The sequence below is a fragment of the Hylaeus anthracinus genome, unplaced genomic scaffold (genome assembly GCF_026225885.1).
Source record: "Hylaeus anthracinus isolate JK02 unplaced genomic scaffold, UHH_iyHylAnth1.0_haploid 5, whole genome shotgun sequence".
In the NCBI taxonomy this organism is placed as follows: Eukaryota; Metazoa; Arthropoda; class Insecta; order Hymenoptera; family Colletidae; genus Hylaeus; species Hylaeus anthracinus.
The window spans coordinates 4,272,934-4,345,022 of record NW_026535322.1 but is presented as its reverse complement, the minus strand read 5'-3'; the positions used below and the strand labels follow the sequence as shown (position 1 = coordinate 4,345,022).

The window sequence follows — 72,089 nt, the reverse complement described above, 5'->3', positions numbered from 1 at the left end:
AATAGAGCGACTCCGCCCATTAATAGCGACAACCAATTTAAAACATTTGCACCAACCCACGGAGCTTGTCTACCGTTCATTCTCGAAAGACCTTTCAACCCTTTCTTCGGACGAATTCCACCCTGTCCATACCTGATTCGGCTAGGTTTCGTGAATTTACGATGCACCGTGCCACTTGACTACATTGTGGGTGACCGCATCCTACTGAGAACGTCACAAACATCTACTAAGAATCCCTCATAAATTTCGCCAGCTTCGCGATACCTTAACGAAATTCGGGTAACCTGATTTCTCAGACAGAAAACGAGCGAAACTTTTGTGAAATGTTGACGCTGATACAGTAGCGGGGTAGGGGACATGTGATTTATAAATTCAACTCAAAGTAAATTTATTTACTCTTTTTTAAATTGATTATTTTCAAATGATTGTTGATGAAAATGTAAACCATATAATGTACTGAAATCGTTCTAAGATCCTACAAAATCATTACTCGCGATAATGGAATTGAACGAGTTCCGGTAACGCGTTATAATTTTAGAGGTGAATCGACGCTGAATGGTGACGCAATTATTCTCGCATAGTAACGCTGTATTGGCTACTCAAAAGGAGTTGTTTCTTTCGAATGTAAACTCGGTGTCGACGATAGCGTTCATATTGACGACGATTTATTGCCGAAGAGACGGGTGTATGACGATTCTCCAAAGTATTGTCGTTTCCAATCGACTGGCATGCGGCCGGAACAATTGAAATTCCTGGAACTACGGATCAAGGGCAGGGATTAGCGAGGATTTAAAGGAAACTCGCAAATAACTGGATTTTCCGATTGAATGACGCGATAATCCGATTACCAGTTTCGCACGAGGGGGCACAGTTATTACGTTTAACTGGATCGATGAGATCGTGAGATATATTAGGTGGTCAACAAGCGGGTCCTGACTTTATACAGAGTTAATCCGGTTAACCGAGCCTGGGGTTAAATGAACATGTTTGCCAACAGATGCGACGCGAGCTCGTCATCCTGACGACCTGTCCATTTTCGGCGACCGGTTTCATGCTTCGAATTTCAACGCGTACTCGGTGAGGCTGAAAGTATGTTCACGGCAGAGGAATTAATGAGAAAGAAGTTGGAGTTCTCGGGAGTCGTTACGACAAAGCGAATTCGTTGTACGGAATTGCGTTTGATTTGTATGCCAGATATAACGTTTCGGAAGATGTCGGGATTATTTTCTAACGAGAAATTCGGTGACGCGTGAAATTTTATTAGCGGCCTCGGGTGTTTGCTTTCGAAACTACTTTGGTTTTGGAAGACCAACTTGCTTTTTTATCTTCTAAAAATTATTGGTCTTTTTTCATTTTTATCTCCAAGAATAAGGAGGAGAAGTCGAAGAATTTTTATTCAATTTCTATTTTATTTCTAAGAAGAAGGCCTTCAATGGCTGATTAGAAACGACGAATGAAAAATCGTCAGTGTACCTGGAATAATGATCACTGTGATAAACTCCGATGAGGAAACCATCTTTGATCCGTCACAGATTGCCAAAGACGTCCGAAGATTCTTAGAATGCTTGACCGTGACAATTATCTATAAACGCGGTTGAAGCGGTCTCGTAAATCAACAGCTGGTCTCTCACAGACCACCCACGCACCCGATGAACAATTCATTTGCATGCTTCCTCCGTGCTTACAGGGTGCTTATAAAACCATGACGTTTGAAATGGTAGCACGTTAATTTTTATATAAAGATGGCCTATCGACAACCTTGGACACCTCGGATTGCAAAGTACCGAAGGACTCTTCGATTTCTCTTCGCACGAGGAATTCGCGTGATTCAACTTGTCCCATCTCCGCGGGCACACACGTAGAACATTAGCTTCTTCGGAACAGAATTATTTTCCTGTTATTTTACACTCGTTAGTACTTGGCAACTGTCGTTCTACGAATACTCTTTTGGACCACTGTAATTCAAATGGTACACAATTGTAGACACTTTATACAACTCTACAAGATGTCACCTGAATCCAGAACATGCTAGTTGGAACCAAAGTTAAATACCTTAGATTAACATTCCGTGTTCCGAGATCAAATCGGCCGTCTAATTTGAATCAAAAGACACCTCGTTCTCCCACGAGGACATCTTGAATTCGCGAAGACGGCGATAAATAACCGCTCATACCGGAAGAACATGAAACGCGTTCACGTCGTTCCAGACGTCTACCTAATTTATCTCCTCCTCCAGGTACCCATGTGACCATCTTTGGCGCGAAATTCATCGCGTGAAAAGAGTGGCTCCGGTGAAGTTTCCAAGTAAAAAATACACTGAATTTGTTCGAATTATCAAGGAGAGTTCCCAGTGCCTTGTCAGACAGTTCTGAATTCCTAATGTCTCTACATATACAAGCATGAGAAAAGCCAAGCCATGCCTAGCGGAATGTAGAATTTTTACGATTGGAGACCACTCCGAATGCGTCTTCCGAGTCGTCTGCCGTGAGCTGGCCCAATTTCTATGGTGGCTCGCCTTATAAATCGCCGTGGCTTTTTTACGACCTTCGCATAAAGCGCCTGGACGAGTCCTCTCGCCGTAGGTAACGAGCGCTGCTCTTCTCGTTCTTTTCTTTTCACCTCCATCCGTCCGTCTTCCGCCCCCACCCCTCCACCCTCGGCCAGGCCCGATCAGGCCCGAATTCGTGGGCATCTTCGCGCCACGCTGGAACGGATACGCGCACGGCGGAGGACTGATTCCGAGTTTCGACGCGGCAGTCGTTAAAAACGACTTCGGCCCTGTCGCGACGACACTCCTGGGGTTTTTTACGATTTCCATCGCGTCCGTATAAAATGCAGGGAACAACGGGCCCGTCACTATTAAACACCGGGACGTACACGCGCTGGCTCGGATGTTCTCGTCGGAAATCGTATTTAACAGTTTTCGGGCATCCCACTCGTGCCTGGTTCCCTCGTAAAAGCTGATCTGGGATATTTCGTCAACACTTTCGCCGGTGGAATGCTAAATTTAGCATACTGGATAAATAGTGCAAGTCCAAATTGGCTTCAATCGAAAGAATCAGAATAAGATATTTCCTAAGATTTCAATGTCGCGGGATATACGAAGAATATTTTGTTTCTCACGAATATCGTCAACGAGGATTCTTATTGTTTTATAATTAGCAGAATCCGTAACTCAAGAAATGGAAAAACCATGAGTGCGAAAGTTGTCCGTTATGTACTCATGCGTAAACGCAATTAAACTACCACGAAGAAATATCCCTGCTCATGGTGATTTATTTTTTATTTCCTCCTTTTCTGTTTTCCTCCTGTCGGATTACGCGAGGTTAATGGCTCCATGGTGCTTTGCCCAGCGGTTTAATTGATAAGTAGGTGTCGGATTTATCGCCAGACGTAGAATATTTATGAGACAGTTTTGTTCCCATTGAAAGTAACCGTGATTTATTTGGATTTAAGCGTGCTTATATTGTCGCTTAAAATCGGCAATTCGCTGAGGATGCATAGCTTTTCAGGTCGAGCTGAGTTTTACTTGAAATAAGACTAGTTTCACACGTTTCAGCTAGTCTCGACCTCTTAAACTCGACCGCTCTAGTCAGCTGTAGTCCTCCCCTTCGAATAGTTATCGTCACCTGCAAAATACCCTCGATCGTTTCGCGCGATTCCAGACTCGTGAAAGCTATTCACGAGCGTAGCTCGTCGTCCGCCAATGCCCGCGAAAGACGAAGAGAACGGTAGACGATGAAAAAGGGAAACGAAGAGTAGCTGGATCCAGAGATCCAACGGACCGGGCACTCCCCCAATATTTTGACTACCGTGTCAACGAGCCAAGCGTCCCGCATTCAGCATGCTCGTCGGCCCGTAACGCCATTCATTCGGCCGCGTTAGCGCTCCTGTGAGCAGATTTATCGAACGACGTGTCGCCGGTTCAACGCTGCGCGTCCATGCGGTTAGATTTGTGGCTGTTGCGGTTTTGTCCCGCGGGATGAAAAGGGCCTGGCTGGCCAAAAGGCTAGGCAATTACCCGGCACGGGCCACCGTGTGCAAATCCACACGCTCGATACTCATTCCCTGTATTAACGTTCCAGAGAATCTGTTCACGCTTGAGTGGGCCCGATGCAAACAAAAGTCAACTATCGAAGTAGAAACTTGACGATTTGTAAAATATATCTAGCAATTTATTGTCTGAGCATGAAATATCGCTATTATTTTAACGACAGAGTTTGTTATCGTAAAGATGGGATACCTAAAAGACAAATAAAAATAGCGACAGTAGACATACTAAATGGAAAAGATTCGAGGAAATATCCAACGTGGACGAAAGTATCGAAAGAAAAGCGTCGATAGGGGGCCACGGTTGCGGCACGAGGCTTGAAACGTAATCCGTTGGTGAGCAAGGGACTACCAGGCCCTATCTGAAATTTAATATCGCGTCCTCGCGGTTTTCGCGATAAATCGACTGCCCACCGCCTACCGCCCACTCGCGGGCCCGGCATATTTAATTACAGAAAATCGCTCGACCTTCGCGCGGACCTCCCCACGCGGCTATAGGTTTATGCTGCCAGTGAACCATCTCTCAGAATCCGCTGTCCGTGAACCCCGTCGCGAACAAAGGGGCTTAATGAATTCCCGTAAAGGATGACCGAACGCGAACGAATCGATAATTACCGCTTGGAAACCACAGAGCCGCGGTGCGATCGACACTTAAATTTGATACCATCGCGACGGTCTCGTTCGAACATCGAATCTTTCGGCCATTTTACCTGGAACAAGGACACCGAAACAAATACACAAACTCAAAATCGATGCATGCATTGGATCTTGTTGAAACAATGTGAACATCGTCGAAATTTATACACGAAACCCATGTAACCATTTAACGTCGCCACGCATTGAAATCTCTCGAGCAGCGTTTCTATTAATAACGCGTCCACGACTGAATTCTTCCAAACCTCATGTATTTCGAGCATTGCGATACTTTGACGAACGTGCACGCGTGCATCGCAGGGGAAGCTCTAGAGTGATGTTTTTTGTCGGATGATATATCGTTCCATTTTCGCGTGACCGACATGATCGGTGTCAGGACATCTTGGCGTTACCGTCTCCTTTCGATCGTCCCCCGATGAGGCTCGTTAACGCTAGGAAAATATTCATGACACCGTCCGACGCTGCAACACGAAGGGTCGCTAGGACTCCGCTACAGGGTGCATTTCGTACCGAGAAGAAACAATGGGGGACCGAAATGACGCCGGAGAGGTTCGTATCAGCTGAAAGCGAAGGAGCACCGGGGCCCCTCGTACGCGAGGAGGCGCTCAATCGTGCGGAACGATATTCACTGTGTGGTTCCGTGTTATGTACTGGCGCGGTAGTTTATAGTTGTCATCCATTAAGCGTATTTAGACGGAGGGGTTTCTCGTCACCGGCAGGACGGGTCATTGCTTCCTGTCGTCGATTCTCCGGCGTCGGGGAAGCTGCCTCCTCCGTACGTTGGCGGATCAAACCGCGAACCTCCTCGATGCGATCCAAATAGCAAAAGTTTCTAAAGGAAAATTAGTTTCTTGAACCCTTAAGGACATCGAATATGTATAGGTTCGATTTGTATTTTTATTTAAGAAACACTAAATAGCAGATGTAAGCTGTAGCGCTAGGAGTTATGCTTGTACGTTCATTCGATTCCTACGAATCTTCACCCTCGATCAAGAACGTTCGTCCCTACCCCTCATCATAAATTTCTGCTGATTAAGGGTGCAATACAGTGCTCGTTACGCGTATCGAAACGAACGAATCTTCCAAAGGTTGCCTAAACAGTGTTCTCACGAGCGCAAACGATCATCGGCCGCAAATCGCGTGCGATTCGACGCGGTTTAAGAGCGCGATACATGCGTCTCACACCACTAGACTCTCATTAACGGTATTCAACAATTATTCACAGAGGCGATTTTGAAACGGTCGGAAAAGCGCTCCGTAACGAATTGAACAGATGTCGAGGACTAGTTAGACTCCTGAACCACTATGTCACCCAGACTCCACTGTCATGATCGATACTAATCGTTTGTGATCTTTGTTGATTCGTCATCCGATCGTGTAACCGATACACTCTGCCAGACCCATTCACTGTCGAGTGGGCTTCCTTTTTTTCGGTAGAAAATCGGTAGGGTGAACTTCCATGCAGGTTCAGCGTCCAGGATTAAACCAGCATCCATTTCGCTCTTCCATTCCCGATTAAACGCCGCAAACCTACGCATATCCCAGCGAAATTTGCCATTGATTCAGCGAGGATCCTCCATAAGCTAAACCCCAGAATCAATCACCGAGTAATCGATGTTCATCATCGCGAACCGCAAACAAAATCCCACGAGCCGCGTCTTCCCGCGCCCGACGACGTCCTCGAGAGAGCCTGGTGTCTGCGGGATATCGGGGAAAGGATTCAAGCAAAAGGATTCAGCAAGAAGTCCACGGAATCCTGCACGGTTTCAGCGAGGATTCGAACCAGCCTGGCCGTAGATCATTGAAACGTATATCCCACGGATCGCGGGGTGTACCTGTACCGCTCTCCGGCGTGCCCGTTGGAAGGACACACAAAGTAGATTCGAGATACCGACGGTGCACTCCCAGTTCCCGTGGGGTCGTGCTGGTTGACTTCCAGTTGCTTTCGAGATCGAAGATTCGCCTACGCCCTTTCCCTGCGCGCGGAAGGATCCAAGCGTCGTCGCCTCGAAGGACGCGAGCTCACGTTCGAGATCCTGTTTCCCGCGGATCACTCGAAATAATTCCTTGGAGTCCTGGGTGAAATCGATACGCCGATGTACGACGCCTTCTAACGGCCACCGGGAATTATTCTCCGGAGGGATGCAACCGAGCACCGCTGACCGATAACTCTGCCGATCGCGAGCTGTCGTTGATAGCGCTGCCGCTGCGAAAGGAGCCCTGCGTCGTGACGTGAACGACCATGATCGTGCGTTAGAGTCGCCTTGCCTCTCCGGTGGTCGTTTTGGAGCACGCGAGGATCGAGGAGGAAACCAGAGCTGGCCATTATCGGGGTAATTGATCGGTCAAATAACGAATCCTGGAGGTTTCTCTGGACACTCTGTAGGAATTAACGTTGCAAGGAATCTGTTCGCGTTTGGGTAGCTACGATAGGAATGAAACTCGATTGTCGAAGTAACGTAGAAGCTTGTCGAATTGCTAAATCCATCCACTAGGTTGTCTCGAGTGAACATTAAACGCTTTAAATGGTGTATTTATTTCGCCAAGCAAGTCTCGGTTACTTGCAGTAGATTTAAAAATACTTGAGAAAGTAACACCTGTACGGTGCAATGCCCCTCCACGCCTTCGTCTAACTCCTCCGCTAATCCTTCGGTATGAAAAATTAATTTCCAAGTCAGAAGCACGAACGTTACAAAGCGCGCAAGCTATTTTTGTATATTGAAAGCTCCAAAGCCCGAAATGCGACTAAGCTCAAGGCACCGTGCAACGCAAGAAAAACGGAGATTTGCCTCTTAGGAAAAGCAGAGAGCTTAGATGAATTCTAAGTCTGCGCCGTTTTTCAGTCGCGAAAGGTAAACCAAGGTATCCGTTACGGTGGCGATTTGCGAGGATATTTCGCACAGGAAACGTTGTCGCTTGGCAGACCGATGAAAAAGGCACTTTAACGAGTCCTAATAGGATTCGTACTGTCGTGGATTTCCTAAAGCACCCGGAGGGGATTCCGGTCAAAACGTCGTTAGTCGACCGAGATCGGACAAAACAGAGTTGACCGTTCTCGACAGGACTCGTGAACCACCACCGGATCCTTTCGTGCAGGACCGCAGGCAACGGTAGGTGTCCTGCGTGAATGGTTAGTCGAGAGCAGGGACGTTCAGTGACTAAACGATGTTTGTCCACAATACGATAAACGTGTTTCGAAGTATCCTTTTCCGGAGAAACGAACCATTACTCTTCCTTATTTTTCACTCGGTCCCCATCGATATTTGTTTCAGCCCTCAAGAGCCTATTATGAGCTCCTCAGAATTCGTAATGCTGAAATCATCTCTATCAATACAGTCCAAACGCCAATAATAAGAATATTTTGTTCTGATCTTCTTATAAGGAACCACCTCGTCCTCGCTTGGACATGTTATTCGGCTGCAACCTGTATATTAATTTCTCAAACTACTAGATATATCGCCCTCAGGGGCTGTGGAATGCGCATACGCAGCTACAGTACGGGTTTAGCGATCCCGAGGTACCCGAGCTGTAGTGAGGCCAGTGGGTCCCAACAGATATACAAATGAATGCAAGAATGTAGGAAAATTTACCAAACATATTTTCTATAAAGAATACGTACATAAATAAATTCGAAAAAGAAACGTGCTTCTCCTTCGAACCGTGTAAAATTACAGAACCTAGAAAGTCAAGAAACGACTGGCATTGGTCCTTGGCGGTTTAAGAAAAAAGCTCGATTCTCATGGAAAGAAACCAGAATCCGTATGCACCACCTCCGGTGCCTCAGCGCGAGCTGTGAGATCCTCCTTGCGAGTTTTCGCAGCGAGAAGTCGCGTCCCGTCCCGTGTCCCTTTGACCTCCTCGCGCAGCAATGGGTTTTCTTCGCTCGTTGGGACCGGGACGCTTAATAATCCGGCCGTGGTAATCGATTACCGGTGACGACGAACGGACGTCGCGGCGGCGGCGTTTCACATACGGCACGGCGACGACGATTCGCACGTCGGCGTGCAAGCGCGCGCTGCCCAAGAGAGAAGAGAAACACGCCAACGAGCGGGATCCTCACGACATTCCGCCGGGGCATTCGATTAATGAGATTGAGTGCCAGTTTTCAGCGCTGCCCCGCGGATCGGGCCCACGGAATTCAATTAATCGTCGCCGCGTTCCTGAAATATCGGGAATACCGCCAGCGATCTTTCTTGCCCGGCGCGGAGCGTTCGAACGTCATAATTCAATTCCACGGATAGCCTGAATTTCAACGGGCTGTAATACTCGCCGTGCGACCCGTGTAAACGGGTGATGGATGGCGTCGATATGGGGAATGTCGTCGTAAACCTTTCAGATCATTTCAAACCACGCGCATTGTCGCAACCAAAATTGGTAAAGCAAACACGACTTGGAGCCTGTCAATCTCACAGAGGAGTCCATAATAATTGAAATAATAATCGAATTCAGAGCCAGTTACTTCCAAGTGGAACCTTATTAAGAGTAACAAAATACGCAAAAATAAACCTACTGGTCTCTCGATCGATTCCACTTACGAAGCTTCTGCGATGTCGACCCTGCACCAGTGGGCGCAGATTTTTTCCCGGTCGCGGTCTCTCCACGATCATAAATAATTTATCCGACTTTCAGCGGACTGAATTGACGTGAAAGAGCTCGACGGTATGTCCGTCGATGTGTAGCAAACACGAGAGGCGCGGCAAGCGTCGTCGGATTCGTGATCAATTGGCCGAATATAATACGGATGTATTTACGCGTCCGTCCGTCGATGCGCCAGGTTCGCCTCGTTTTGTCTGCCATAGTCTCTTCCCTGTGTGCCTGCTCGTTCATGCAGAAGCCCTTCACGAGGAGGCAGATGGGGCTAATATGAACTCGATTCTGCCCCCGAAGATATGAACTCATTCTTTCGAGTGCACGAAGGTGTCTACCCATCGACACGGAAGGAAACAAGATTTATCGTTCTGCTAGTCGAGAACGAACACCTCTCGACGCACCAAACGGCTCCTTGCGATGCCCTTGAGCGCCCAGGGTTGCCATAGTTGTCAACCCTGTGACCTTTGACGAAAATTCGGTCGAGAAGAGAATCGCGTACGATCCAAGCCAGGAAGCTAGGATACAAAAATCCAATGAACTCTTGGTCGTTTTTGGAATTTCGTATAATCCTTGAATCGTTTCAACCGTGAACAATTGTCGGAAGATCGTTCCAGGGACATTTGCCATACTTTGATCACCGGTGACAGAAAGTCGAGAATCCCAAGATCGGCCATGAATAGTGACGCAATTCTTACGATTCCCGATTCGAAGGTGTGTTTCGTGTATCGTGTTCAGGCCTGGTTCTCCGTTGAACCGATACCGTCATCATCGACTATCTGGCTCGTAAAAAAGGAGAGGAACGAACGCCGTAGGACACCGGTCGAAATGTAGCGGACTTTCCCAGATTTGTAGCCGCTTCTACTACCCGGCATTATCTCGATAAAGTGAAATCGGTCGTTAAACGAGAAAGAGACGCGACCACAAAAAGCACCGAGCTTCGAAGCAGCGTTTCCCAAACTGTACAACGCTGGACGTGAGAAAATACACCTTGGAAATAGTAATCAATGATTTTTTAAAATAGTAGTATTTTATGAAACAATGTAATATTAGTTTTCATTGTACCCAGGTACACTGGTGAAAAAGTAGCACACTAAGGAAATTAATTTTTATTTCTAAACAAAAAAAAAAAAAAAAGAATCGATTCAATGTCTATTATTGTTCATTTTGTGCAACGAAGTGTCGTTTAATTATTTTGTGTGAAACAGAGTGCTCCATGACTAAAAATGTTTGGGAAACGCTGCTCCGGAGGCTTGATGGGGTCAAGGCGCGGGTAGAGGGGTCGAAAGGAAACAGCCATAGATACCATGGAGGGGGATAGAGGGGTAAGAAGAAGGGGAGAAGCATCGAGAGCAGGAGGAGAAGAGCTTTACGTTCGAAACCAGTTTCTATGGTTTAATTTCTACGGGTGGACATCTTCTTTAATTTATGGCGCCGTCCAACCCCGTCCTTCCTGCCCTCCTACTCTCCCCTTTGAACGAACCTTTCGACATTTTATTGGGTCGACCAGTTTCTGTAACCCGTCGGATTCCTCTCGTGGCCTCCACCGCGAGAAAGATTCGAACGAAATCGGACGTCCTCCGATCGAAGGACCCCCTTGGCTCCAAAGGTGAGCAAAATTTCTATCCAGAACAGGGATTTTATTCGTCACTCGTAGAGCATCGATTAAAGTTTCAATTGTATAGTTAACCCTTTGCACTCGCGAAGTGACTCTCAGTCACCACTACGTTTGACGCATTTCGTCCACATCATCTTTCTTGAGAAGCACCTTGAATTTTCTTATGGTTCGGGGGTGATGACCCTACCGTCATTTTGGCACTCCTCGCCTTTGGTCCACTTGTTATTAGCCATTGTTTAACTTATCACCCCATTTCGCAAGATTGAATCGTTCCCATTCCCGGTGGAGGCGACAAGATCAACGATTCCGCGCCTCCGTCTGCAACGGCACGGAGTTCCCGTAGTGTTTATCGGATCTGTACGTTAATTGAACCAGCGAGCGGGTAATAGCTATCATTACGAGCGCTTACGTCTGCAGGCCAGCAACTAAATTATATGGGTGAACCGCGGTGTGGATACGTCGCGGTTTAGACGTGCGCGTGCACAGTCTGTTGTTGAAGCAAGAATCTGTTATGTTGTTCGGAGGAGATACGTTTATTAAGGGCGACCAAGCTGGAAAGAGTAAGAATAAAGTGCGCGAGAAAAAGAGAGGACACTCCTTGAAAGATTAAATACGTGTCAGTTGATTCGAGAAGTATATTTGTTCTCCATTCTCGCAAAAGAATCACGACGATCTCGACGCTATGGATTGTGTCATTTTCGGAGACGTTGGACGTACAAATTATACAGGCATCTACACATTTCTCGCTTTAACTGGACGACTTGATAGAGCACGATTCTTATTTTGTAGAATTGAGAATCGAATTTCCAAAAATAAAAAATGTAATGACTAGAGACTCAGAGGCTGTAACGATCGATGAAATCAAAATTGAATTCAAATAATAATCCACAAAAATTCATTACATCATCGCGGTATCGTCTTCGAAACCCAAAGGTCGATAAAAAAATTCCTCGAGCAGTTCCAGCATCGATCGCGGAGGGAGCTAAGCGAAAAAGAAAACGTTCTCGCGTCCTTAGCCAACGCGATTAACGCTTCAGTGATCGGCTGGTCGTTTCTCGGGTAAGATAAGACCAAGCCGACGATCGGTTCTCCACGGGGGCTTCGCTAGCACAAGACACGAGGAACGACGGACGTAGCAAAGAGTGGTGGAGCGAAAGATCGCCAGTAGTGGGAAACGGATGGGTGGCACCGGGCCAGCTGGTCTTCTGGGACCGCTTGTGTCCTCATTGGCTGAGAGATCGGGCCTGAAGAAGGCCGATTGGCGGATCGAGGGACAGGCGTGCACCGATGGGCAGGCTTGACTGGCCCCGTGGCACACGGGGGAAAATCGGTTCCCGTCTGGTACACCGTGGCTCTCCTTAGGCGCCTTCGATGCAGTCGAACAGGTCGCAGCGATCGCGAAGCGCCAGTCCTCTCCCGTCCATCGACGTGGCCGCACCGTGACTCGTGGACGTTCGAGAGAGACAGACAGAGCCAGATCGAGGAAAAATCGTTGGATCGAGGACAGGGCAGAGAAGGAGAGAGAGACGGACCGACCGTAGGAGGAGGAGGACTTGGAGCAGGCCGCCACGGTCGAGGATCGCGTGGATCAGAGCACTCGGGGGCATTCGACGGATTTGCATCGAGGGGAACGGTTACGCGAACTCAGTCGCGTGTCCTTCGAGGGGGTGAATCGGTCCCATCGAGGTGAACGATCCGTGGTCGCGGTATTCACTTCCGGAAGAATCGTGCACCAGCTCACGTTGCCCGTGTACACGCCACGTGACCGAAGTCAGGAGGACAGAAACGTTTCGGAAGTGTGTGTCCGGGGATCGAACGATTTTTCTTTTCGAGATTCCCGCTCTCCCCGTGGAGTTGAAACTCAAGTTATGGTGTGTAACGTGTGACAGAGGACTCGGACGTTGTCGCGGCGAAGACGGTTAATTTTTTGTTTGTGGGTGAGCTGAGACCACCGGTTTTGGGCCGCTTGTGTGGATATCGTCCGGAACTGCGAAGGTGAGTGCGATTGTTCGTATTCGATCCTACAACAGTGATTCTTAAACTTTGCGAGGTGTCATGCCATCGTTTAGATTTCATTTTTGTTTGATATAATCAATAGTGTATATAATCAATAGCATAGTCTTTGACAGGCTAATTCAATGTTTGAACTCTTTTAAAATTAGAATTAGTGAAGGTTGTATTATTATTGCATATATAAAAATTCAGAGACCACCTGCCTTTTGGAAAGTGTTTTCTCATTAGACAATTTTTGGTGTATACTAAACAGAGTGCAATTTTCAATGACGTCCATTTTCTGCTAGAGCAGCTCAGTTAAATTTAAGTAATTGAAACAATAAATATTCGATAAATCATCAGATTTACCGCCATTGAGAAAATTGTACAGCGGTGTGCGACTCCGCAGAGACTAAGAATCACTGTTTTACCATGACTGCGTTTCCCATGCGGGCATCGATGTCTCCCCAGAGCAATTATCGCCGACCCATCGTTGAAGTCTCCCAAGTCCCCGAATTCTCTTTTACCTGATCGACCACCTCGGGAATAACATGCTCAACTGCTTGACATTTTTCTACGAAAATAGAACGCTCAGACTGCCCTTTATTTTTGTATGAATTTCTTTTACACGAGGTCCAAGTTTGCAAAGGCGACGCGCGATTTGTCTTACGTACACGGCACCGGCGTGTTTGAGACATTCGTAAGAGAAAAACGAGGGGCTTTAAACGAGAATTGGCGGCGAGAAATTGTAGGTACAATACGAAGCATCGCGGAAGAGAGTAGGGGGTGAAAAAGGCCGGCTAATGATAGTTATAAAAACTAGAAAATAAATCACGCGCGTTCAGCCAGTAATCACCGGCGTTTCGTCAATCTTACAGTCCATTCACCGCTCCATTTATCCCTCGTAAATTAAAGTCTACATCCAAAGTGGCTGCGTCGCTCGCGATTATACCACGGCGTGAAATTGATAATGCAACCTAATAGCGGCACAAACACGCTTGACCATTAAATATACCCTTTCGACTGGCAAATTTTGATTGGAATATAATTACGAAGTCGTGAGATCGTGTGTACTAGAACCGCGAACAACGTTGTCGCACCCAGCGAGAAAATTCGTTCTAATCCTCACCTATTCGTGACTCATTGGTGTCTTGATCTATCGATCTCATTCCTAATTCCACTTATTGTACTCTTAGTGTTAATTCGTAGTATTGCCACATGAATAAGAAACTTTATATCAAATAGTAAAGCTACGAAAAATGTGGGATAGTTTTTAGCTCAGCTAACTTCAGAGAGTTAATTAAACACGTCCATAAATCCTTGGAGAGGTATAGATCGATAACGAGTGTCGTGCCATGCATAAATTGAGAATGGTATGCTTTTATGGCGTAGGTTTATAGACATAAATACAGGGAAAACATATGCATAACGTATTCAGACTATATTTTACGAAATATATAATATTAATATTTCACGTTACCTAAGCGCATATATTCGCTATGCGTTTGCCATGCTTATGCTTCTCACATTTGCATAGTTACGCGTAAATCCATAAAATCCGCGGTCTAGTGGAACAGGGAATTCGATTAATTTTAACAATGCAGAGTACCTGACATCGATGTTCTAAATAAAAATGCAACAGTTCTCCCATCTTGCATCGATGGTCTTGGTCTCTGTTCGGACGAATGAGACGATCAACCGCAAACTTTGTGTGCGTTCCCTCTGTTGGTCTTTCCAATGGTCGCCTTTCTTCGCGCTCTGGAGTACGCAGATCCCTCGCGTGCGGTTGGCTGGGGTTAGTCGTAAATGAAAACATTATCGTCACCCCTCGCGGCCGCCTGTTGCTATAATATTTGCCTACTGGTAGACAGCGCCGTAATTCGGGCCAGTACAATAGCCAACACTTTTGTCGTGGAATAAAGCCGAGCAAGAGTCACGGAAGTGAACGCCGCAAACACGTGTGCAACGCAGGACGATAGAAGAGGAGAAGGAAAACGGGCTCGAGCATTACAATTATTATGCATAGGTGCCAGGCTCGGGTTCTCCCATGTCAAAATATATTTATTGCCTCCCTCCTTCTCCCTGCCGTCTGCCTTCTCTCTTTTTCACCCTGGTTGCGGTGTGTCAGCCACTATTGTTACCCTTTCATACGGTTATTACCCACTTGTACATCGGAAGACGCTGGCAGGGCTGAAGAAGGTGCGTTTTCGTTCTAAATGTTCTATTTTCATCTAAGAGCAACTCTTCTTCGTTTCGTATGATCATTCAAAGATTAATCGTGAGAGTATCACGAGGTCGTTGTGACTGCATTTAAAATATTCCTCGTCTACCTTTTGTTTTTACGGGACTCCGAAAATTAAGTCTTCTCGACTGTAGTCCTTCGAAGATGATTAGGGTACCTAGAGAACGATTTCTAGAGATTCTTCAAGCGTATTTAATAATTTCCTTGTCTCGAGACCCAACCATAAGATTACTTCGCACATTAAAGTTGCCCAAGTGCGTTTTAAGGTCGTGTTCCTTCAAACCAATTCCATTCGAACCGTAATTCCGAAGATTGCTGCACTCTCCCAACCAGTTTTAGGAGAAAGTACGCAAAAACCGATAGAGTGCGCATAGCTGAAAAAGATCTACTTTGTCGGAGAAAGCGCGTACACAAACAGCAGCTTTAAATTCCCATGTGTAGAGTACACGGCTGTAAAGGTTGCGGAGAGTTCTTCGGCGTTCAATTAACCTTAATCGTAAGTTCGGACGCTCCTTTCGAGCCTTGGCGTTCGTATCGGCCGAATAATCAACGGCTCGGATCCCTTCGTCGCGATATTGCGTTCCCCGCGTAAGCCGCCTAAGAATCGCCGATCCTCATTTGCATATTAACCCCTCGAGGTTGGGCGCGGGGTCGCGATCTGACTTAACGCCTTTTTGCCGTCGTCGTTTCACCCTCCCAACTCCCCTCTCATCACCGAAATCGTAAAACTCCCGGCAAATATACGTATTATCTCCGTTTTTTCTACCTGGGGAGAAACGGAAGCGTCGGTTGAAACGGTTCCATCGAATCCTAACCTTCTCGGACCGGGTCACGTCGCGACGACCTCTCATTGGTACACAGACAGTAGCGCAGTGGTTGCTTTGCAAAAACTCTACCTCTGCAACAATCTAAATTAAAATTTGCTTCTCTTTTTTTTGCTGTCGGTATGTACGATTATATAAATGTAATTCCTGAGTGATGCAATATTAATTTCTTCGACGATTACATTATGTAGAATGAAACTTTTTAAGGATAAATATGATTCTTGACATAAAACATGACGCGTTACACAACAAAAAACATTACTCCGGGGTCTCCTGGCTGCAACGTTTCTCTCATAATTCTCCATGTTGCATTAGTGCCAACGCACTTGTAATGTACTTGGACGGTAATTGCAGGTGACATGTACAATTTCAAGAATCTAATTATTTTGTAGTCCAAAGTAATTTCAAAGTTCATGTAGGACTCGATGACAACCAGGTCTGAAAAGGTTAATCGTGATTAATGATTATTCGTTAATTGCTGGTGGTGATTACTGGTTAACCGAGTAATAGTAATCGTGGATTTCGCCTAATATGCGGCGGAGGACATGGCGCGTTTTCCAAAGGCCTTTATCGCGATGCTGCGTTCACCGAGACGTTTAACGGTACACGGTCCGTTACTTTTCTAATCTGAGCCGATGCACTTTGTTCAAGCCGCGATAATTCGCGAGGTACAGGGAACCACACTTGACGACGCTTCCTCGAGTTTGCATTTGCCGAGAGAAAACGACGGAAGACGTGTCTTATCGTGGCCTCGACGCGGATGAGCGATCGTCGACGGGTAAGAACTGGGATCTATTCCAGTTCTGGCTTGCAACAATGTTCATTCGTTCGTTTATTAACCCTTTGCGGTTCTAGGTCGAGCGAGGCTCGGCAAAAATGTACGAAAATTAAAGAACCAGGACCACAGAGGGTTAAACTGGTAAAGATCAAATAGTTTTGCTTGGATTCTAAACACCCATGCCTCGGACTATACACCGCCCGTCGCCTCGCTCCAACGCACCGAGGATGAATCCCCATTTCAAGAATCACAATCGTTTCAAGAATTGGAAAGTGTTTCCACTCCTAGGAATGGAAATTTCTCCTATACACGGCGGAGACTGCTAAATTGATTCCGTTAAATAATCGTTCGCCGTCATTGACGGATTACCAGAATGGAGAAGATTCGCCGCGGCTGTTCGAGACAAAGATCCCTAACGAAGTTCAGAAGTCAATTTTCCACTATTGGAGGCCCATCTTTCGTCCGAACGTTCCATCGCGTCTCTCTTCCGCGCTGTTTTAGACGTTGTTAGAAGTCTCGACTACCCGATGGGTCAAAGATCGCTTGCCACGGTGGCTGATGGTTTTATTTTGCGAAACGTCGTTACGTTGTCACGCACGTGCGCTTGGAGGATAATATTGATGGGTCAGCCCACGTGTTTCTTCTCTGTCTCTCTCCCTCCTCGTCCTCTCTCCGTCCTCACGGTTACTTGTAATGTGTCCTGAAACCGCAGCGGTAACTCGGTTAATCCCGCGGATATACAATTTATTTTCGTGACGCTAATTCCTCCGTAATCAGAGACGTAAATTATGGGAGAATTAGCATTCGCGAATGTCGGACACTTTTACGAATTTCATTCAAGTTTCTAGTAATGGAGCACACTGGGACAAGTTTAACGAAGTTTAATGGAAAAATGTATCAATTTCACCGTACCGTAGGGTCGAGCCGCTGAACGCATACGTGACCATAATTATGTCCAACTCTTCTCTTAGCTCCTCTGTCGCACTCAGCAGCATCATCGCGATTCTCCTTTTTTAAGTTAGACTTCCAAGTCTAGGATTAGGTTGCGAAACAACCGTCACCGTTTCTAGCCGCGGTAATAGAGCGAACGTACTCGCAGCCCCTCGACTCTTCGCGAGCATAACAAATCCCGCGACGGATTCCCACAAGTGGCAAGGGTTGACTACGGTCGCCCTCGATTAACTTCGAGTGGCTGAGGGAAATCTCGACGAGAGAGCGAGAAGGAGAAGGGCGGTGTTAAAAATTGGATCGGTCACGGGCCGAGGAGACGAACAATGCAACATCAGTCCGACGGAGACTCCTTCACGAGCATACATACGGTCGTCGTGGCTTCTCTGCGCCGTTAGAAAGCGAGTTCGCCATCGTGGGGCTAAACTGTCGCGATAAATGATCCTACGGAAGGTTATTAATTGTCTTTGACTCCCAACCGGGCGCTTTGTGGATCGCGAAAACATATTAACCGAAAAGGAGCTGCCGTCTCCCCTGCCATATGCTCGTGAAAGCCTGCGTATGAGTGCGTGCGTGTCTCGGCTGTGTGTAGTCGAGCATATCCCAGGATACGAGCGTCTCGGTTAGGTCTGCGAGCTTATACAACGATATGGAGCATCATTTTTCAAGGACTCGATCGACGTGCCAGCGAGGCGCGGCCATCATCCATCAAAGCGATCGTTAAAAACGCATCCAGACCCGATACAAATTGCGCGACCTGCGCACCAGTCCGTATTCTGGACGCACTCCAGTTTCCCTTTCGAGATTTTCCTGAAACTGTCCCCCCTGTTAGGCCAGGCTAGCCGGCGACCCGCGGTGACTGGCAACGAGCCGGACGTCTCGTGCCTTCTCCGCCAACTTCTCTCTTTGTGAATCCCGAAGTCGAAATGGATCACAAAGGAATTCGCAAGTAACCGTGGCTAGAGAGGTCGTCCTACGGTCGCGGGAATTCGAAATCTTTCGAAGCTTATTTTCATCTCGTTAGGGCCGCAGCACAGTGGTTGAAAGCCAGAGAAAACCCTACATTATAAAAGTTACACTTTAAACAAACATTATTGCTGGATGATTACGATTCGAGAGTCATCTTTCGAGCGCGAAGAGTTAATCTATTCCAATTTACCGTTTTCAACGCCCCGAGCCATTATCAATATCTCGTTAATTCTCAAAACAAATTACTCTAGAAAATTCACGCAACGTCTCGGCAAGTATATCAATTACCACAGACTGTTAGGAGCTCAACGTATTCCGTACTATTCTTCACAAAAAAAAAAAGAAAAAAGAAAAAAGATTCTAATTACCGAGCATTTCTCGACTCGAGGCTCGTGAAAACGCTGTTAATTGCTCTGGGCGCAGGTGGAACGGGAAAACGAGCGGCTCGCGTCCCCGCCAAGCGACAAAAACGTAGGAACGAAAACCGAGTGAGAGATAATCGTCCAATTAAACGCTTCAGGAATAATCTTTCGTCGATGGAGTTTCCTGCGCGAGCGTGGCGGGCAAAACGAGTTCCATCGAGCGATTCACGAGCGCGTTAACTGCAATTACCCGGTTGACAGGGTACGGGGCAGCGATTGTTACAGTTCCCCACCGTGGTCGTGGACACGCTCGATGGTTACTTAGAGAAAGCGTTCGCGCGATTTTAATTAATTGGCGGTATATTAATTCGCGAATTTATGGCCGCGTTAGGATTGACCGCTCGATTACCGATCCATGGAAGCCGTGATATACGGCTGACGATTTTTCGCGCCAAAGTTAACGAGTTAATGAACCCAACGGGAAGAGGGAGTCGATATATCAACCGGGGTTCCGTACACGGAGACCAAAGGGAATTTCCACGGGACGAAAGTTTACCAGCGAGCGGTCGCGATCTTATCGTCGCCGCGGTTACGTGCGATCGCGCCGCGAACGGCGCTACCCTGGCTAAAATACACGGACGATTACGTCCGTTTATCGCCAATTAGAGAAAATGAACGGACTGAGAGGGCACCTCGTTTCGATTGTAATTACGCCCCGGCGCACGAGCTAACCGAGAGTCCGCAACACGATCGCCGACGAACACCGAGATTATATCATCCCTGGGGAAGTGGGACCTGGAGGAAATATCCCGTCGACGAAGCGTGGAACTTTATCGAATCCTCGCGTAATTTGCACTCGTGATTCACATTCGGTAATGGGGAGATGGGAGAATAATTTCTTCGAAGATGAAACATTACTTTCAATGAACTTGAAGACTACACTACTCTGAAGCTTCAAGTATCTCAGGTGTGTTCCCTCAACATTTCCAGCAGCTCCGTCACCCTCCAGTTCCCCAGATTTCCTTCGACGAGGGTTTGGATGCGCGCGAAGTCGGCCAAGGAAAGGGTGAAATGACAATGGCGGGAGCTGACTGTAGGGATGGGCGAAAAAAACGCTTATAAAAGGATAAACGTCAGACGGGACTCGAGTTTAATGGCGCGTAAACTTCCTCGTGCCCCTGGACGTCGGGGTACACGCGAGCAGGGCGAGCTGGAACGATGACAGGAGGGGTTCCCTCATCCGTGACCCCTCTGGTTCCTCCGGCGCTCGTCGTTTTCGTTCGTGCAAACGTCGAGTCGGTCTGTAAGTCGATATTTGGAGCAGGTCGATCAGACTTCATTAACGAACGCCAGGCAAATATTGACTTGGAGTCCCCGTGGAAACTAGGGTACGAGGCGCGCGTGCGTGCACGCGAGGTGTGCCCCACCTTTTATCCCGCTTCGTGCAACCAGACGTCGATGAACAGATTGCAGAGCTAACCTCGTCTGCACCGCGGAGTGGAGGGGTACGGGGTTATTTTTGCATATCAATCGGAGAGGTACGCTTCTGGGCTGGTGGTTCGCCGCGTTATCTGATGTTTCGTGCCGCTGATAAGCGTCTCGGTCCAAGTGGAACTCGCTGCCGCGCTGGTGTCTTGGGAACAGGAATTCGGTATGGGAAGAGATTCCGTGAACGTTTGGATTCCGATCATCGAAATGGTACGGCGAATGCTAATTCAACCCGTTACGTTCCTGATACGGCGATCTACAGGGTGTGCTGGAATCGATGGGTCCAGGTTTGAATGCGGGTGTCGGAGGAAATAATCTGATCACTCGCGAGATAGGTACACTGCATTGTTTTAATAGCACATTCTGTCATCGTTAGTTGAAATGTTTTATCTGGAACATTTAATTAATTGTTAGGTGTACAGTTATCAATGTGCGAAGCACAGGTAGAGATATTTTTTATGCATACCCACTGTTTCAAGCACACCCTGTATATAGTTGGCGGGGCGTTTGTGAGACTCGCGATCGGAACGTCCGAATTCCTATCGTCGAATTGAAACGCCGCGAGTATCGTCGTAATTCAAACCACTCTATCTACGCAGTCGAGGCGCATGAATATTCAGCGCAGCTATTAATCACATGTTCCATGTATCCGTTGAAATCCGATTACGGAAACCAGGAACGAACGTTCTCCGAAATAACGAAACCTGTATGTAGGGGATTAAACGATTACGATCGTAGGATCGTCGAACAGGCTGCGCGGGATCGACAGTTTGAGGAAAAGAAGAGCAAAATTCTTTTGGAATAATAGGTGACGAATAAAAGCACCGTATAAAAAATTTATTGCCAACGATTATACGATCGAACAGATCTCAGTGGAACCTTGCCTCGTTTAACGTGACGCATAATCTCATTTTATTGGTCAACAGTGTCATTCCGAGCATTCCAATCCTTTTTATTGGCCATTCTATTTCCATACTTTGAGGACCTGTATATTTACGTTGTATTGCATTCATATAAGTATAAAATGTACCTCGTATCATTGTAATGTTTGTCAAAGTATCGTCAACATATCATCAAAGATGAATAATCAGCAAGTGAAAGATAAAACGTTGTTCGTCTCTTATTCGTTGATCGAGATTTTGAAGTAGGCTGGAATTTTGTCCACTTCTGGTTTAGGGCAGGAGAAATCGATCAACGGCGGCGATGGAGGTCAGCCTTGGCCCGAATTAACCTTCGTGGGATAGCGTCCGATATCAGTCGCCGAGATCCTTTGTAAAATCAATAGGCTCGGCTACTTAAATGGTACCGTTTGCTGGTTATAGTCACCGGCGGCTGCGGGCCGCGGTTACGGTTACGAAGGTTGAATCGATGCGCTCTGTGATTTACTGTTAATCGCGAGACCACTCTTAATCAACGTCGACCTGCGTGCACCAGCCTCTCTCGCTCGAATATTCCGCATGGAGCGCATCGATGGAAACAACGTCCCGATATTAGCTCCGCGCCCCGTTTTTGCACCGCTTAACCTTTTCCTCCCTCTTTCTCTCGCCCAGGTGATCTCTTTGCACGCTTGCTCGCACGATTCAAAAGCTTCGAGTACATTCTCACGCGGTTCGCCACGCTTCTTGAGCCTTCCCCGCCGCGAACTACGTTTCAATTCGTGATTACGTTGCCTTACAGCACTTAATTACAATTTACAGTCATCGTGGTCCGAGCCAGAGATGGGCAAAAATTTAATTTCAATGATAGACGACGAATTGGGACAGCGCGTAGTGATTTATGCCCGACGTTTATTCGATCGAACGGCTATACGGACAATTATTGCACGATGCCTCTCCAAGTATTTTATTAAGGAACGTCTATGTTTATGGCTCTCTTCGGTGTTTCAAAATTATTCGTCTATATTTATGGGGCAATAAAGAGATTGTGTTCGCGAGGCACGTTACGTCGTCGTATGCAATTACTCGTAATTTAAGGATCCAAGAAGTCTCTTCTTCCTAATTTTTATCGCATAGGAACATTTTTCTGTGAATTAGTCCAGCATGGACGAGAGCCAACAGAAGGCGAGGGACTAAAAAAATGTTGAAAAGGGGCGAGTAGGTCATTGTTGCGCCACGTGTAGTTGCCCAGGAGAGGAAAGATACCTGCTGCCTCCTCCTCTGCCGAGGAAGAGGTAAGACGGTCTCGCCTCATCAGCAGGCGGAATGAAAGAAAGAGCGGGCGTCAAACAACTGCGTCGGTGAAAAAACTTGGAAACCTTAACGAACCTGCGGGACGACTTGTCTTTTTCTCTCTTACACTTTTCACTTCCCCGCGTTTCCATTCGTTGGTTTGTACGGGAGAACGATCATTTCCTTTAGAAGAACAATCGCGAAGGGGCGATTAGAAGGGCTCGGTGTCGTATCGCGACTGTAATTGCAGTCACTTTGAATTCTCGTTAGGACAATCGCGGCAGATGCAGGAAGCACGCAGCAAGATTGCTACTCTTCGACTATTTATCGAATGTGGACCGAAGTCCAGGAAGACAGCGATCTTAACGAGGTCATCTATTCAAAATATTTCAGCGTCAAGCAAGAAATTCAATGAGGTTTTCACTGAAAATTACTCTAAACGACTGCTTTCTTCCTGTAAGCGCGAAAGTGTATCATGATAACTATCTAGGCATTCGGTGCGAAGCCGCCGGAATTGTCAGAGATGTTACTTCGGGTGACTTATGCGAACCAACTGTTTTCGGTTAGGTAAAAGTGGACGACATTAGAAAAGCCAGGTGCCTCCGAGGCTCCATATCGGATCATCGTTGGTCTAATTTTATTCCAGTTTACTCGAGAAATGCGTTCATTTCCCTGACACCGTCACGCCGACAGATGGTGTTTCTTTCACCTAGATAGCGCTGATTTATGATTTCCCGCTAGCACCAAACGAACTTCGTCCCTGTCGAACAGAAAAGGATACCGTCATTCACCCCGAAGAATAATGGTCCTCTGTCGTTCCTTCAACGAATTACATCGTGCTATTAACTGACTTTAGAGACAAGCATGGTCCTATTTCCAAGCAGGATCTACAAATACAATTAAATATCAATTTACCAGCTGGATTACATACAAGAATATTAATAATTTTATCACAGGCATGGAACTATTACAGAATACGTAAGAATTGTTATTTTGGGAGACTCGGAAAACCGAAAGCCGAAACATAACACTACCAAATATTTATTGTATCAAAAACCTATTACACTTTACAAACATATCAAAATTATTGCAAACACAGCAAGGATTTTTGAGTCTATCGCAGCTATTAATCCAAGGTTAACGTTGACGTCAAGGGGACAAAGCAAGGAGGCAGCGAGGAAACGAAATCGATAGTTGAGATTGAATTCGGATGCCATAAGCATTAGTGGGCGCTGGTGAACCGTGTCAGGGGCGATAATGGTCGTAAAGAAACCGGGGAATAATTTTTCAAGCTCCTCTTCCCGGTAATCCAAATAGCATTCGAACATATATCCCGTAAGATATTGTGGGAGGAATAAAAATCGAAGCGAACGCAGAAGAACCGGTTCGTCACTCCCTCCCTAGCTCCGCGCCAAGCCTCGTCTCTTTATCTTTCCAAGGATGAGCCGGACTGACTGACGCCGTCACTATCCTTCGAATAACATAATTTCTATAATTGCAGATGAACCAACAGTGCAAGGTCTGCGGCGAGCCGGCGGCTGGTTTTCATTTCGGAGCGTTCACGTGCGAGGGTTGCAAGGTAAGGAAGTTTAATCAACGTCCACGTACTGTTCGACCCCTTGAACTCCCGCTTACGAAGGAGATAGGATCTTCAAAATAGTCTTATTTCGATCGTTTAACCCTTTGCACTCGAGGAGCGACTTAGAAACGACAGTCTTATTTATCGTTCGAGAACGAATTCATGCGAGTCGCGCGCAGTCTCGGTTCTGTTCTCCGCGACGTCGCTTTCCACGCGTCGAAGTCACCCTAGCGGAAAAACGAAGCGCACGCGATCCACGCTCCCTCGCGGTACTTTAAAGCGGTGCCGCGACGTGTGCACTCTAGTTTAAAGAAAAGGGAAGGTTAATAAGCCGCGACGAATCGCGAGAAAGGACGACCAAGCACGTACGCGTCGGGCCATCGATGAAGAAGGTGAGAAAGTCCGATCTTGATGGACCTGTGAGCGGGATGTCCGGGGAAAAAACGTTCGCCCGACGCGAATCCGTAAGTGGACAGGAGAATCGAGCGCGACGAATCGATCATCTCGGATCGTCATCCTTCGTAGACGGTTTCGTCGGTGACGGCGATTGTCTTAGAAACTGCGACACTAGGCCGTTTTCATCTAGTTTAGAGTATTTATATTTGAGTTCATCTTCGCTAAGAAATCGTCAAAAATCCATTAATACTCACTCTCCACATAAGGCGATCACGTGTCGTTTCCGGAATAAGCCATTCCCATTCAGGTTATGATTTCTGTTAGTGTTCGAGATTTTCTATTCAAAGAATTTCGCCCCGTCTTTGGGGCCTGCGAATACAGTGGGCCCGACGCTTTCATCGCGATGTCCTTCGACGTTCGTTTGGCGGCATCGATCGATAAGGACGCATATAATATTCAATCGGCGGATTCCTTGGCGCACGTGCGCCGCGCCGGAACGCGTAAGAGCTCGAAACGACAGGAGGATCGGAGTCTCGTTAGGCCACGTTTAGTTGGCCGAAGGGTGTTGACCCTTGCTCTCGTCTCTCGTCCCACTAATGTGGTGCACCGTGGAATATCGGTACCGCATACTAAGTGACCCATCCGATAGTAATTGGACCTCATTAAGGCAACAACGGGCCCACGGCTGTCTCTGTGCCGCGTTGCGTTCAGGTTTCCCGGAGACCGAGCCACCAGATAACGCGTTTTAGGTAAATTAGACTCTCTCTTTGTGGGCTAGGATCGACCGGGACGGGGAAAATACGACCGTGCTACGAACGATACGGATTTATGTGCGTATATCCGTGGCCGGGTTCGAAAGCATTTACGATCTGCTCTCTTCTCAATCGTTTTACCCCCCTTTACCTTTTTCTCGCCCTCGTACCCCGCGTCGGATGCCTCCGAGATAAGACGACGACAGTCACGTGAGCAGCAACTCTATGCTCTGACTCTATAATCTAATATTCCGGATTAATTCCGAAAGTACAGCCCTATTTTCCTCTGAAGAATTCAATTTCATCGTTGTTCTATATTACATCTCGCGTCCTGATATTTCCAATATTTGTCTTCCTTCGTCGATACAGTATTATACTCCATTTAATTTACCTTCGAGCATTCTTCGTATCTCGATCTAACAAATAATCCTCGTGTATCCATACATTACACCGCGCAGCGAGCCTAAAGGAACTAAATGACACGCGGCTGGAGGATTTTTCAAATGGACGAGGAAGCCCCACGGCTCGCGCGTACGTCGGTGCAGCATGAAAGATCGGTCGTTGGGTCGAATACCTTTAATTCTCACCTCTGGACTTTCGTGCGGTTCTCGATATCAGGGCCCGATGGCGCCGTTATATATCCCGCGATAACATCGAAACGCCGTGAGAGCAACGTTCCAACCTCTCTCAGCCTCCGAGCACATAGTTATGCCGGCGAAACGACGTACACGGCACGATGATAATATTAATTCCCCTGGCCAGGCGTATCGTCTTTCATCCCCGACTCAGTCGTCGGCCGATCCGCGATCATTAATTAAACATTCAATTCGTATGAGAAATTTTCGCGTACGTTCGACCCTGGGGGCTCGCCAGGGAACAGCTTGATCGATGCCCAGATCAGGGGCGAGAAAAAGGTCCCGGGAACAGGGCGAAGAGCCATTCCTAACGGTAATTTTCCGAGTGTAAAAATCGCCCCACGGCTGGGTCTCGTAACGTTTGCTAGTAAACGAACGCTCGATGATGTAATTCGACGTGTACATCCTAAGAAATCGACTCGAGGAAAGGAACACGGTGCCTCTGTAACGATCGTCTCCCTCGAGAATCTCTGGTTCGAAGATCGATCGATAATCCCCAGCCTGACGTCGGATCGAGGACGAAGAAAGGTTCGCCAGAGACGTTCGCCATTCTTTTTCGCGAGGCGAGCCGCGTACGTTCCGCGGAAATTCAATTTCTATTGTAATAGGTGGAGTATATAATATTTTGCTGAATTCAAACAATTCGATAAAAGTTCCTAGTCGGTGCTCTCACCGATGCTTCAGATAACCCAATAGTATCTAATCATAATCCAATTTGTATATTGTTAATGTAACGAACGTGTGAGAAGGAAATTTAAAGTTGGCCGAGAAAGCTGAAGGGGGTCAAACTTGACGTAGTCGAACGAGGCCTCGATCCTTCGTAAAGACGTCCCCGTTCTTTTATTTATACTCAATTTCGACATAGACCTTTTCGTGGCACCTTAGATACGCCCCATTCTCACGGGAGTTACAGAGCAGCCGGATTCGAGAGGAGGGGATTTGGTTCCAAGAGGACGTTCGGGAAATATTTGAAATAATTTACCGGGCCGTGCATTACGGGAGCGAACCGAGAAACGAGGGACACTCATTAGCATACTAACGACTGGCTTGAATTCCCCGCGTAACATTGGAGACGAGTGAGCACTTCCCCTCCGACGCCCCGCTGCTCCCCTTTTCCATAAGACCACTCTTCCATTTTTGGTGGCGCGACGTTCTCCAGATGTACGAAAGACAACGCGTGATCCGGTCTTCAGCCTCGACGTGGACCTGGACCTATCGACGATCTACGAAAGAATTTTGCGATGGAATTCGATTCTTTCGAGGAGAAATTTTCGGTAGCGCTCGTTCGCGTGTTATTATCCAATTAGAAATTGCAACGATTTTTTGACGGGGTTTTTTTCAATCTTTATTTTAATTTTCAATAGTTCTTCGTGGACTTATTTTTCAATTTTAAATTATAGGACAAACATTGTTTGGAACAGAACATTGGTTCGAGTTTTAATGGGTTAACGTGACACAGTCCTCTCTTCCCGAGGATCCAGTGCACCGATTCGCGAGGCTCGACACGCTCGTTACGGTATCCAGGTGGGAGAGTTGGCGAATTCGCGACGCGTTGTGATGCAAATCGGCTCAGGGACCATTGTTTTCCACTCGACGATTATGCGCGCGACCGACATCGCGAGAACTTTTCGGCAACCGTCGCCCATCCTGTCGGCGCGCCGCGAAATTGGCGAGCGATCCACCGAAGGTCTTTCGGCGTTATTCATCGCGAGACATCGAGGACGGATCGAGGACACGCGACAAAGCAAAGTGGATGCCCCGAGCGAAACGGCACCGAGTCACTTTTCGCGCGACCCTCTCGAGTTGGGACTGTCCTGTTGTGCCCGTTGAGCGACCTCAGCCTGGAATTCGCGTGGCTTCCGGCGGCAGAATCCGAAAAGGCACTTAGCCGCGATGGAACTGTCGAGTTTTCCGGTCTGACGAGGCAGAGTTCGAGACTTTCGAGTGCAATTGCTTCTTGTAAAAGCAACGATTGCAGTCATGCGTTCTAAAAATAAAATGGAGGGTTAAGCCTGGTTCAAGAATGAACCATTTAAAATAGTTAGAGGAGAGTTCTTTCAAACGTGATACTTATCGAGCAGTGCGTCTTTGCTATACTTTAACCCTCTTACAAGCGTATCCTATAAGTGGAAAAAAGAAAAAAAAATATTATTTTATAAGTTACAGGTTTATTCGTCATTGTCGATACAGTAATCTTTGGAATAATTCCCTTAGTTGAGTAGTAATCAAAAGGAATGAAATTTGATTTTCCCAGAAGTTCTGGCAACTTGTCTACACTTTGCCACGCTAGGAGTGGTGCTTGTACGCGGTTACGTCACAAGAGAGCACAGGAATATCGAAGCGGATTACCAGAACACTTTATGCAACGCAGCCGGGGCACGTGCACACAAAGAGAACACTTCTTCTTTCGAACGGGATAAAAGTGACAGTGCGGGGAGGCGAGAAGTTCACAATGGCACAGCACCAGAAACCGTTTCAGAGAAACCGTTTAGGCGATTTCCACAGCGGTTGGACGATTTCGCGACGCCGCGATTAGCGTTTCCCGTCACGATCGACAGATTAGTCGACCGGTTCGTTTTTTGCCACCGGTGCTTTATTGCTTCGCCTGGGAGTGTCCAGTCCGATTTCGCGACGGAATATATCGACTCCGCGAATCCCTTAGACAGAACTCTCACGTTCCTGTATTTTATCCGAGTACGGTCGAGAATCGGTGACACCCCCTTTCCCTCCTCACGCCAGTTTCGTTCCGTCGTTGGCGAACTCGTCGCAAATCGTGGCGATTCCGCTCCAACTCGAGTGGTTGCGCAAAACCTGGAACGCCGCGGCGCTGACTTTCGACGAACTCTTCGAATTGTCTTTGCAATTGTATCGTCGACGAACGGTTGCGAAATAGGCGTTACGGCGTTGATGCTTCGGCCTGGGCGATGCTCCTTACCTACGCGTCGAAGTCGCCGGGATTAGCGCAGTAAAGTATTCGAGAATTGACAGCGTAACTTTGAGTTGTCTTCGCTTGAACGTTCAATTGTTGAGGTGTTCTAAACAAGTACGAGGCGAGACGAAGGGCAGGCTCTAGTAGAATTTAACTTCCTAATCATTCCTAGACCTTTGACTTGTCGATCGTTTACGTTTGCATGTTAAATCTCTTTCAGCGAGTCCTTCAGCATCGTTGATTATAAATTTTCCTCGATCACGACGGATTAAGTAGTGCAACTATCTCGAGCTGCTTACGTGATATAATACAAATTTCCGTAGAATTTAATTTATTTATCACTCCTAGCTGACTTTGCCTCGGTCTTGAGCATCTTCAAGGATGAACTCGCTTCTTCCGCAATTCAAAATGAAGACACGAATTATGTTCCACTAGGCAAGGACGAGTACTCCTAATTTGCAAAGCGGTCGTAAATTACGAACGCGCGTTAAATTATGTCATGGATACTGCGATTTCAGCAGAGGACTCCAGAGGTGGGGCGGAGTGTTCGTGCCTGGACGTTGAATCGATAGATCGCGATTTATTGGCTCGTAAAAGGAACGTAAAGCGGACGTCGCCGCGATTTGGCCCACATACGAGCAAGGTGGTGGCCGTCGCGCGTTTCCTGCGCCCTGGCGGCTCGTAAATCGCCATTTTATACGAGCGACGTGTTGCGGTTCGCGATTTCCTCCCTGTGTCGCGTTTTACGCGCCTCGAGGTTAGGCATCGGCGTGGTTAGGCGTCGCTTCCGATGGGATGCAACTCTGGATGCCTGTGCGAACCGTCGCAGAAGAATTTGTTGCTGCCTTTATCTTTAAATCAGACCACCCTCTTCCAAGCGAAGAAGGAAGTGCGATATATCGACGATTAACGCTAGGATATTTTACACCTGTCATCTGACATGTACAATAGTTGCGTAAAGTTGTCATATTTGTAGTAGCCGCTTATTTTTTGTTTAAACTCCTACACATTGTTTTAATTTCTGTCGATCGAATTTTCCGCCTCCATCGTGATTCCACCTTTCTCCCGCGTGACGAGCGAGTTCATCGGCGGGGTTCATCTATTTCCAGCGGCGGTATTTAAATGGCTGCAATTAGGCGACGTAATCGCGGCAGTTAAGGCGCAAGTCGCGTCGACCAAGTCGCGAACCGAGTCGCCCTCTACTGCGTGCGCTATAAAAAAGGAAGCAACGGAAAGGAGCGACTATTGGCGGCGGAAGAGGATGTCGGTGCAGAAGTGCTCTCGGATTCTCGGCATGTGTTAACACGCGCCACCTTATTGCCTGGCCAATGTCGACTTTATGAGAGAGCTAATTGCGTCGGCGGAGTTCAAAGATGGACAAATTTCTTGGCTAGATAAACGCTTCGAATAACGAATGGAAGACAGACAATTAACACTAGACCTACCACGACCGGTCGAATGACCGTTTTCAAATTTTTGTATGCAATTTTTATATGCTGTATATGAATTGTATACAATTGTTTCAGGCATTATTCAATTTAGTTCCACGTAAAATATTTCTGCATTTAATTGGTAAAAAGTGTTCTCAACCCTTTATTTATTGAATTTCTAAAATGTTTTTATAATTTAGTCGTCCACCTTGGTCTTATGCAATCTAAAGGAAAAGAAAGATTCAAGTTGAAAAGAGTTAAAGGAGCCTTCTACTAATTGTTCGAATGTCGATACTTTAGGAACACATTTTCAAGAACTATAACAAAATGTATAAAGGAATTCGTAATTTCAATGCTCCAAAGTAAAAGGTCTCCTTAATGCCAGCAACTCGAGATATCTTGTTATGTTTTGTATCTCCAAGAGCAAATAGCGCGGCTATTCCGTTTACTCGCGATAGTTGTTCCGTCCGTTCGTCCAGCTGGCAATGCTTTCGGATTCTCGGCTTGTGTTAACACGCGCCACCTTATTCCCGGTCTAACGTCGGCTTTATGAGAGTGCTAATTGTGCCGGGGGAGATATCGCCCAGAGATTGGCTCTATAATCGAGTTTACGGCGCTGTTGCAGTGCGCGCTCTCGAACTCCATGCAAAGTGCTCGCGGATAGGCTAGAGATTCCGTGTCACCTGCGTTCGAAACCACCGAGCGGATTCGTGAGGTCGATTTAGCACGAGAGCCGGCCGTGCATCTTCTGGCGGCGTTTTGGTGTCGACGCCAATGAGATATCGAGGTACCACTTGGCTAGGCGAACGAGCACCGGGTAAATAGGTTGGCGCGAAACGTGCCGCGATTTTTAGCCACATTCTGCCTTCGTTTATTTGTTTACGAAATTCTCGATTTGTTGTGAATTCGTTTCGGATGTCATCTACGAATTCTTCTAAGCTACCATTCGACACCTTCGCCACAAGTAAAACCTTTCTCGCACGCGTCTCCGGAATTTTTCGCACTGCGTTCTAAAAATAGAGGCGATATTTCGCACAACGCAACTATTCGGGACACGGTTCGCCCATTCACTCGTTTCGCAACAGCATCGCAGATCCATCCGATGGTCCAGAGGACCTCGCTGTTTGCTTGTGAAATTATCAAGAAATCTCCCGAATGCTCGACGAAAGAAATCGTCACGAAGCGAAGCCGAGAAGTTTCACGCAGGATTTCGGCGCCGTGTCGTGTCGTCAGAGCGCCATGCAAATGGGAAACCGCGAAGCGTATTCAGTCGGCGACCCGAAAACTTGGGACGATTTCACGCGCAACTCATTACGCGATGCTCTCTGGTCCCAGCGACCGATGGACTGTCATTCGTAACGCTTCTCCTTTGAAATTTCGCTCGGAAGCTCTCTATTCAGACTCACCTCGGGCTTCGCTACTGACGAGAAAATAAATGAAATAATTGTTTGTCTCTTCAGACCTCTTTCCGCGACAGTCCGAGAGTGGACTGTCTCGCGAGGATTCGCTGGTTGCGTCAATCGTTTGCGCAAGTTCGATCGTTCTGAAAAGATCGACCGCGGACGTGATCGCGAACGTCGCGCTGCCCGACGCCGCCTGGTTGCGCAGGGCGACGGGTAACCACCGCGAAGGCGTCCTCTGAATGCTAAACGATCATCCTCAAGGGCGCCGCGTCTGTGGCAAGACCGACGAGTGTTATTTGGCTGGTTGACGTAACACCTGGGGGACCAATAGTTTCATCGGAAGCATGCAGTGCTAGACGTCTGGTAGGTCACAGTGTCGTAAATAAACGCGTCCAGGGTTGCGACGCGTCTACGTTGGCGGCGACCCGTTGTCTGCTAAATCTGTCTGTCTGTCCGCGAGACAATCGTCGTTCCTGGTTCGCAAACGAGGTGGCTAGGGCTCTCTTAGTCACGCGAACCTGGCCACGGATGAAATATCGAACGCCGAGGCAGCGGCGTGGAAAGCGTTCGTCGAACGATTATCACGCTGGAATCGGATTCACGTGACCCATCGTTGCATTCGCGAATATCCCATAGACGCTACGCGAGACGATGGCGTGCATCGAGGATGATCTTTCGGATTGAGTAAGGTCGACTAGAAACGCTCGCTCTTCTCGTGCCGGTTTCTCGTGTAACGAGGAAACTCCGTATTGTTTTCTCGAGATTCGACGGCCGTATCGCGACACGTTATCGACGACTCCTGCCATCGACGGACTCTTGAAAATTAGCGATTCACCTTGCCGCTGTTTCTGCATGCGCTTTATCTCGTGCTTCTGAAAAGTGAAAGCAGCGTATTTGGTTGGCAGACGTCATGCTGTCGCTGTGAGGCTGTTTAATAGGATCACGTATATTCTCTTGCGAAGAAAGACTGTGTCGCGGGAAGCGTACTGGTAAATCGCAAACCTAAAATAGATACAGCCCCCAACCCCTATCCGAGAGTGGTGACATATATCAATATCCAAGAACAAACAACGCGACATTCCGGTCGCGATGACAGCTATTATTGTTCTCTCCTCCGGCCGTCCAGCTCGCTGCGGGAAATTTGATCCGTGCGTTTTTTCCGCCCGAGGACATAATAGGATACGTGGGCAGCGAACGATCGCAGATTACGCCTCGATTAAGCAACAGTTCGGTAGCGATTCCATAAACAATCGACAGCAGCCGGCCGAAGCCCGAACAATTTATCGAACGATTGCGCAAACTTCTGGCTCTGGTTGATCGTTCGACATTTTCCCCCGCGCATCCGTCCCCCTGCCCGCTCGCCATCTCTGAATATGATCGAGCAATTAAATCCATCTCGCGAATCGCCTGGAGAGATAATGGTATGCGCGCGGCCTTTGCGCCGACGACATCCACGCGGCAAGACATTTTCCCGGCGCACGCAACGAATAAATCACCGGTCCCGTGCGATCGATCACGATCCTCGTGCTGGCTTAACCGAACCTCCCAGAAACTCTCTCCCGCGCTCTCGCGGCTTTACCCTTTTCGGGGCGAAGGAGACTTTTCCGCGACCCGTAGAACGGTTTCCACCGCGACCATTCGCAATCCGAGCCATGAGAACCCGCCATGGTGAAACTCGAATCTCGCGATCCGTGGAGCGAGCCACGATCACTTTCATTCTCATTTTCATTTGTCCATGTAGCTATTACTCCTCGTGTCAGGGGTATGCGGTTGTTTGCGAGACTTTTCAGCCACTTTTCCTTATCAATCATAATTAATCAAAGTACTAGGAAGCTTTGTCACCAGCTGGGCAAATGTTCTTCTCACAGATTTTCAGCTTAGGAGAATGTACGCGCTACTGGTCCTTATCTATCCACCGTCAATTTTCTTTCATCATCGTCTTTGAATATTCACTCGCCTGTATCCAACCAACTGTGACGATCGTTCATGATTGTCGCGGGCCGCATTTGGGACATTTAGCAGTACCCTTTGCAGAGCAGGTAGCGCGTAAATCCGCCTCGGGCGACGCGTCCATCGGTGTCGGGGTTCTTTCCACCGCGAGCGCGAATCCGCTCGTCGGCGCATCAATCCTCGCATGCTGGGCTATCGTCGGATCCGCGGAATAGGGACTGAACCGACTCCCCGTGAGACGGACTGAGTCGACTAATGCAAGCAAATCGCTCGCGCGCAGACAAATTCCCCAGACCATATCAGGCCTGTGGAAAAATTCCCTGACGTACGAGCCTGCCCTCGACCGTAAACCGCGAGCTTTCGTGGACGGCGGCTGAAACACTGGCTCGTCTCGTCGCGGGAAGATCGATGACTTCCTGATCGAGAGCGCCGCCGTTTGGTCCATGCCGCCTCGAACTCCCGCGGATGCTTCTCGATAATAATTTCTAGCGCGGACGGAGGAGAAATTGAGGAGCCAAGGATAAAGGAACGATGGCTGTCTCTCCGTTACCATTTTCTAGATTTTTGCTTTCTTGAGATTTAAATGACTTGGAATTTTTGGAAATTGGTCTTTTCTCCCAATGTTCATAGCAGTTCTGGACCCAGTATCTCGCAGGGATTTCGCTTTAAACGAAATCCCGAAATTGAAAGTTATCCCTTAATCGAAAGTGTAAAACATCTGGAAATTCTTCACGTTCGCGAGGTCAGTGTGTCAAATCGCAACGGAACGCATTTCCACGCGAAGACCAAACTGAAAGCCGATTTCACGACGTGCGTTAAACTTCATTCCGTCGGCGCGTAGCATCGGAGAAACGTACTTACAAAATCGCTATGTTGAATCAGCATACAATGACCGTCGTTCATTGTTCCCGCAGTTAGGAACTGTCGTCGCGCGATCTGCAATTCAATCGCCGACTACATCGTAGGACATGGAAGCATCCCAGTGTCATAAAAGTGCGTTAAACCGCGCGAACTCGAATAACGAGCCTACGGAGTCTCCGGTGACTGCGACGCTTAACCGTTCTCCAGTACAGAAGCTGAATCAGTTTCACGCCGCAATTAAAACGAGTACAGTTCCACGTTATGATCATTGTTTTCTTCAAAGATGACTTTGCTTGGATTTTAAGCGCAACCATCTGTCTATGGAAGCAGCACGTAACGCTGCCTGCTGGAAATCGAAACGAAATCGAGAGTGACTCGGGTTCCGTGCGTTCGGCATGCAGAGCGCACGTCAGCCAAGGTCTTCACGGCGGCATGACGTCAGGCAGTCCGTCGGTTTTCAGCGATCCCGTTTCAGCAGAATGCTCGATCCCTTGGATCGCCGCCAAAAATCCTCTCCGTGTCAGACTCGACGTAAACTCACGGTCCAGACTTGGTAATCATTTCGACAGAAAAAGTTGCTTTCAGTTTCGTAAGGAAATATTATCATTTCCTCGACAATCAGTCATATTCTTTAAAGGAGTGCTAATTATGTCGATCGAAGAGCTGACTATAGTCTTCGAACCGTATTTTTCTTTAATTCGAATATTCTATGACTTGCTAGGTATGAAAAGAAAATGGGTATAATAACGTATCGTTACCTGTTTCTCTGCTACATTTCTCTAAATCCAAAGATTGGCATTTCCACTTCCCCACGATACACGGAAAAAGGAAACCCAGCGGTGAGGAATCAATCGGATAAATATCGATCATACCGCGGGGCCAGTCATGCGCGGAGTCGATCGAGAAACGGAATAAAATCGCGCGGCACGGAACGTGCTATTCTCACCCGTCGGCCGCCGGCGACAGCTAGAAATAGACGGAGATCTAGATAAGTCATTACGTGGAACGGCTCGTTAGCGATTCACTCTCCCGTATTTCGTTGATAATACTCGCACGAACTTGTTAAACAGGACTGGTTCTCAATGTTTCTTAGAGACGATATTTTCCTAATGAAGCAACTCATAAATTAGCTAACTTTAATTTGTTTGCTCGTTCCGGTAATATCTATTAGCAATTCGGTTTAATTGAATATAATGCTTGGTATAATTATACAGTATAATTCATTTTTTCTCTTTCTTTTTAAGAGATAGGGAGATTGCTAGGCAGTGAATCTTACGAACTGAGAAAACAACGTTTCAATGCGTTGGGAGGTCTAGAGAGACAAGTTCAAAATAATTTCGCCACCTGTGCCACAGTCCTTGTGAATGTTATCTTCGATCTCGGATTTCATACAGTGTGAGCGTTCCGAAATCAATGATGATGCGCGTTTGCGAGACGCGCAAAAAGGGAGATCTACCCGATCGGTTGGCGATGTGCTAACGCGCGCAGGGAGCAGGTGGTACCACGTAGTGCCAGGAGACGGAATTCAGATCTCGCGCATCGGCGAGTCATCCCCGCTGGGAAAGTCGCGGAGGAAGGAAACGCGAGCGATTCGTCGGAACGAGGATGACGACGCGCGTTCCGCGAACATCGGCGAGCCTGAATCGTCGCGAGTATATCAGGGTCACGTCTCGGTGCGTCGAAGTCACGCGCACCAGGGGACCAGGTGGCGGGGAAATTGGTGCTCTACGTCGGTTGACACATCGATGACCGTTGGTACCGTGTGGTTTTTTTTAGTTTTCTCAATCGGCGATGACGCGTCGTTCTGATTTTTGAACCTCTCGAACGACCACGACGATTACACATCTCATGGCTCGGCTCTATTTACGACGTTCATTTTTTAAATAGAGGCATTAGAATTCAAAGCTCCAACATTAGAAGACGGCTACGAAGAGTAGGTTTGTTTGCTTACTGTTCGGTAGTTTCTTCGTGCTAGAGTCTTCGTGCAATTATGTTCGAGAGGAAGTGGAGATTTAGCAGTGGTACTATGACCAGGCATTGAAGTCACCAGAGCGGGGTTTATGTTAGTATTACGTTTACAGCATCGCAGTACGAAAACTACCAATACGATTGCTTTAAATCGTTCACAGAATAATTTACTTGTGTTTTTCAATAAATATTCAAATTTCAATCTACGCCAAAACATGCTATTATGGTAAACAAAATAGTATGCTTAATCTCGATATTGACCTCATTCTTTCGAAATATTCAGACTGTATATAGAAGTTAAAGAACTTCACGGGCATGATATTTCGTACAAATAAGTCTTCTTACTCAACAACCTTGCACTTCTGTGTCTCGTAAATTGAAAGGAATCCCCCACGATGCTTTAACATTCACCTCCTTTAGCATTCACCTGAAAGTCACCTTATCCTCTCCTCATCAAAAGGGAACACTATTTTTCACGCGGCTCGAGTTGGCTCAAAAGGCGTCTAAAAATTTCGTTCCCCCGTTCTTTTTTTCACACCGTTTCTTTACAATCGACCGACACACCTGTGCAGGTGAGTCAAGCGTTCTCTCAGTCTCGACCGCGTGTCCCGGCATCGCGACGTCCTCGTCGTTCTATGCGAGGGACGACGCAACCTCTATCCGTCCGTTTTCGTCTCCTCACGACGACGTCTGGCCTCCTTCACCGTTGCGATCCTGGCCGTAGCGTCGTCCTTTTCGTTCAACTCGAGCGTCCTTGTTCCACGCGCCTCTTACTCGCTCGCGTATCAACAATCTATATTAAGGACGTGGGAATGTGAAATGGCTTGTCCAGCCAGGGACCGTAGGAGTCGCGGTGTGGTCTCGGGAGAACAGTCTGTCAAACGCGTGCGTCGCGACGCCGACGGTTTACGATTGAACCTGACGTTTAGCCAGGTTGAAGTTGATAAAACATTTATAATTGTGTTTTTTCTATTTCCTTTCTGCAATTGGTATCCGACAAAGTTCTCAAAGAGTGAATCAACTCTTTGAAATTAGGTAGATTAAAAACTATCATCGCACCTTTTGCTTAGCATTACCAACGCTAAAAGTATAATAAGTGGAATCGGAAATGTATACAAGTCAAAACGCGTTAGCAAGTTGTTGATACTGTTCTTCTGTCCAGCTTGAATTTTATTTTTATTTTTTCTTCCCAAAGAGTTAAAAGCAATTTCGTGAATAATATTCCTACGCTACTGAGTGGCCTGGACTTCCATATAGAACCTATAGCCGCGCGTCATCGCCAATAGTAAATACGATGAGTAGCAAAACGACGCGTTTCGAGTGTTCCAGAAGAGTCAACAACTCGCTGCAGCGCCTCAGTTTCTTGAAAATTTCGCTCTAGCTACGTAATCGCACGACTCGTTGGAGTAGCAATTAACAAACGAGCGGTTTTCCGTGATCGCGGAGCGCGACGTTTACATAATCTGAATCGTAGAACGCGTATCCTCATTGTACGCGCGTGTTAAATCGAGCATTCGCGATTGTCGCTGGTGAAAATTATTTCAACCTCGAGGAGGTCCTCCCCCTCTAATCGCGTTAACACGCGACGTCATGTCTGTCGGCTTCTAGAAGTCTGTTTGCAGGTTCACTTAGCTCGCCGCGACGTCCCGGAGAACAAAGATCGCAGGTGATTCGCGGAATCGTCGAAAAAACCAGTCGTCACGAACAGAAATTAATTTTTTCATGGGGGTATGAATATTCAGGAGCGGACGTGAACAAATTAGGAATAACAAATTTCAGTATACCGCTTGTGAATTAGTAGAAGTAGGTAAGCGAGGCAACGATAGATCGAGCATATTAGAAGTGTATTTCTAAACGCTACGACCTTGCTTTTTAGGTCTTCTTCGATAGATCTCTCAGTGTAGAAAATGTATCAGGCAAGTAGGGATAAATGATAAATTTATGAACGTTACAAATGGTTAAAATATTAATAATTTCTCAAAGTAGAGTATTTTATGATACAGCGGGTCTGTAAAAATTAAACGGTCCACGGCCTGTTGCGATCTTGTGTCGGCCGTTTACAATCGCCACCTCAACTCGAGACGTTGTCGATTGCCTGGCAGCTCGAATTCCCGTCACGTGCGGGAAACTATCGGGCGTGCTTGTTTTTTTCCTCTCTATCTCTCCACGAGGAAATTGTTCCCGCAACGTTAACGCTCGACTTAGCAAACGCCATGCCAATCGCATTCCCGACGCCGAACCGAAGAAACGCCGTGTTCGGCGCTCGAGACCTCGACTATCGGCAACGCTATCACCTTCGATTTTTTCCAAAAGTCGCAAAGCAGCAAGCGTATTCCGCCATTTGAAATTATTCTATTGCCACGAATGCTAAGGTTAGATTTACTTCGAAAATGGGATCTCTAATTTGAGACTTGAGAATCAGTTCACCTTTGCCTCACCGACAATCATTTTATTGACACTTCCAGTTCCAAAGAAATGAAACCTAACCAAACATTATTGCTGGTTGATTTGCTGATTCTTCGCAATCGTTACTTTTATAATAATTAATCATTCTCGATCAAAGATAGAAGCTTCAAAGCACACATTTTTAGGCGCGTCGACATTCCACAAAATAACGTTCGATCTCGATAAAAAATTCTGAAAGCCAGCTCGATCGCGGTTGCCCTGCGCGTGTACATAATCAACCCGCCATCTTTGGTACAAGCTGTACGACGCGTAAACGTTTTCCGACGGACAATTTGTCAAACTTTCCCGCGCCGGTTTCCGTTCACGATCACGGACAACGATTTCCCCGTGGCGTTCTATATGGCGTTACAAATCGATTCGGGATTCCGATGCGCGCTGGCTGATTTGTGATAATCTCCGTCGTTCAATGACGGATTTGTCGCAGCCAGGCCCTAAATGGCGCGCGTTTCTGTCGCCGGGAATTTTCTCTGCCGGCGTTTGTTTCGTTCGTTGCCGGTACGTGATTCGCGATCTGGACGAGGACCGGGGCAAAAACTTGAAAAGCCCGAGGAACACGCGCTCGCACGCCTCTTACGCAATCACGCGAATCCCGTTGTCCACCTTGTTTTCTGTCTACGGTCAAGATACGCACAGCTGACCGAGCGAAACACGCAATCGACCCGCGCGATTGTAAACACGCTTGTTTACCGCCCTTACGGTCTCGTTTTCTGCCAACGGACGATGCTTTCGTAGAAGTTTAGAAAACGATTATGGCTTCGTTGGTCTTCGATAATGAGAGCAATAAATAGTGGAAAGTTGGGGAATTTTTAATGATTTTCATTTATTGTTGTGTACCTGGAATATTATCTGCTAAAGCTCTTCCTGTTATTCTGCATCCATATAATGCGATGTTCGTATAATATTCGTGCCACGCCACTCCTAGATCCACGCTTATACTTTGGTTTCGCTCCAAACCTTAAGCACGCGTGTACACTAGATCATATTCCAGCGCGGACAATGAGCGTTTCGTAGGCGGAAGCGATCGGATCCTCAGGCCGTGCTCGTTTTAACGTGCGCAACACGGCACCGTAACCTCTTTCACACAGTCGCGGTGACAGCCAAGGATCATCTGGCCTACAGAAGCCGTTTTCAACGCGTGGACGTGAAGATCTAAGATCGTTGCTCGAAGATTGCCTCCGCGGGTACCGCTGGTCCTGCTTCCACGAGCTTCGGATGGCGCGTCTCGCGTTCGTTACCAGTTTGTCAACCTCTTCGGGTTGTACCCAGATCGCCGGAGGCATCGACTAATCCGTTGGCCTTCGTTTCATTTTGCCCTGATTTACAATACCGTTTACTGAATTCTAATCCGATAATGAGCTGGTCAGTAGATTCATTTGGGATGCCGGAAACGGTCCATCGCTCATTTCGAAGGATTCGCGAACGAACCCTTGGCGAAGCAAATATATTCAATCCTCCAAGTGGACGAACGCATGGTACAAGCTAACCAAGAGTTTCTCACGACTGTAAGACCGTCGGTGACTCAGAGACGCGACTAAGCGGTGACACGAGGTCGGATAATCCCAGGGCATTATATCAGGGCTGAAATGTGGGCCACGGATCGATAGCACCGGACATTTCCAGCGGATGAGTCGTCGGTCCCATTCGAGACGCGTACCGCTACTCGAGCTTTTGGGTTTTTGGACCGTTAGTCGCCCACGTGGCCTGCGTCAGGTGAAGCCCAGAATCCAAGAGTTTCCGGTGTCCAATATGTGAACTCCTCCGTCTGGGCTAACAGGTTTATTCCACGATGGGGGGATCGGCTGGTATATTCGATTATTATTAAAAACGAAATCCTGAAGCCTCTTTTAGGAAACTCTTTACTTCATGTTCTTTCCACGTAACGCCTGCTCATGTATTTTTCTCTAAATCTCTGTACATGCACCATATTTTGGTTTGCATTTCGAATTCTTAGAAACCTATTCCCCGAGCATTCGAGTCCCAGAAACATTTGAGTAATAAAACGCTCCACAAAGAAGTTCGAAAAGTCCCAGTCCTACTTTCGAGGCGATTTCATCGTCGACTGACAGGCGTTTAACTGCACGAGGGGCCTACGCCACGCACGCGGCCCATCTTCTGGTCCACCCTCTCGCCGTTGCCGGCCCTTCTTGATGCTAATTCTCGTGACACGCGTGGCATTAAACCTTGACGTTTAATCCAGCGGAGACGCGCGTGGACCTCGCTGATTCGCACGGTCGGCCCTTTATATGGCGCGGGGGATCTTTCATCCTAGACGTGTCCGACGGAATCCTCGACGAAAGGAACGACGGGTTCTGAACCGCGCGACTCCCTGTTTGTTTCCACGAGCTGCTCCCGTAAAGAAGTTACCTACGATGACTTGCCTTTCGCGGAAACCGTAGCAAAAATTCGTGGCAATAACTTGCCACACTGCTTACCGCTCGCTGCTCTCCCCCGGCATGTTTATTAGCATCGAGCTACCTTAGCTGTGGGAACTGTACTTGACGCAAAAACGCATACCGCCGCTCTTAGTGGCCGCGTTCTGTAATCAAGGCACCGAATAATAATAATTTCGTATAATAGGTGCGATACTTTTTAGTGGACGTCGTCACTTTAGATTCAGATCATTCTGGCATCGTTGTTGTAACCCTTTGAGTGCCAGAACTGTCAATCTTCATCAAAGTACCTGCCACGCATAACTCATCGTTACCTTTCTCCTCTGTTTACAGTCGTTCTTCGGGCGGACGTACAACAACCTGGGCAGCATCTCGGAGTGCAAGAACGGAGGAGTATGTGTGATCAATAAGAAGAATCGCACCGCCTGTAAGGCCTGCCGTTTGCGAAAGTGCCTAATCGTGGGAATGTCGAAGTCAGGCTCGCGCTACGGTCGCCGATCGAATTGGTTCAAGATCCACTGCCTGCTCCAGGAGCAGACCAACGGTGGTCAGAACGTGAACGTGGCCGCGGGCGCTGGATCGCCGTTCGGGCCAGGCTTTCTACCAGGATTCCTGCCTCAGGCTCAGAGCCAGCAGGGCAGCGGAGTGTACAAGGACGCGAAGGACCGCGCGTCACCTAGTCAGGAGGACCTAGCCCTCCAATCCCATCTGCTGCACGTGGCGATGCTGAAGCAAGAGCGCGAGAGGGGCAACAAATCACCTCACCCTGACGACGTGGCTCTTCAGAACCAATTGCGTCTGCTGGCATGGCAGAAGGAGCGCGAAAGGGTGGGTGGCAATCCTCAGCAGCCCCCAGGCACCCCTCCGAGGGACACCACTCCGCCGCCTTTCTACAAGCAGCAACAGCAGCAGCATCCCGCTTCTCCGATGTTTCCCATGAACTTCGCTCAGAAGGACACCGTCTGCGTGCCCACCAGCCCATCCGATGTGTTTCGACCGTTCCTCCCGACTTACAAAAGGACAGCAGACACGCCCAGCGACAGCGGCGCATCTTCCGTGGACGGTGGGGATGGTCAGGACACGGAGTCCAGGAGTAATTCAGCGTTGAGCTACTTCAAAACCAGCGCAGCATCGCCTACTCTCTCGGAGCGCGAGTTTCCACCCAGGAAGATCAACGCCACCGTCACGCTGACGACAGGTTACCATCCCCATCAGGGTCTGGGGTTGGTGTACCCACCCCCTGGCCTTGTGACGCCAGCAACCTCTCAGCATTCGCCCAGAGGCGGCGATCTACTGCTCGTCAGTCCCAGTCCGGGCGGGCTAGCCGTGGAACAGGACGAGCCGATAGATCTCAGCGTCAGGTCAAGCAGAAGCTCCCCGCGGCCCAGTCAGTCTTCAGAGGAAGATAACAGATCGAACGACAACGAGTGCGATCGTGACAGCCCCGCGAAAGAGGAAGCAACCACCAAGAGCAAACCTTTAGATCTGACGTTAGGCGTAAAGAGGCCAGCGGAAGTGCCTTTATCGTTGTGAAGTTCTTAGCAACCCAGGCCCGCGACAGGCTAGTCCCCAGTTCTTATCGAGCATCGATTGGTGCCGTTAAATCCTCGATGAAAGGATCGAACCGATGGAATCGGGTTAAACATTTCAGTTGCGAGGGATGACCGGTTCCCTTGGAGATGACGTTGAAAAGGCGTTTGGAGACGCTCGAGGATCGTCGGAGGAATCATTCCGTGGCGCGTGGAAGTGCCACGACGTGGAATCGTTGCGCGACAGCGACCAAGAGCCCGTCACGAAAATGTGTTCAAGTCTTGTACATAGTTGTCCAGTTGAACTGATAGCAGGAGTCGAGATTAATTTATTGCGGTAGCGGCTAGAAAAGAGGCAGTCTCGTGTAACGTGTCGAAAGATGGACGATCTTTGCAACTTTTTCAATTTGTCTCGCACAACGAGAAAAAAAAAAAAACGTAACAATTCCTACCACAATTTGGACGATGGAAAAATATTTTTTACACTTGTATAATATAATCATCAACTTCGAGAAAACAGCGTTTCAAGTTTAGCTACCTATCTACTATCCGATGAACTTTAGAGAAACTATAAACTCTAAGACAAATTACTTTCCGCGCATCCGTGACATGAGAAAACACTCTTAAAAAGCCTGACAAGTGGAATAATCAACTTGGCAAGGGGAAGAGGCACCGGAAGCTACTTTCATCGACTGCTGTGGCACTTCTGACGCTCGGAAGTCTAAAGGAACAATTCCCCTCGACAAGTCGAACGATCCACTTGCTGTGCTTTAATTTCCCATTCTGACGTGTAGAGGTCATCACGAGTTCTGTCGTGCGCGTGTATACGTACACACATGTATGCCCCCTTGTATAAAAGAAACGGAGAGTCGCAAATATTATCGGCCAGTAGTGGAGTGCCTTAATATAATATATTTATATAAATATTCTATATGTATATGAACGTATACTATGAACGGACCCCTTTAGGATCTAATCTCTATCGTACGTACGGTCCCTTGAGCATCGTTTTTTCTCATCTCCGTTGTACAGCGAAGCGTCCTGGGCGCGGGGCCGCGAGATGAGGACGTCGAGGAACGTCCTCATCGGTTCTGCGACCCTGTCACGACGAGAGGCCAGTAAATAAAATGAACGAGAAGAGTAACGTCGACGTCGATGTATAAAACAAACGTGTGCATCTTGTAAATAAGCACGGGAGGGGGAGGACTGGTACGAGCGACTCCAGAATATCGCTTCCGTGCTTCCGCTTAGCGTTCGAGCTCTCTCGGCTAGCGCAAACCGGAGCGAACAGATTTTCCGTTTTTCACACGGCGTTCCCTTTTCCCGACATTTTCGTTTTTCCCCCATCCTCATTTTTTTGTGTACATAATAGCATGTAAGCGGTGAACACGAGCGGCCAGTACCTAAACGTATCGCGAAATTAAATATTTTTGTTCAATCGATCATTTCTATTTCGTGTCCTTTTATTCGTCGACCGATTCCCAATCCTAGAATCCTCCACTGTTAAGATGGAGGATGCTTTGGAGCTGCTACGTATGAAACAAAGGTAAGACCATCACGATATTTCATATATTCCTTTTTATTATCGTAACATGACTTTAACGATTAATAACTTCAACAATTGTTTAAGATTTCAAGATTCCTTTTAATGACACGTTCTCAAAGTATTGATCCTTTGAGTCCATAATAAGAAAAAAGATTTTATATCTTTATTTTTATATTGTAAAATATACAATACATTTTTGTTCAAAAGCATGCATCTTTGCTTAAAATTGTCTCGTACTGATTAGATTTTGTGTTAAGATAGATTCATTTTTAAACGAGCAGTATGATTATCTATTGTATTTCTTGGATTTAAGAAGTTATTTCAGGTGGGAATTGTTGTCGACCTACTCTATACACGGCGGCGTAGAGTCTCACTGCGGCCGCCATTAATCAATCGCAACAGGAAGCGCGAGAGCGTTGCAAACTCGTCAAGTTACGGATATCTGGCCACGCGGTTAACCTTGGCAGGTCGAGCGTTCCTTCTACGTCCGGAACGCGCGCGAACGGTGCGCGTGGATTCACGTGACGGCCTCTTCACGACCGTCGATTATCGATGCTAATCGAGCGCGATTGTATAGACACTGCGATAATAACTTTACGTAAGCCTACGAGAACCCGTCGTAGAACGTTGTTGTATCTTAAAAATGACCAAAGTTACTCCAATTGTGTCACACATTAATCTACTAGGTTGGCCAAAAAATTCATTCGGATTTGAATGCACAAATAAACAGCGATTTTTCTTAAACAAGGAAATATGTTAACTCTATAACACCTTTTCAACATCACCACAAACAGAACGGACTTTTTAGCCAACCTAATACAAAAATCAGAGCGATTGAGTTGAGTAGAGCTCGAATAGCTATCGTAATCCACCCTTTTAGAGGTACCGAAGTACCTTACTTCCGTATACGTTCCACGATACAGCGTTGCAGCAGTGTAAACGTACCCTTACTCGATCATTGCCTATGCGCATGGACCGAACACGTACTTTGGTATCTTGTAGACCGTATCCATCCAGGATAACAAACGGTCGTAGAAGTAATGCGTCAGTCAGCAGCGACTGATTGCACCACCCGAGCAATAAGCAATCGCTTAGACTCGTCATGACTCTATGCATGAGTTGGCCAACGCTCTGTGGCTCACGCAGGACGATTTTGCCCCAGCCACGAACGTTGCCACGGCCTCTCGCCGAGTGAAATATCGACGGACCCGGGGTTACCGGTTAGGGTTCGCGAGATCGATCGGTCCAGCAGCTTGATTTGCTCTGCGGGAGAAACTGGAGCGATCCAGATCGAGCTGACCACCGATGAAAGGCTCGATCCCTCACAGTTGGACACTCGATTCGAGGAACGGTGCCTGACGTATTTGGAGATTTGGGTTGCGCGATGCTGTGTATTCGGAACTTAATTTTATTCAATTACGGTCGTCCATCAAATTATTAAACATTGGCATTGCTCGATTAAAACAGATGATTCTTTCTTCCACGATCTCTACAAAGTCTCAAGGTACATCTTCAGGTTCGCCTCTTCGGCTTAGGACGGTGGAATACCAGGAGCTAATGAATCGAATTCTGATTAGACAACAGAAACGTCGACGTTGATCGGTTCATTTGCACAAAACAAAAACATCCATCGGGACGGGCGTTGAATTGCTGAAATGCCCGGAGTCGGTAGCCACGTTCCGGAAGTCCTTTAAAATACACACGAGACTGCGACAGGGCCTTTGAAAACCCCTTTTCTCTTTCGCGTTCTAGGGAAGATCCGCTCCGAAAGGAGAAACGTGTGCATAAAATACGCGAGGCGAGTCACCATCGCGCACGCGGAGCTGGATGTCAACAGCTCTCTTGGGACCTAGGAGAACCATTCTGATCGGCCAGCAGCGTCCCGAACGCGGACACGGATAGCCATTGATCGACTACTTACTCGCGTTCTACGCGCTTCGAATAAGAAGTCGACGTCGGCCGTGTGTAAACGCAGTCTCGTATTTCGTGTTCAGCCGATTTTTCTTTCCCCTCCTCTGGCACTTTCTGCCTTTCAACGTTTCCCGGTTAAGCGAATTAACGACCGAGGAGAGAAAAGGACAACCGTAATGAGCTTTAATTGATTGCGCCAAACGCGCACTTGCTGCAACGAGCAAGCCCGCGACTAGGGATGGGATCAAGTTCTGCTGACACTCTTAAATCCGAGTAAATTCCTGGTACAGTTCAATCTGATCATTTTAGTGTGATTTGATTATAGAATGGACGATAACAGTCAGTTTGTCGTGGATGGAGTCGTATGTATCTTGAATAAGGGTTACTTAGTCGGTGAGGTAGGGAATAAAGAATGTAGGTACTTGGTCGATAACATAGTACAATTCGATGACAATGTAGAATCGTAACCACTCGAAGGATACATTGCCAGCAAAGAAGTAGATAATCTTCTTTATCGACCAATGGCTCTACATTACCAAGTCATAGATCGACAGAACTCCTAAAAAATGAAACAGATTAGGATTCGAAGTTACTTGTAAGATGCTTGATCCCATCGCTAGCAACGACGCCGATAGCAGTGAGTAATGAGCCGCATCTTCGCGTGGTTACTAATTCATAAAGCCATCGAGTCGCGCGCGTAATCGCTCCAGTCGCTTTGATCGCGTGGATAGGCGCTCGATGCCAGAGACGGGCAAAATTTTAATAGAATAACACGTGACGAATGATAACACTGTACACCGATTTATTGCCAATGTTTATTCCATTGGAGAGTCACCGAGACGAGTTGTGTAATCTCCTCTTAGAAGCTACTCCAAGTATTTTTCTGTAGGTTTCGTCCAATTTCTTTTTCAAACGTAATATATAAAAATAACAAAAATGTAAGGGAAAAATTTGAATGTTTCGTACAGTTCACGTAACATCGATACGATTAGTTGGAAATGGGCTCTGAGAGGACAAATATTGACCAGCGAAACACGCAAATCGCTCCTCGTTCTTCCGATTACACCGTCCAGTGATTCCGCAGCGAGCAACTCGAGTCCAAAAGCGAACAGAATACAAAATACGTGCACGTGCGTCGCGAGATGCGTCCAGAACGATGCGTGCTACCGCGACGTCCATAATTGCCCAATAAAATTATCCTAATGGCGAGGTCTCGGCGTACGACCAAGAGCAAATGTGCTGGCGGATACACGACAGTTGCGCGCGAAACCGTTCTGAACCATACGATCCTTTTCAAAGTAAGAAATAATTTTCTTTCGAACATGGAATTATACCATCTAGAAATTTAGTGTGTTCGAACAAATTTCTAAAAAATGTGCTCCCTGTTTGGGCCTCAAAACCACGTAAACCTTTAAATACGCATTTAGTACACAACATTCTCGGCGCAACTCGCGATAAACAGTTAAACAGGCAGCCCTCCCACATCCCTCAGTCGTGGAAGATAAAATCTTGGCTGAAGGCACGTCCCGCGTTGCAAAGAGGATGGCCCCATAAAGAGAGGATCGACGACGCGCGGAAATCAGCCGCGAGACGCGCGTCCCTCGATCCAGATTTCGATAGTCAAAAGAGACGACACTCGAAACTGGTCCAGCGGGCGGCACGACTTGCTGCATGCCCATATACGCCTCGCGATCCCATAGTCGGCGCTGCGCTCTGGGTGAAGCTGCGAGACGTCGCAGGCTATCGTCGTCCGTCGCCGCGGCAGGAGGCGGAGGAGGGTTACGAACGGAACCCTGGCGTGCACGGAGAGCGTTAGGGGTTAACGAGGGCCGATCGTGCGATCGGTCGATCTTTCCCAAGAGCCGAGGCGGCCCAATTAGAAGGCACGTAAAAGTTGGGCGCATAATCAGCAATTTGTATTGTTGAAGGATAAGGTTGCTCCGCGAACGACGGAATCTCCTCTCTCCGTTTCTCTGGATTACCTCGCGCACTCTCCACGGCTGGTTTCACCTCGTTGCTCTACTCTCTCCTCCCTGTACTTCTATCTTCTCGGAGTCTCGTCTTTTTGCCGGACCGTTTCAAAGAATAACTTCATACGGCTAGGCTGGGGTGACAACTTATCGCGAGCCAGGCAATCGCTAGTTAGCAGCGATTTAAAGTAAATTAGGTAGAGTTTGTGGGTGGACAGGTTGCTGAAATTTGGTCAGGCGGTTAATTCATTTGAACGTTGATTAGAGTATGGTGAGTGCTTATCTGGGAGACTAATTATGTTAGATTGCCTAACTAATAATCGAATCGACGTTGATCTTCACGAAACCATCTTTTTGCTCTTGGAAGCTATTTCGTAGAATAACTTCGTACGTGAGACGAGGCGGAACGGAGAAGAAGAAAACGCGTGGGAGGAGGAGCAAGACGGGGTGGCACCCGATTAAGCTATGCAATCGCCAATTATCGGCAATTTGATCCGGTTATAACTCAATTTAAAGTAATTGGACCGCGTCGAGAACTCGCAACTCTCGATAGTCTCTCCTTCTCTCTCACCCCGTTTCCTTTTTGCACTTTCAAATGGGCAACGGCGGTGTCGACAGACGCGTACACACGCGAAGAAAGAGGAAGACGTTACGTTTAACCCCTTCACGCTCGAATGATCCGTCGCCACCCGTGGTTAGAAAACTCGCGCGAATGATCCACTCTTGACTAGGCACATCCGATGTTCTAATCATGTCTGTGTCTTCGATGGTTCTAAAAAATGATTCGAGCTATTGTTTACTTTCTGTTCAACAGATGGCATTGGCATTCCCAAAGAAGTTACTTTTAATAATTTATTTCTAAATTCTTCCAATTATCAAATCTGTCAAGTATGAACCTCTAGGTCCATGCTAACCATTCGAGTTACGTTTCTAATTCGAGATTCCACGTTCCAGACGAGAATTTTGTCCATGTGTTTCGAATCCCGCGGCACGCGTCTCGCGATCGAAACCACGTTCGTGTCCTCTCCTCGTCCTTTTTCCTCTCGACGGTTCTCCTCGTCGAGGCTTGCCTCGGGTTTCGCAAGCAGAAACGCCAGAGAGCGAGTTGGCCGGCGGGATCGTTATGTCTGCGGCCGGTTCGCACCCGTTGACAAATTTGACAAGACACGCAATCGATCGGTCTTAACCGGCGCTAATCGATACAGCGATCGGTTCATTAGGCGGATCAGGCTCGTTTCTCCCTGCGGCCGGGATCGAGCGCAACAGATATTGGCTTTTCGATCACGTCGGCTCTCACGGAAATCTCGCGATTGCGCCGCGACCACCGCCGCTTGGCTTCCTTCTTCGCCGATCTCGCGCCTCGATCGATACCCCCCTCCCCGTCATTCATCGAACGGTAGCCGTTTTCCGTCTATCTTTCATCTCGAAACAAGGTCGAGTCCCGGGTGATCGATTGGCCTGACGCGTAAAAAGGCTCAGAGTCAAGATTGGGCCAGGATTATTCGACTGACAAAGGCGAAAGCTCGACGATTTCACCGAGCCTTCTTCGTCTTTATCGATTCTCCAAAAGGGTGTCTTCAATGTGATCCGGAATAATAATCATTGCCGAAACAGAACGACGCGACACGTCGTTATATGAGTCTTGAGTAGCTTACGACTAAAGACAAAGCTCCTATAGTTAATGAATAGGTTTTCCTTTTTAAAAAGGACTGCAAAAGTTATTGTAAAGTAAATTGTAAATTGTTCCGTTTACAAAAGGTTTTCCTTCACTTCGCTCGGTTAAGTAGCATGAGAACCAGTCGTAGTATGTCCGCTTCCTCTTCGACTAAATTAAAAGCATCGACCAGAATCGAATCAGCCACGATCCAAATTAATTTGGCAGTGTTCCCTCGAAGAAGTCGGTGCCCGTTGCATGTCAATTCGAGACGATTTCGATGCAGCCAGCGGCGGGGAAATACGCGCTACCGTCGAGAAGGTATACGCTTTCTTGAAATCTAGAGTTCCGACGTTTCCCAGGTCTGGGTTAGGTTGCACGCGTGGCCCGGGTTCAAACGCCCGCAATTATCCAATTGGCCGTGGTGGTAGTTCGTGTAGCTCTTTCCTCGACCACGGCCATTACGTCTATGTTTATACGCGCACGAGCACGGCCGTTCTGTCGGCGTTCCTGCAGCGAACGTGACCGCGGAGAAACACGCGCGCGGGGGCGCGTACTCGAGACGTGTATAGCCGGTGGAAGAGATATATAGCGAAGTTTTAAATTAAGTGAGGCGTGAGAAAGGGTGCCGTCCACCGAGGCTCTTGTCCACTTACATAAATAAAGCTAAAGCGCAAATCGAATGGAAGATAGAGACGAAGTGGTAGTAACGAATGAAGACTGGGACGAAGATGTGGATAGAGAGAAAGATCGAGATGGAGCAAGATCTCCAAAGGGAGATGGAGAACGAATGTGGGAAAGGGTGAAACGATCAGGGAGGTTCGAAAGGATAGGCAAACAAACCTATGTTGAAACGAACGAAAGGAAGTGGGATCTATTATCCTGTGCTCAGGGAATGGAAAATATTTCGAAAGTCTCTCTCGAAGTTATTAAGTTAGTTTATATTGGGTTGTCTGGAAAATCTACGTCGATGTTAAGTATCCCAATAGTATGCTGCATCATGTGTACGAGGAAATTACTAATTATTTATTTAATTGTTTTTGTTAGAATAAATAAAACGTATCAGTTACAGGTTCTATCTCCCAGATGAAATAAAATTGTTACAACAGAGTGTTGACCAAGTTCCACGTGATTTAATAGCAATCAGAAGCAACACGACACCAACTGTTCTGCCTCATTTGTCTCTACATGCGGTGGAGCTATTTCTGAGAAGAATTGTGAAGAGCCTCGATTTACTTTAGAAACTGGCTCTCGTTCAACGAAAATTATACTTCGTATCCGATGGAACCGTGAAAGGCATAACGTGTACTTCAAACTTCTTGGTACCTGAGCTAACTGTCACGTCAGACGTTTCCTATCAACAACTGGACCGTGTTCAGCGGCCATTAACTGACGTGTGTCCAGCATTCTTAAATAAAAAATGTGTAATTCTGTTTCATGACGATGCTCGATAAATCCAGCCAACCGAAAATTAAGGATTTAGGCTAGGAAGTGCTGTCTCATTCTATAGCATATGGTTCCTGTCTCTACCATTTTTTGTCACTGAAAGCCGTGAAATCTGACATTAAGAGAGGTTACCAAATAGAGAATCGAGAAACTCAACCGTATGTTATTATCTGACGACTGTTTTATTAGCATACATTTATGCGCCACAAGCCCCAGTTTCCCAAACATCTACTTCAATCGCAATTAATTTCGAAAGACCAGGAAAGTGCGGACTCGTATATTTCCAACCTCGCGTAACCCCTATCTCGCAAACAGTTTAGAAACCGCGGCCATGACAGCCCGGCACCGCTCCAAGCGCCGAGAGAAAACGAAAGAAGAAGCAAAGAATGCAGACACCCCCGTCCCACGTATCGACTTTCGATTTTCTCCCCGCGTCTAATTGACTTTCCTAACGAATTCGTTAGCGGACGGTACACGCACGCCCGCAACACGGAGGACGTCTTCATCGCGCTTTCACGCAGCTCGCGTCCTCGTTCGGTGGTCGGGCAGCGTCTGGTTACTCTCCGATCGAAGCAACGGATGCTGAGAAACACGGTGAACCGTAGCCAGGCGCGTACACGCAGAGAAACTTGATCCGACGGAGGTAGATGTAATTATTAACGAAGATCCGAAGGACCACGGACGGTCCGGCCGAGCATTCCTCATCTTACTCTCTTCCTGATCCAGGCCCGAGGCCCGCGGCCGATTCCACACGTTGGAATTGAACGCGTGTGCGTGGTATCTCGTGGAAATCGAAGACGCGCGCTTTATCAGGAAGGGAAACGCTGCACTCGTGCGACTGGGGCCTCTCTCGAACGCTGGAAACGTTAACTAGCTTGGCGACCAGCTGATTTTCCTCAATTGGACGACGAATGGTTCGGACGCGCGGCTCGAGATGCCCAGCAGCGATAACGATCGTTATCGCCGCTCATGGCGCTAATAAAACGGGACGTTTTCATCCTGGCGCTGACAACGCAATATTTTTCGAAGCACGCACGAATTCGTCGCTTGTTAACCTCTGCCACTGGGCGCCAGATGTTATAGGAGCCCGAGGGATTTTCCTGGTGGCCACCAGGGAGGCTCCTCGTTGGGAAAAAGAACTCGTGGAAAATGTTGAGGAAGTACCGTTTAAGAGGGTGACCAAGTTGGTGATCCCGTCATTCGTAAAGGTTGTTTAGGTCTATGGACGATGATACGACTTACAACTATATGATAATATAACTCACCGCCTTCATCGCCATCATTTGCCCAGAATCGACGACAGGCGATCATCGCGGGCCTTTGGGTCTTCAAGAGCAGTTTCTATCCGTCGCTAGGCGCGAAGGCAATTTCCCTGAAACCCCATTAACCCTTCGGAGATGAACGACGAAGAGGCAGAGAAAGGTGGCGGGACGGTTTTAAAAGAGGGATAAGGATGGACAGGCTGGACGAGGGGCAGCGAGGGAAGGGCAGGACGCGGAAGATCGCACTTGTCGCTTGCCAGTTCCACCGGTGCGTTGCATAGCGCGGAGATGGTGCATCGAGAGGCTCGACATAGTTGGCTCCGTTGCCGTGGAACCGGGGGAGAATGAAGAAAAGGAGGCACGAGGTAGGAGCGAGAAGAAGAAGAAGAGGCCCTCGCGAGGCGAGGGATCACAGCCGCTTATGTAAACCATATAGAAGCACACACTATCTAGCAGCGCGCCGTTTATCTAATAATATTATGGTGCAACGCCAGCGCATCCCATAACAGGCGCTCAGGATGCACTGGCCGCGATGCATATAGATACACTTAGGGCCGAGCATATACGCCTCTGCGGGCTAATACTCGTGTACGCCGCGCCAGAGCGCAAGGTGTGCGCCGTCCTCGTCCACTCGGAGGTGTGCGAGACCGCTTGTACCGATACTATCAGCAGATATTCCGCTAGATAGCGAATATACCCCAGCTGATATTATCGTCGTGGAACGAATACGGTTTTCGCGCCGACGCACAGTGTGATATTTCAGCGATCTAGCGGGACAAAACCTATGTGGTCCAATATCTCGGAAACTATTAGGTCGTTCGCACACGAAGCTACTCAAAAGAAACGTAATTGGTTGGTGAGTGAACTGGTGGTGATTTTACTGGCTGAAACTTGATCCCATCGTGCACTAGTTGCAACAGTAAGCAAGTTTTAATTCGATGAAATGAGCGAGGGCGCTAATTGATTGGCTCACAATGGCGACGGCGGATCGCGCGAAACAATTTGCTGTCGCGATTCGTTAGAGAGCGACGTTGACGTTCAATCGTTCCCGATTTCGAGCACGTCGAACGAGGCCGCTAATAAATTAACCGGTGAATCCCCGCGGGCGAATAAAGACGCGCGTTCTGCTCGGCGCGTAATTAAGTTTGCCGGCTCGAATCGCGGTTGGCGAGCTTGACGACGTCCCTTCTTCTATCTTTTCTTTCACGCGCATCCGTCACCTCACCCGCGTTAATCTGCTTCGATCCGCCGCGCGACGCCGCTCATGCGCCAAGACGAAGCGCGGCGACTTCGACGCTGGATCATCGATCTTTACGGCCCATGGGTCCGTTTTTTCTCGCGTACGATTGAGTTACGTTTATGACGGATCGACGTGCCTCGACAGCATTCCATCCGCGACGTTACAGATGAACAGTTACGAAGAATAAGGCAAGAAAAGGGATCCTTTTTCACGCAATGAATTTTTCTAGTTAGTATATTATTCAGACACGATACGTTTGTTCTTTTCTTAGCAATTGCATTTCATTTTTTATTTGAGTTCTTTTAGTTCTTTTTAGTTCTTTTTAGTTCTTTGACGATTCAACGTTAATGAAGTCCCTTTCCGAGTCGTCTACTGCACGACCGAATCGAAGGAAACGGGACAAGGCGACAGAGATGAACGGTGTTTCCCTCGCGAAGTGGAACGATACGCGGTTTTAACGGTGGCACGCGTGATCGCGGGCGATCACGCGTCTACTTTAAAGGTTAATGCCGGGACGCTAGAAAAATGGCGGAATTAATGCGTCGCGTGTGCTACTGGTTGCGTGCCCGATGACCATTGCAGGTAACCGAGCCGCGGAAAAAAGGCGGCGTTTGCTCGTGGATAAATCGACGTAAACACGCGTGCAGAGAAATTCGACGCGGCTCGCAACCATCGGGGAAGTCTGTTAGCAGCAATCCGTATTACGCTGCCCGCTGGTTATAATCGGATCTACTTTGATATCAACGCCGATTACAGGCTACCGGCGACGGCGTCGACTGTGGTTGGTACCCGACGCCCTAGCTAGTGACGAGACGAGATTTCTACGATCTCGATCTTGATCTCGAAAAATCTTGAAACATGGATGTCGATCACAAATTTTCAACAATTTAGAACATATGATCTCGATAAAGTTATTATTACAAGTTCGCAGCCATTAGCTCGATATTATTCGCGACGAAGGATTGTTCGTCACGAATATTGTATTCTCAGAGACAAACAGAGCACTCGTGCTCCAAGAAACTCAAATTAATCGCGACCACGAGCCAACGATTGAAGCGGTGAAGGAAGTCCTAGAGGCAGACGAAGGACTAAAGAACACCGTACAAGAGTAAACGCCGCGATTCGTAACGTCGAATCGATCGGATCAGGACGACACAAAAGCCCTCGACCGATTTCCAATGGGTAAAGTCCTACTCGCGGTCGTAACAAACGTGACGGTTCCCCGACCACGGCCATAGTCGAGGTTAGAACGGCAGGAACTGAACGTGGATGGAGGACGTTAAGGAGAGCGAGGTCTACCCCATGAATATTTAGGGCCCCCGTACTCCCGCAATGGAGTATTTATTCGCGGATGCCGGTTTTATATCACTCAACTCGGAGAAGAGGACGAGACTCTAGGCTTCACGGCGCGTCCACCAGCGCTGCCGACTTCTCAAAGAGGATTTCCCGATGGGGGATCCGAGCGCTCGATCCTCGAGATCGAGTTTCATCGTCCACAGTCTACGGTCAGGTTGAAATATCGTCGGAGTCGGACTACCGATCAACGATACGAGCCAATCGACGCGTTGCTAATCACGGATTACCCGCTATCGCGGCAGCTGCTGTCCGTTAGGGCTTCCGCTTCGCAAAGGGATTACGTTGGAACGAGTGTTTTAGTCTGTACACTTAGCACCTCCAGAGTAGCACGACTTCTGCTCGCGCTACTACCCTAATCTAAAGATTCTTGCAGCTATAGTATAAAATTTTGATTTTTGACATAAATATGTTCCTCGATGTCTAAAAATTCATATAAACTCAAGTATCATTACATAAAATTACATGTTTTATAAGTTACATTGTGTAAAAACAACATTATTTCTGTTTGCACATCCTGTAACGAAATAGCTCCGAGTGCAAAGGATTACAAAACCAAGAAAGTATAAGAACCTACTAATCCCTCGGAAGTTTGCCCTGTTCTACTGGCCTGGAACTACCATCGCTTTCGAACCGACAACCTCGCACCTGTGATGACACCTGACTGTTGGTGTCAATGCAGTCTCCTGGGAACGCGATTTTCATCAAGTTTTCATCAGCCGGATAGTTAACATCCACGCAGCGACTGGCGAGAAAAATAATGCTACTACGGTCCATTTGACGGTAACAACCGCAATCAGCGTAACCTTTCGAACAGGTTGCTTGAACAGGTATCGATGGCTTCAGGTGCGTCGCGAATTACGGTCGAAACCCTGGCTCGGGTAACGAGTACTCGTAGAAAATGATTCAACGGTACGACAGGAAAAAAAGGAACAAATAACATCGCACTGTCCTCGATGCCTTTCACCGAGGCGCGCTAATGCTACCCTGCGATAGCGCGTGCACGCGCCGTCGGATGAAATTCAAATTTCCAGGCGACTATCGCGTTTCCAAACCTACTAATTCCAACGTCATTCCACTGATGGACGAGACTCCGCCGAGCAACAGCGTGTTTCATCATTCGACACCTTCGAACCTGGCAGATGAGGTTTGCGCACGCGAACAAATCTCGGATCCTGGACGGCAATTGAGATCCTGCTGTCACTGTGGACAGCTAAGGTTCGACAGGGTGGATCGGCAAGGCCGTCAAACCTCGTTCCTCGCTAATGTAGTAATGTAGTATTGCGGCCCCCGTAACCAAGAATAAGGAGTCAAAGAAGAACACGAATCGTAGGAAATCCCGGGATTGGTCGTGTAGGAAAAGCGGTCGACTGTGGATCTGAGGATCGTGGGTTCGAGTCTCCGTGCCTTATTTTTCGTAAAGACTCCTACAGTAGTAAATGAAATTAACAGATAACGTTATCGTCAACGACACCTCCAGCGCACCGTCTAGCCGCGAAATGTCGCAGAGACCTGACCTTTCGAGTCGACACGGTTTCCGCGATTTCTCGTGCCGCGTTTCTAAACGACAGACGACTGCGTTCTTCCTCCCCGACTGCGAATCAGTGCGGCCAGGCGTCGATGTGTATCTGGGTGAAGGATCGTGCTGATCGTCGTGGAATTTCTCCTATTCAAACTGTTTCAGGTCTTACTGCGTCATGTTCAATCCCATGAAAGTGCATTCTTCGAGCCTTGAGTTAAGGATGAGCTCTCCTCCTCGTACCTAGAAGGATACTTTGATTTCTGGTGATAATCACTTAACTTGTAATCTTTGTGATCTTTCATTCTTTTATCCAAAGCCACGTGCATTGCTCGAATTCACTAAAGGCTGAGAATACCAATCATCGAATCAATCACCTCGATCGCTACCAGGCTCCCCGAGCAACAATAGGGACTCCGCTATACGCGAACGGTTAGACCAGAAGAAAACCATTAGACGAACCGTGAAAAAAATTGAAACGTCTAGTCTCGGTCGCGAATCGGTCGCAGGCCAGCATCGATGTGTATCTGGGAGAAGGATCGCGCGCGCCTCGCCGATTGTCAGGGAATTTCTCCTATTCTGGGAGCGCAAGCATCCGCGCGGAGGCTCCTTCCAGCTCGGACTCGCCGCGAGTTCTCTAAATAAGGGGCTGCCGTCGGCGGTGTTGTAAGGAAATAATCGATGGACCGGATAATTTATTCCTGGCCGCTGCACTCGCTCGCATTTAAATGGAAAACGCGGGGACGGAAGAGGGGAGGTGGATGAGGCCGCGATCGGCGAGTCTCGGCGATTTCGATCTGGCTAAAATCGAGTACGATCGAGGATGACCGATGCAATCGTGCGACTCGATCCGATGGCTGACCGCGATAAAAACGGGAAACGGAGAAACGAGACTCACCGCAGAGAAAGAGAGAGACTCGTTCGTAATACGAAGTTAATATACGCTGTATCGGGGTTGCGATATTTTGCTCGTTTCATCTGGCCATTTTTCTTGCCGCTCTCTAGGACCATTTGTACGGAGACGTATCGACGAGGAAAGGTTGCGGATTAATCGCTTCGGTGTCCTCTGGGAGACATTCTTCTCGATTTGTGCACGATTCTACCGAGGCAATGTAGAAAGCAGAGCCACGCTCTCGTCGATGGGTCATTCGTTCTTTAATCTTCATTACGAGCAATTAAATCCCTCTCTTATTATCTCCCTAACCGATCCAGCTGATTCTGAAGGAACGTTTAAAAAATGTAGGTATACAATTTTTGATTTATGATATGATTTATTAAAATCATTTCATCTTCTCGCGGTAACTTGCCAACTAACGTTTGCTCGGCTGTTTCATGAAGGAATCCTTGGCAACCGAAAAACTATCGAACTCTTCCAAGCGTCAGGTTTTGACGGTGACGGTACAATCTGGCGATCTTCGATTAACTTGTAATTCCCAACTGATTCCCTGCCGATAGGACCTGCAACGGGACGACACCCGATCTCTCGTTAAAAATTCCATCGACGCCGCTCGTGTTTCCCCCGAATCATCGGCGTCCCAGGGTAATTTGCCACCTCGCATTACGCGCCCAGACACAGGCGCTCGAAGAGGGAGGACGAGTTATCGAAGGCAGGATCGATAAATTACAGTCAACCATATGAAAGGCAGCGGGAAGGACGATGCGTGTTCCCGATCGTCCAGGCGTATCTGCCACCGTCGCGCTGTAATAACTTCGCGGACGTTTATTCGCGCCCGCTATGGATTCGTATCGCGCAAATTATCAGTGATAAATTGAGTCACTATCCGACGGTGATCGAAGGGGACACAAGAAGGATAACGCACGGAGTCGGAAAAGGTATACTGCGAAGTACATTATATCATGTAGTAGGTATAGTCGCTCCTTGGCACTCAAAAGGTTAATTGATTTGAGAAAATACATGAACTACATTGCGTCTTTCCTTCGTTGTAAGATTTTTTGTCTACCTTTGATCGGAACCCCTGCGACGGCCGAAACTGTCGCCGCAAAGAGGAGGACTGGTCACCCTTTCCCTCCCTTGAAGATCCCCTCTAATAACACGTTGCCGACGCAGCCAGGCCAATATATTAATTACCGCTCAATATATTAATTACCGACCCTGTAATCACGCCGATGCGCGCCGTGGGACCTCGACGTCGAGCGTCTGCGCTCGGTCGCGGAGAGTTCGACGGTCCTCCGAGTCTTTCGACCGCCTCCCCGTTCTCTTCCACCTCACGCTCCGAGCTTTCTTCTCCCTTTTTTTGGTCAAGGTATCTTGATTTCGAGCAACGAGCAATTTAGGGAGGAGTGTGACGACCGATCACGAAGATCGTTAGAGAGACGAACGATTCTATCGGTTCGGGTGAGTATATTGCTTTACTGAAATTTGTTGCCCTTGTTTTAGAAGTGAGAATTTTAGAACGAAGATCGACTGCTTCAGTTTACATAGCAGTTGTTTGTGTAGGTGGAAATATACTTTAGCACCCTATAAAATAATTATTACAGAAATTTTATAGTGTACAGGTATACCAACCGCCAGAGTTAAGAGAGTACGGGTGACTTCAACGCATGGTAATGCGCCACGACGCGAGATCGCAGTGACTTCGATGCTTCTCCGAGAGATTCTTGATGCGGATGATAATCAAGCGTTACGGTGAGACATTAAGCAAGACGGTAATGATAATTGGTACTAAGCTAAGAATAGAAACGCAATCAGCATTAAGGATCGATCGTTTCGTTTGAACGGTTGCGGATACCGGTGGCCAACGCTGACTAACGAGAATATTATTTAACTGGCGACCATTAGGCGAACCTTTTCTGCGATATACGCAAGAAGGAGCCACGCTTCCGCAACTGGAATCCTATTCAATCTTCCGCCTACAAGAACAATCGTCTCCTTTGCGAATGATGAAACAAGGTATAACTAAATAGGTACTCTAAATTACCACTGAGATAGAAGCAGGATCTTCGAGACTCTCCAGGCAATGAAAAATAGTCCAATAGTGAAGATTGTTCAATAAATATTCAATATTAACTGAAGCTGGACATCGGAAATTTGCACACCTGCGATTGATCCACCCAGAAGTCGACGGGGTAAGTCGTCGCGGGCGTCATGATCGCGTCATCGCGCGGAGGTCTTATTAAATCAAAGGGGTCGATTCGAGCATGAGATAAGGGCGTACCTGTCGACAGGTGGATTCGTTTCTCGTTCGAACGTTACGGGAGCGCTCGTGATCGTGCCGATAAGGCGGCTTAAAAACCCCAGCGAGGACGTCACGAGTGTCACGCACGCTACCTCGCTGCTACTTGTAACTATGAGTGATCAACACGAACGATATCACGGACGATGTGATTAACAAGCTCGGGAAGAAATTATGGTTCGATCGTGTCGTCGATAGTTGCTGGCTGTTGACCGGCATCGCGGTGATATATGAACACGTTGGGGGCCATGGTTGTTCTCCGCCATAAGACAATGCTCCGCTAAATTAACGTCTAACGAACCGACAATTCATCGATGCTTGATGCAAAATTAGATAGAACCAACAATGTGTTTATCTTCGATTAGACTACCTTAAAAAAATTCCACAAATTTCAACATCGGGTTTGAGTTTCATTTTCAAGATTCCACGAACGCGATGCTGCGAGCATTCGATTTTAAAAGTTCCCAAAGGTTCCCGCGTCATTGTCCACCTACGTTCACGTGTTGCAACGAATGCCTTCCATCAGCGAGAAGGTAGAACGATTCTTCCACGTTTCAAGCGTCGAAGGGATCGACGCGACAAAGGAATCTCTCCGACGTATTGCGTCGAGATCGGAATGCTGGTGGAGGCGTCGTGACCGATTGCGATCGTTTCGCGCGCGTCGACGCAAATTCTCGATACATTTAAATCACCTCGTTTGCTGGATGCTCGGATCCGCCACGAGAAGGTCTCGATAATTTGTTTATTCCATCCTCAGCCCTCTCCAACCGTCCGATTCGCTCGTGACGGAGATGATTCCTCGGCCCTGCCAGGCCAACTTGAAGACCACCGATGTTGCTCGATTCGCCAAACCGATTTCGAGGCCTCCAGATGGAATAAAAGGCACAAAACGAGGAGGGGACATTGTGAAAGCCGCAGGGGATCGATTCCTGGAGGACCTCAAAGCATAAAATCTTACGCTTCGCTCTTATTTGACTGCAGCTTTATTTATCAAGATTAATATTTGAGTTATCGTTTCGTGGCCCTATGCAGGTTATAAAATAAATCTGCTTAAGGGCAACCAGAAAAATGTACATTCCGAAACAGTTTAATATTGTACGTATTATTAAAAACTAAAAATGATCAAATATATGTATGTACATACTCGCTAAACATATTACTATTTTTTTATTACGCGTATCTTCCAATGTAGCCCTTAAATATTTCAGCTCGCTACACGTGAGAAAGTATTTTCAGAGTATCTCTAAAATTAGAAACGTTATGCAAGATCCCAGAAGCAGGGTCAAAATGGGCTCGCGCTCGCTAGTCTCCGCAATTCGAGACGCCCACGAGAAACTATCAATTATGCCGAATGAGTCTCGCAGCCGGTAATTACCAGTAGCCAGAGTCGATTTATGCCAACGCTGCAACAACGTCGCGAAACGATCGATTGTTTAACGCGCGAAAGCGAACGTGGATCAACCGTGTAATCCTGAAGTACAATGGTCTGGATGTCGAGGAATGCGAGCAACACACTTCGAGCCTTTAAAACAGCACCTGAATGATAGAGTAAAATCTTTAGACGAATATTCAATTACCAAAAAATATTACTCCATTTAGAAGAAATGCAAAGGAACTTTATTAAATTTAATTATTAATGCCAAGGCGTCCCTTCTTGACCTCGAATAATTACTGCATCTAAACGATCATCTTCTCTAAAACGAAACAGACATATTCCAGATGGTTCCATCAAAGAAAACACCCTGTATGCCAGGTTAACCTCAATTATCCGCATACTCGATCGACACACTATGTGACGTAGTGAATAATTACAGTAGATGTCTTGACATCCAACATCCTCAGTTGTTTCAAATCTGCTGCGTTCAGAGCAATGTCGTTCTAAAATCGTCGAAGGCTATTTGTATTGCTGCGTCTTGCCACGTGAAGTCCTGCTACGCTACCAGGCCAATACTAATTGCCCATAGATTCTATCGACATAACATGCAATGATTATTAATCGTTACAGTTAGTTTCGCCGACAGCCACTGTCCTCTTCAACTCTTTCGAGTTGGTACTCAGTGTCGTCGTGCAGTCAGAAATGAATAATTGCGTTCAACCCTCTATTACACGATGTTCTCGATCGAGAACGCATTGAAATAAAAGAAACTTGTCTTTATTTGTCAAAGAAATTGAACTGGAATTTTCGCGTAATATTCCTCGATTTGAATGTGTAACCTTACATTCAGGAGGTATAGAAAATAAAATATCTTTCTTTCCATTGGAAAACCCATGTTCCAAGACACACAATCCCATTCTTCAAAACTCCAGCTGATTCATTCCGTTTGAACGTTCAAGTTGCGCACCCCTGTGATAGAGGGTTTCATTAATCAGCGACAAAGGAGGACTGCTCGCGATTCGCGGGTCGGTCCCGGCGCTCCGACGGTCTGCGCGATGTTCACACGCGATCCGAGAAGCTCTGCCCCAGATATCTCGTCGGCGTAACGACGTTAGAAGTCCTGCCGAGAGCCGGAGAGGCCGCAGGAGCGAGGACGAGTCGTGATCCAGCGTGCAAACCAACGGAGGACGGTGGGATCTTTTGCTTTCTAATCATCCTCAAGGTTAAAACCCTGCTGAACCTGCCGGCTCCCGCACGACGTGGGTTAAAGCCACTCGTCCATCTCCTTTCTCCCTCCCCTCGAGCACGGGTGTATTATATACACCGTCGCGTATAAGGGTACGACCTTAGCCGCAGGAATAAGACGTCGTCGACCTGCTCTCCAGGCCCGCGATTGTCTCTGTCAGCCGAGTTGGCGAAGATATTTCTATACCGTTAAGCGATTGGAACGCCTCGTTCCATTGTCTCTCCGTGATCTCCCCTGGGCCGTGTGTACGTATACACCACGTGCACACGCGATCACGGCCGAGAGAGGACTCTCCTCTCTTTATGGGTTAATTACCATCGGCCGATGGACTCTGTGCATGCACGTCGCAACAAGGGATCGATCTATGAGAGTATCTTGAACCCGACGACTCGATGAGGCAACGCCGTCGAGACAGAGGGACTCGATTCCGCGGAACGATGGGAATTCGAGATAAAATCGTTCCGATTCATTTTCCTCGAGCTGGCTCGCTCGGACCGTTGCGCATGTCACTCACTTGATACGTTTGGCGAGCAGCCGTGGGGATGGGAAATCACGAATTTCCATTTATTTATATAGATTATCTATGTAAGTAAAGTGACGATACAGTGGAATTCAACAATAAAATACTCAAAAGTTACTATATTAAAATTTTCACTTTTGAACTTTCATAAATATCGTATAACGCAACTTGGATACTATTTGTGGATAGAACGAACAAAATTTGATGGTCGCAAAATATGAACCACCTTCGCAGGACCAGAACAAGAAATTACTACTCCTGTAATTAAAGCTGACAATAGTCCATGGTATGAAGGGTTTATCAAGCCTGGACGCGATAATCTCGTTAGGTAATTGCCTCGTTAATTCCCCCGTATGCTGTCCCGTACAATTTGTGCGAAAATGCTCGAAGGACATGGAGCGTTCGGAGCGGCGTCCCCTATTGCGCGTGACGCGTAGAACCACCCAGGTAGCCGAGTGTAACCAATCCCCCACACGGCGTCCGGAGTGAATAGGTGAGAACGAATCCAACGAATATGTCTGTCGTGTTACGACAAAGACCATGAGCCGCTCGCTATCGGTGTTTTGCGCGAGCTCGAGATAAGTAAGTGCTTTAATTTATTCGAAACACCTCGGTTATTAATCGTCCGCTCTGCGCGGGCTCTTCTTGCCCCCCTTCCCATCCTGCAGCCTCCACGCTCGGCTCCTCATCTTTTTATTTCCACCATAGTTATGCCTGTTTCTCCTTGTGCATTCCTTTCGTCGTGTTCTCTTCTTCCGGTCTCCTCTCGCTTTCCTGTCTATTTTGCAATTGTTTATTCATTCGTTCTTGCCCAGGACGAAGGATTCGAACGATTGACAGTACTAAACAATAATTGCATTGGTATTCTCTATAAGGTTTAAATCACTAGGTCAGTGGTTCTTTTTTATGATGGGACGAGTTTCTGTTAATACTATCGTAAGTACAAAGTGAAATAATTAATAATAATTTTTAAACATTCATTGATCTCCGCTTCCCTCATTGCAGCACCCTACATCTTTCATACTCTCTTCCGCTCTCCGCATACCCCTATTTCATTCCTCCAGTTCCCATCTTTCTCCCCCCTCGCAAACGTCCAAGGGTGTCAGGAGAACGAACGCATCGCAGAGGGAGGGCAGGGGTTAAGAGGTTGGTCCCCGCGGTACGTGTGTATTCATACGACCGCGCGATATAACCAAGTTCGCATGTCCATACAGGGTGTCTCTGCGCAGTCGTGGACTTTTCAAGCAAAGCAAACTGTAACATGAAATAAATCAATTATATATTTTGTCCACGATCTCTCTTAATGAAGAGAAACCTCTTCGACTATCTACTCCTCGATTCTTCAATTATTCGCTGACCTTTTCAGTAATAATTTAACAATTATATAAAGTATTTTAGGGTGGCTAAAGGTAATGGTATAAGGAATTCAGTGAAAAAAAAGATAGAAAAATCTCTGTATATAAATATCAAAGTTTGAAATAGTAAATACGTCCCAGACGAATACCCCGGTTATTCTTTACACGAGATTGCTAGGACACCCTGTACGTATACGTACATGGGTAGTTATATATGCATATAAATACGTGGGTACAAATAACGAACACGCGGCCGTGTCTCGGCCCCGGAGCTCGTTGGAGGCGCGCACCGGAGCTGAACCAGAGAAATGTTTTAAGCGAGCCACTCACGGCGCCCACGCTCGTCCGCGGCAACAGACGCGCCGACACGCGCGCGCACACGCCGGGCCCTTATTTCAACCATAAATTAATGTTCTGTCTTCCGCGGATGCATAATTGTGCGAGTCCGCGACCGCTCGCCCCGGCTTTTCGTGTCCTGCGCCGCGGAACGTGGAACGACCTGGACGCGGGGACACCGCCACGACGAAGACGACGGCCCTGCTGATATCCCTTGGCAATGACACGTAACGAGCCTTCTAATGGCTTCGCAAACACACCGTGTAATCCGCGCGTGCAACGCCCGCTGGACGTGCCTCCGACTCCACGACGTCTGTGCAACGCAACACACCGCGGTGACCGTCGAAAGTAGAAAAGTACAGAAGCATCTTCGAACAGGTACAATCTTTTCTAATGATTGCGAGTCCACTAAAACTTTTTGGAAAATTCAAAATCGAAGTAAATCGCGCAAAATGCTATGCCGAAGGTGCTCGAATCTCACGTTACGCAGGATACCACGTACACTAATCCGTAAATTTCACTATCGTCGAGTAGGAGGCATCGACGTATGAATTTTCACGACTGTGCGCCGCCGCAATAAAAATCGTTCCACGAAGCGTTCACGACTCGCGATGAAAATTTGATCACCGAGGTGGGACAGGAAGTGGTCGCGTTTGGGATTCTTGAATTCACAACGACGAATACAGCCCGTCCGCGAGGCAGAACATCAATTTTTCGTTCCGTTCGTCGAACGACAACCTCGGATCGGAATGGGACTCACGTTCGCTTGCATTTACATTCGACCTATTGTCTTCGTTCCTCCTGTCCGACTCTCTTCCTTCAGCGAAGCGCAGGCCTTCGCTCTTGAACTCTCCCCGATTCGCTTTCGACGTTATTTTTACACGGCGTCGTTGTCACCGAGCAACGCATCCGAGGCTGCCCCGATCTATACAACGCCCCGTTCAGCGGCGCTTCAACGTCCGCGATTAACAACCATTACGTATGCAAAGTGGAAGGAAAACACCGCATCGACGCCATTATCGGTAACTCTCTGTGACATGAAATGTAACTCTTTCACCTTCCCTCGAAAAGCTTCGGCGCATTATGCAATGAAAAAGGATAAAAGTGTCGGCGTGACGACTTTTTATGGGGTTTTCCTTGGCTCGCAGCAGTGTGCGTGACCGTATGCAAAAGCGGTCGCGCGATAACATCGAATCCCGCGCGCAGTGTACGCGCGTGAGCGACAGGTCGGCTTCGTCACCGCGGGACGCTCGAGATAAAAGCTGGAGCGCAGCATAACAAGGTGCCTGTGAAACCGCAGCTCGCGCCGAGAGCGCATGTTCCCCCCTGTATCTCCAGTGTCATACCTATTCGAGCGGCGGCGATACAATTATCCAGCGGCGCGCGGCCCGCCGACTCCGGTTATCTTGGTCGAGTGGGTGCTCGGGATGACGCCGCCTGAGAGGGTAACCGGAACGGAATCGAGATGAAAGTAACGGGTATATGATGTAAGGTGTAATCGCCTGGTTCTGGGATATTCTGTCGTGGGATCGTGTGAAAGAAGTGTCATTTTAGAGCAATCAGAAAGACGGATAATTTCCTGTTGCATTCTTGTTGCACGTCGTGGATCGATAAAAGGATCATAAAGCGAGCGACAGGAGACCACGATTAGGTATTCCGTTGGAATTCGATCAGGGTCAGACGCTGCCGGATTCCCTGTAGCGTAGATTCGCGAACGCAGAGACGATTTTGCTAGTCGTTGCACGTTGGATGTCACCATTGGGAGGACGACCTCAGACGAGCGCATCAGGGCCGCGCACGAGAACGCACCGGAGATTGTGGCTCGCTTTTAAAGTGGCGAATTAGCGTGCCCGATCGTCTTAATAACGACTTGGACGATCGTTTTCGGTGGTCACTGATTCGATCAAGGTCGATCCAAAAACGTATGCTGCGTGTCAATTGAACGATCGTTGGTTACGAGCGTATTGCCCAACCGGAACTTAAACTGGCAAAATTATTGCCTAAAATATTTCCATTGCGTTTATTTTGATTAATTCAAAGTTGAGCTGTTTTTATTAACTTTGAATTAATTTGTGTAAAGGTAAAGTACTTGTAAAGATTTTAAGGTATGTTGCACGTGGTGTATTCGAAAAAATCCTCCTGCCTTTCATTTCTTTGACCTTTGAACAATTATTGGGAATCGTTGGCTGTGGCACGGTTATTAGCCACGGAATTATCGACGTGCGTACCGAAATTCAGAGCGTGCTCGTCTTCTTTTTCGCGCAATAAATCAAGAGGCGTGTTAATGATGCCTGGCGTCGGCGATTGATGCACGGGGAGGCGAAGGAATTGCGGAAAATAAACGACGCCGTAATGCTTGAAACGCAATCAAGAAAGCACGGACCTCCGCGGTCCCGATCTTTCAACCTGTTCCTTGGAAAACAATGATTGGTTAGAAAATTTCATCCCCGATTCCTCTTTTTTTTTTACAAACAAGGGATCATGAATTTTCCCAAAAGATGAGGAAAGATTATAGAACAAAATGGACAATATGTTATAGCGTAATGTCGATCTCGAATCGCATCTCGAGATCGAGACGAGATCGAAATTTATCTCGTCTCGTGCACATCACTAATTGAAAGTGTCGATGACTAGGATATTATCAAGACTATGTGCACCTCACTGGAAAGTATGTGCACTTAACTGGAAAGTACATAGAATCGAGTGGAAAATTTACAAAATTTACATAAGAGGGATTCGCTGATTTCACCCGATTTTTTCACTGGACTTTTCCCGTGTCCCCCCTCCCTTCTCACCCCCGTGGAAAGGTCAATTTATTTCCTGAGGAGAAGTCACGTTTATTCCGTCGTAATATTCCCAACCGACAAGCAAATAACGTATCTTCCCACTATGTTTCCAAGATCGACTCGTACCACTTTCTTGGCACGCAGGCCTGATTCACGATTCGATCGAGCGAACACGCGTTTCCAATCGATTGTTGACGTCGTACGAAGGGAATCCGCGCGGTTCGATCGTTTGGACTCGTTACTCTCGTTCGGTTGACAGCCTGTCAATTCGACGCAGTATTTGTCGTTCACCGGAGATGACCGGTTCTACGGTGACAAAAACACGCGGGACAGGTGGACTCGGCAAGATTGCTTGATAAAGACACGGGTGAACAAATTTTATTCCACGTTTCCGATTTGTTTTTGCGCGAAAAAAAGCCCCTTTTCGGTTGTGCTGAGAATCGCGTCACGCTTCTTACGTTCGTGCCTCTGTCAGATGAATGCGGTCTTTTCTCGTTGTAGCTAGCATGAGTTTGAAGAAGACTAAGAAAGTACCAATTGGATGTAGCTTGACGTAGCTCGATCAAGCGTTGCAATTCGTCCATCGTCAAATTTATACGTCGGTCCAATACGCCTCGCCTATTTTTACACATTTCTGAAGAAACCGACCATATAGAAATATTGAAATAACTGCAGACAGCCTATTTACAACTCAATCAAACATTAGCATTCGTCTGTGGACGATTAATAGCACGTCAAAGGTTAAGTACCAGCGCAAACTTAACTTGTCTATGTCGAATGAACTTAACCACGTTTATCACCGTTTTCTTCACACCATAGAATAGTTTAAATCGTAGCCACAGCTTGGCAGCGGTCTGGACCAGAATTTGGATGCATCACTGGTCACCTTTGCGGGCCACTCGCCGCCACGCAAGGGCAAGAAACGAAACAGGACCGTTGTCGTGGGTCTACCCACGAGGATCCCGTGTCCTTTAGCATCGTCAAGATCCGCCAGAGAGCCTCAGGGTCCGACGCGAGGACCTCGTAACTCTTTCGTTCCGTTCCTCTTCCTCATACCTGAGCTCGGTGACCAGGTGAGCAGCCGAGTGGCCTGAACCCGTGAGCAGAAGGGTCCCTTGTAGGGCACAATCTTTGAACCGACCCTCTCGTGCATCTCTCGAGCTCTCATTCGGCCAGTCTTAATTTTCTCCAATTACGTGCGCCTACGATTCGCCATTAACATGTATACACAGACTGGGGGAATTGTAATACGCTTATTACCGGACCAACTGGCCCCGAGATGCGAATCGCCAACCGCGTGGAACGAGCCGTACGTGCGATCAACCGTCTTCGTTTCGTTCCTGGATTCTCGCCATCTTCTTGGACGCTAATTCTTATCGTATAGCCCCGACAATATTCGCCCATTTATGTCCAAAATAAAAATAATTCTAAACTCAAAGGATCTGCCATCCTTTGTGAGCCAACCAGCATTGCACTCTGCTCCCACGTTAACTTTTGCTGTGCATAACCAATAAATTGTACAAATATTCCCCAAACTAACAGACATCACTCCCACAGCAGGAAGTCAAACTTTTCTAACTCCTGTTAACGAAAGAACGCGCTGCTTTAGCCGTTTGCATTTCGAATTATAAATCTCCCAGCTATCCGATAATCTCTGAAAGATGACCAGATAACAGATAGCCGGGAGGTAGCCAATCCGTTACGCAGCGTTTTGAGGAAAATCTCGATGTCGCCGTAACGCAATCGACGTGTCCTAGCACCAGGGGAGCCTTAACAGCCTTAAAAGTTGAAGTCAACGAAGCGTAAGCGAGTCTCGAGTACTTGGATGTTGCCATAATCGACTCTGGTACCGTTCGACGCTTGGCATCGATCGTCGCGAACGGTTGGGCTCCGTTTTGCCTATCAGAAGCATCGTCGTTTCGCCGGTGTAATTACGACGGCAGGATAATTTGCAATGCGCTCTATCCCTCGTCCTCCTCGGTGCATTGTTTTCCAACTCGGTCAATCGAGATGTCCTTCGATCGAGGATCAACCGCGATAGGATCGAAATCTCAGGGTCGCTCGACCGCTCTCAGGACTCTCTAGCGCTAAACGAGTCGTTCCACCGACACCGTTCGATTCCACTGCACCTTCCTTCGGACACCTGTTCACGGATGGAAACGCTACGTTTAAAAATTTATAACGAACGGCCGCTGCTTTGCCTCTATTCTCGTTAGAGAGGATTCCCTCGTCGAAGCTTGTCGGAGACCGCTCTAGAGCGGCAGATACATTCGAGGTGCTCGCGCAATTTAATTGCGACGAGTCATCACTAGGCATAGCACAAAAAAGGATGGGAAACACTGACGTACCTAGTAAACACATCGGTATCAATTATTAAACCGCAGTACTTTCAAATATCAATGCTTCAAGACACGCTGGTAAACTGCCATTAATCCCAACTGCTCGCATACTCGAAGCATCACACGAACAGACCGAAGTTCCAATTACCCCAGCGGATCACGTATCTCGAAATGAAGAAAACTGTGCCAGGAAGAGGACCGACACGTAGGAAGACGATGCATGGCTGGCAGAATAGCAAACCACCGATCCGCCGAAGGTTCCCCGACCTTTCGTAACACTCCGAGCACTCGACATGCTCAGGTATCGCGTGCGTCGATGGAACCAACCAAAAATTATCTCGTTTCACCCGGCAGCGTGGCACACGACATTTCTCTCGAACGAAAAGGTGTGGACGGCCGTGCGTCACGTGTGTGGTGTGTGTCATCTTCGACGTCCCGAGCCGTGCTCGACGTCGTCACCGCGTCATTATCTCCCCGGCGATGATTACAATTATTATTCCGATCGGGCAATAATCATGTCCCGTACGCCGTAACCATTCGCGTACGATTGCGATCGAGGATCACGTAGACGACTCGTCTCGCTGCTTTGCACGCTTTGCGAAACCAAGGAGACGATCATGCTTCCCTAGAGTCGATCGAGCGCATTTTTCGGGTGGAAAGATGGAAAGAGTGTACGACCTGAGATTTAGTTCAATTGGCCGCACTGAGGACAGAGTCATGGGTAACCAGGAAAAGCCCGACAGTTCGAGTTTGCATTTGGCGCCGTTAACAACGTAAAATTTACTCTTCCGTTCTAAAAAGAATCGCGAATCATATTCGTTCAACCCATCAGCCTTTTCATGGTCTGAAATTCCCATCAACTTAGGATTGATGTTTCTTTCTACTGTACGCGTGTTAACTACATTTCCAGCCTTTAAAATCGATTGTATTCCGTTTAAAAACACTATAATTTATAACTTGACAGATCTTTGGTTTTCTATAGACGCTTCTTTACGTACAACTGGACTTAACGGTCATTCGAATTTAATGGACATCTCCTACCGATGGATTTGCTTAATCGAGGTTTCGCTATAGTAGTTTTCACTGTATATTCGCTGGATTAAAAAGCCAATGAATAGGTTACCTGCAGACAAAGTGTCGAGGTGATCAATGAACTTTGCCGCGGACACAAGGTGCTTCCAACTCGAAAGGATTATGTGTGTTCTCGGACGCTATCGATCTTCCTCCAAAATCAAACTGAATAGAAGCAATCAAAGATCGATCAGTTATTTCTGGGATCGTCCGTGTAGCCAAAACTCAGCCTTGTCATTTTTTATTCGAAATTCAACGTAAAAACTATCACAGCACGTTGCGTCACAGGTTCCCCATCTGGTGCTCCACTCGAGTTACCATCATTAGTCTCAGGACTAACGACGCTGGACCAGGATCCTTTCGAGATCCTTGTTTTGCTAAGTGAGATGAGGTTCCAGGAGTACGCGCGATGACGCTGTGCGCGTCATGAGTCAGATATCCTCCAGGTTTCAGCGTGCCGGGTCAGGGGTCGATTGCATTTGCTCCTGCCGCCCCCACCCTTCTTCGCCTCTGTACGTCTTGGAGTCCTTGATATTAGAATGGTCCTGGGGAACGCGCATCTAGTATCCGTTACATGTTCCAGCGACGTTCACACACCGCCACACCACCGACCACTGACGATATCCTTCGCTATCATCATCCAGAGACTCTGGCTGACTCAATCGGCTGATATAGTTCCCCTTCTTGGGAATCGCTGGTGAGATTCCTAAAGGATTTCTTAGGTTTAAGAATGATTCATGAAATGCTGGATAAAATTAAAAAATTACCGGCACTATCGTTTAGGGCGAATCTCATTTGTACACACGAAGAAGTACCAGTTTTCCTCGAAAACTACACTATTAGGATTTTTATTTTATTTTTCCCATACTAATTTTAATTCAAGTTAACCCTAAACATTAAATTACATTAGTACGAGAAAAAAAATAATGCAGGCCTGAAAGGGATAAGGAAGGCGTTTCTAATCCAGGAACAACCTGATTGACAGGATAGATCCAGCT

General features: G+C 47.5%; 1 protein-coding gene across 1 annotated transcript; it reads left to right on the top strand.

The window, feature by feature from the left end:
* Positions 1 to 11,992: 11,992 nt before the first annotated feature.
* Positions 11,993 to 44,410, top strand: LOC128895552 (zygotic gap protein knirps-like). Its single transcript, XM_054158255.1, has 3 exons — positions 11,993 to 12,904; positions 24,182 to 24,259; positions 41,773 to 44,410. The coding sequence occupies exons 2-3, from the start codon at positions 24,182 to 24,184 to the stop codon at positions 42,970 to 42,972; spliced, it is 1,278 nt and encodes a 425-aa protein (XP_054014230.1). The 5' UTR covers positions 11,993 to 12,904; the 3' UTR covers positions 42,973 to 44,410.
* Positions 44,411 to 72,089: the final 27,679 nt, after the last annotated feature.

Bases quoted from the DNA above. Each gene is read 5' to 3' on its own strand.
- LOC128895552 (XM_054158255.1), top strand. From the start codon at position 24,182: ATGAACCAACAGTGCAAGGTCTGCGGCGAGCCGGCGGCTGGTTTTCAT. The intron at 24,260-41,772 runs GTAAGGAAGTTT...CTCTGTTTACAG, and splicing joins TCACGTGCGAGGGTTGCAAG to TCGTTCTTCGGGCGGACGTA.